Source organism: Helianthus annuus, chromosome 1 (genome assembly GCF_002127325.2).
Source record: "Helianthus annuus cultivar XRQ/B chromosome 1, HanXRQr2.0-SUNRISE, whole genome shotgun sequence".
In the NCBI taxonomy this organism is placed as follows: domain Eukaryota; kingdom Viridiplantae; phylum Streptophyta; class Magnoliopsida; order Asterales; family Asteraceae; genus Helianthus; species Helianthus annuus.
In genome coordinates, this window is record NC_035433.2 from 36,954,286 (window position 1) to 37,026,374 (window position 72,089).

Below are 72,089 nucleotides of genomic sequence, written 5' to 3' on the forward strand. Positions count from 1 at the left end.
GCTAAAAATATTGAAAGTATCGAAAGATATCACAATAAGCAGTCAAAAGATTCCAAATTGGAACACACCTTAAGTCGAGCCTTCATCTCTTTGTTGGTACGGCGGTACTAACTTGAGCTCTCACGGCCTCGCACTAACCCAGAGACAGATATCGATTAACTATATTCACCTGTAAGATGAAATCTAGGGAATCTTGATACGGGAGTATATTCTGAGTGGGAAACACTGTTAAGTTAAGTTCCTAATATTACCTAACGTATCTTGGAACAATTGAGAAATGTAATGAGGTTTAAGTGGATCAATCAATATATTGACAATCTATGTGAATTGGTTTAGAACTTAAAGTCTAATCAAGGTCAACGGTACTAGTGACAAGTCTCAAAAACTGATATGATCCTTTAACATAAACTCACCAAAAATATGTTTGTAAACATGTTTGTACATAGTTATTTTTGTACATATTCAGGAAATACAAAAAAATTTTATGTTCATCTTAGTTTCGACTGCCGATGTTGAAAAACTAATTTTCAGAATCTAGATCTGCTGAACAAAATCTAAAATTTGTAATTGTTCTGAAATATTATAAAAGTTCATTAATTTGAAACTTACATTTGAGTTAAGAAATCAGTTTGGTTATAAATGTTTATCCAAGGTCATTAATTTGAGCTTGGTAGATAAATCAGATAATCAAGGTCATTAACTTGGACTTGATTAATTGAGAGGGTTTAAAACTGTTAGAATGACTAAAATTTGAAATTTTTGATAAAGATTTAAATGTTTGTTTAAAGAAGTTTCAAAGTTTGAATCTAAAATGTTTATTTGAATTTTGAGAAACTTAGAAACAGGGAGATGAATACAAAGGGGAGCGGCATAAACACGTTGAATAAAGATCTAAGAAAGCTCAAAGTTAGGGGGAGCATGTTGATTTTCAAGTTTTATCAAGAGTAAAGCTCAAGGTAGAAGATATACAGATCATGGAAACTAAATTTATTCAAGAAATAAAGATCGGAGAAGATTAAAAACTCTGGAGCTGAAATGAAGATTGATGACTGCAGCAACATTCAAGAGGGAGACTGTTGATGCATATGTTTGTTGCTTACGTCATCATGTTATATCAAGTCTGTAATAGGATCGTCGATGTCAAAATGTAATTGTGTGTATGTATCTACCTTCGCACGAACCTTCGTACCAAGGTAAACTACCTTCGCACGAAGGTAGTCCCATGTCTATAAATAGATGTGTTGGGTATACATTTGTAACGTTTTTGCAACTCGGAATGCGGAGCTCTGTCCAACTGTTTCTAGGATCTGCAACGTTTGAGATCTAATTAAAACAGTGATTAAATTGAATACATCGTGTTAATAATGTCGCCTAACTATATTGCGGATTCCGCACGTATAAACTAGGTTATGAAGTTAGTGCATGTGCTATTGGGAGATCCGGAACGGACCTACAATATTTTTGTTGTTTCATTCGCTCGAACATCATGAGAGATGTGGATCTTGTTGTTTTTTTTTGGATGATATCATATTTGTGTATATTTGAATGTTTTTGGGTAGGGATGCAAACGAGCCGTGTTGAGCCCGAGCTTTATTAGGCTTTAGGTCGAGCTCGTTTAATTTTTTAAAGCTTGAGCTCGGCTTGTTTAACATTTATTAATTCATTTATTATATTAACTCTAATTTATATTTTATACCTAATTATAATTAACATTTCTAGGATTAGGAACATGTGTGACTTGTTCCACATGGGTAGGCTACAGTGACGCCAGTGTGGGGTCTAGAGTTGTTCGTCGTCACCAATGTAGGAGCGATGTAGCCTTTCGAACCATTAATCGCCATCAGGCTTTCAACAACGTCAAGCTATCAACAATGGGTATAGGTATATTCTGATCTAATTGTTACCGATAACGAGTCCTTCTGTTGTTCAACTTTGTCAATATGTGTTGTAATTGAGTTTTACTTGTTTTTATGTGTGAGATAGATTGAAATGGAAGGGATCTTCACCTCCTTATTTCTCTATTTTGCTAATTTTATCTTTTCTTTTTGTACTATTTAATTTTCTATTTTTTAACAACAAAGGCATTTTATTCCTCGTATTGATATCTTGTTTTTTTTTTTGTTCTATAACTTTGTTGCTAAACCTCTTTTGGTTTTTTTTAAAGTCATGTTTTGGGTTTAGGGGGTTGGTGTTCGATTTGAAGAGAGTTGTAAAATTTGTAAAATCTCGTTTTACAAGTGCGTAAATATGTGTTTAGAGCTGCTAGTTTGAACAAACATGTAAGATTTGAACAAACATGTAAAATTTGTAAATTCTCGTTTTACAAGTGTGTAAATATGTGTTTAGGTATGCTAGTTTGAACAGACATGTAAGATTTGAACACACATGTAAAAATTGTAAAATCTCGTTTTACGAGTGCTAAAATATGCATTGATGCTCGATTTGGGTTTTTGTGTTGAGATTTGCTAGTTTTTGTCGATGTTAAAATTCTTGCAAAACATTTTACGTACGATTAAAAAATGTTTTTACGTACGTCGATGTAAAAAATATTTACATTACTGTAAAAATGGTGTAAAAAAATTTGCGCACTTTGTCGAATGTAAAAATTTATCTATTTACATACGGCAAAAAAAATGTTTCTTTTTACACCACCCCTGATCGTCGGCCCGAGCTCCTCTATTTTTACAAACGCTTGTAAAAAATGTTTATTTTATCTTTTTAAAATGTTTTTACGTACGGGTGTCGAAGTGAATTTTTTTGCGTACGGTGGAAAATGTAAACGCTTTGTTTCACATACTGTTAAAAAATGTTTTCACATTTGCAAATTTTTAGTTTTTACAACGTTTAAAAATGTTTTTACATACGTTGTCGAATTTAAAAAAAATGTGCACGGTGTCGGATGTAAAAAAATGTTTTTTACGCCCCGATCTCCGACCCGAGCTCATATAAACGTCACACATAAATCTAATTTTACATTCGACACAATGCACCATGACATTCGACACCGTACGTAAAAGAATCATTTTGCGTGTGAGTTTACATTCGGCAACATGCGTAAAAAAATGTTTCACAATCGATCTCGCACGTAAATTTTTTTGACATTTGACACCGTACGTAAAAATTGCAAGCGCTTTTAACCATGATCTTTTTACATTTGATGTTTTTATGCCCCAGAACAAGAGTTATTTTCACTTTTTTTACATGAAAGCTTTTTTTCACATTTTTTACGCATTGATCTGAAATTGTAAAAGTCGAACTCTCTTAAAACATCACACGTATTCCATTCGACCAAATTGTTAACCCGCAACATACTACTTGATTTATAATGGTGTAAATTTTGTGTACATACACGTAAATACATATTTGTACACATTTTTCGTTTTGACTTTTTTTCTATGTGTATATTTTTTATTAGTACGTTGGTAATACAAACAAGAATGATGATCAAGAAATGGTGATAAAGTTCATTGGATTTGTTTTTTGTTTATTTGCATCAAAAAATATATTTACATGTATAAAAATATTTTTTTACAGGGTATGTAAATTTGGAGATTTGAAAGATGTTAGTTTGTGTTTAATTTGACCCTGATTTTGATAATTTAGTTAAAACATTATTAAAGAGACACTTTTAAAGATTTTTATAATTAAAATATCAGTAAAATAATATGTATAAAAAAGGATGCTAGAAATTAGGGAAAGTAGGGTTGGGGATGAAGATCAATGTATCTATTTTTTTTTTTTTTTTTTTTGGGGGGGGGGGGGGGGAGGGGAAGGAGTATGAGAGGAAAATGGGTTTGCTGAGATTTGATGGGGTCTGCTATATGCAGGTAATATAATGATGATTGTGAAAAAGATTCTTATAGAAAAAGACTAAATAACCCTTCTCACACTAAAAACAAAATTTTCATTTAATAAAAGAGAATGATTAGAGTTGACTTGTGTTTGATAATGGTTGATAACAAGAACAACCTTAAGTTGTGAGAACCAAGGATGAGCTCAGTACCGACCGGTACCGAAAATCCCCAAAAGTGGGTACTGGTACCGTTACCGAATATATCTGGTTCGGTACCGGCACCGAATATACCTTGTTCGGTACCGGTATTTGAGGGTAAAAATCGGTAAATACCGGTACCATACCGGACCGGTATCGAAAATGTCAAAAGTCGGTACCAAATCGGTACCGAAAATGTACTCGGTTCGGTAAATTCGGTAACGGTAACTACTACCATTTGCTCATCCTTAGTGAGAACCATGGTAACTAGGCCTTACAAAAGTTTTTTTCAAAATTTATTTTCTCAAAAACTTTAAAAAAATCACTTGTTCCAGTAAAAAAATGTCACACGCAAAAATTTACATTGGATGTAAAAAATATACATCGTTGTAAACAAAAGTTACATTAGGCATAAATAAACATCAGGTGTAACCACCGATAACAATTTTTTTATAGATATGTTTATAACATTTTCATCTACACTTGTGCAAAAAATGGTGGCCCAACTCGCGTGGTACGTAAAAGTTTCCATGGTTTTCACAACAAGGGGTGGTTCTTAATAAGGTGGGGTTTTAGAGTGAACACTAGTGTATTTGTGAACTGAGTGAACAAATCCATGCCATTGATTTACGTCATCAAATCATAAAATACACAAGTGTATTTTCATCATCAAATCATGGCCATTGATTTATACTTGTGTATTGATAATCAGGGGCTAGGATTAGTTCACTAGTGTCGACAATCAATGGGTTTGTTCACAAATAAACATATCCATATGTGTATATACACACACACACACACACATATATACATATATATATAGGGGAGGGTTCATTGGGGAACAGCGGGGAACCGACTTAAACGAACTTCGATTGGACTCATTTAAGCGGTGTTGGAACCGCTCGTCGAACTCTATCTAAGATCTCTTAACCCTAAACCCTAAAGCTAAACAATAAGGCTGAAACCTAAGCTAAACCGTAAAATCTAAACTATAAACCTTAAACCCTAAGGCTAACCCCTAAATACTAATAATTAACCCTAAAACTAAACCCAAAAGCAAAACCCTAACATAAGACCCTAAAAGCCAAACCCTAATATTTAGGGTTTAGGGGTTAAGAGATCCTAGTTAGGGTTCGACGAGCGAGTTCCAACTCCGCTGGAATGAGTCCAATCGGTCGGAGTTCGTTTGAATCGATTCCTCACTGTTTTAGTGTCCCCCAATGAATCTCACACTATATGTATATATATATAAAGTATATTGTACATTACGGCTTAACGTACTTCACGTACAACAACGTGCGTGATTTGTTCTATAACATGCGTGATTAATGTTTTCAATATGCATGATTATTGTGTTTCAACATGCGTGATTTTGGATTTTTGAGTTATAACGTGCGTGATTTTAAAATGAACGTGCGTAATTACCTGTCATACGTGATGTACGTTAAGCCGTAATGTACGTTAACCTTCCTCTATGTATATATATATATATATATATGTATATATAGGGAGAGGATCATGAGAAAACTACATCTAAATGAGAAAACTAGAAAACTAACTAAAAAAGCCTAAAAAAAAGCTAAAAAACATACTAATTTTTTTTTACAATTTTTTATAAAAAAAATCGCTATTTTTATATATAAAAAAAATTTCAAAAAAAAATTGTTATACTGCACACGTGCATTATATGTGTACTATACACATGTGCACTATACCCGTAATAGTGCACATGTGCAACACAACAAAAAGATGTTTTTTTTTTTTTTTTTGAAAATTTTTTTCCATACATAAAATACAGCGACTTTTTATAAAAAATGTAAAAAAAAGTTGTATGTTTTTTAGGCTTTTTTAGTTAGTTTTTTGGTTTTCTCATGATCTATCCCCTATATATATATATATATATATATATATATATATATATATATATATATATATATATATAAATACCAGAACCCTTTAGGGGTGTTTATGGTCCGGTTTTGATAGTTTTTAGATCGAACTGTGAGCCAAACTATTATTAATGGTTTTATATTCCAAAGCCAAAACCAAACCGTTAAAAATAAAAACCAAACCAAACTGAACTCTTACTAACAATTTGGGCATCCGTAATAAACTTGATTTATAATAAGAAGCAATAAATTAAATGTTCATGCTTTTGTATATGTAGGGCAAAGTTATTCTACAAAGGCTTCTAAAAATAAGAAGTGTAAAAAGACACAACGAATCATAAAACATAACACAATGTCGAGAAAAATATAACACATTGTCGAAAATTATAACACAATGTTGAAGAAAAAAGACACAATGATAATGTTGAAGAAAAAAGAAACAATGAATCACAAAAAAAAGACACAATGACGCAAATATAGAAAAGAAACAATGATAAATAAAATAAAAACACAATGATGTAAATAAAAAAGTGTAAAATCTACAAGCTAAACATCTAAAAACAAAAACCTAAAATCTCAGATCGTAGAGTTCAATGAGACGGTTACAATGCAGATTGAATGAGGTCAATCAGAGTCCGTTGGACCACCTTTAGCGGCGACAGCTGTCGCCGGTATTGATGAGTTTTGTCGCCGCTATTGACTTTTAGCGGCGACATGTCGCCGGTAAAGGGTCGCCGGTATTGATCGGCCGCCATTGGCCTGTTGTCGCCGTTAAAGGTGTCGTCGCTAAAGGGTCGCCGGTATTACTCATGGCCGGTAAAGGGTTATAAGGCAATAGCGGCGACACGTGTCGCCGCTAAAAGTCTTTTTTTTTTCAAATACAGCAGCTGTATATACAGCACCCAGTCAGTTTTACGGCCGAAAAAACAGAACCTGCCTATTTCAAACAACGCAAACATACGCCATGAACATATACTAAAGGTAATATAATTAAAAACTTATTTTTGGCTTTCCCCCTAACCTCTTCGGGGGAACCGCTGCAATTAAAACAAAAATAATTAGTAACAAAATTTATAATACATAAAATATAAGGACTACAAAATAATTTAGTAAAAGACTTACCGTCAGTCTCGTGCGTGCCACGAAAATGACCACCAGGAGGCGGTGGATCACCAGCGCCGTCACCCCATGTCCCCAAGGTACACATCCGCCATCAAATATGCGAATATAAGTAATACCGAAAACATAATCCCTATAAAGTTACAAATGTTACAGTATGTGTATCTAATAGAAATTAAGTGAAAGTACAACAAGTGTAACTTAAATTCCCATACATACTTACAAACACATATTTTGATCAAAACCACAAAATTTATACATACACATTTGCATATTTATACAAACATACATACCAACATACACATTTTTCACCAATTGCAAACATTTACATGCACAATTATTCATCATTTACATACACCTACATACATACATTCAATCATAGACTTACATACCCACATACATACTTAGATACACCTACATACACAAATACATACACCTACACCTACATATACTCATTTTCACCAATTACACCTACATTATACATTTTCACAAACATTTACATACAAATATACATCCTTACATACACCTACATACACATACATACACCTACATACACCTACATATACTCATTTTCACCGAATACACCTACATTATACATTTTCACAAACATTTACATACAAACATACATTCTTACATATACATTTACATAACTAAACACAAAATTATACAATTTCTAAATTTTGAAAAAATTCATATAAAACTAACTGTAATTTCAAACTTTCAAGTAGATGTAAACCGCGGAGACGAGGTGGTGACCGGAGAAGTGATGGTGGTGACAGGAGAGGTGATGGTGGTGATCCGAATTTTCTTCCATAAACATAAATATACACAAAAACGAGTTATTAGTTATTAGTTATTAGTTAAAAGATACTTATATGGCGGTTAAAAGGTAGTTATATGGCGGTTACAAAGTTCAAGGGATGTTTATGACATTTCAGAAGTTGGTAACTTCCACCCCAAGGGGTGCGAAACCCCCTAGGGACTCCTCTTTGATCGATGGCTTCAAGGGGCACCACCAAGGGACACACCCATTCGATTAGTGGCTGTGATTAAGAAGGAAAAGATGCACCTCTTCACGTTTAATTACAACCACGAGATCTAGAGACACATCCGTTCACGAAGGGACATGTCTCTACACTCGTACACATTAGATTAGTATAAATAGGGATAGATAGTTTCATTTGTATTCATTCCATTGTATTCAACATTCAGTATTCAATAAAGTTACGTTTATCATTTGTGATTTAGAGATCAAAGATCATTCCGGGCAACAATTGGTATCAGAGCATCAGGCTCTAGGCATCGCAGGGAATTCGCGATCAGGTTTTATTATTCTTTCTCAATTCGCAAGTTAGTTTTATTTTCGGTTCAGGGTCGAACCAGGGGTTAGGAATCTAGTGTTTTGATTCCGGGGTTTAGTGCGAATTAGATTGATTCTTTATTACGCGTTGGGTTATACGCGGGGGTTAAGGATTAGAGGTTTGTTGAAACCAAGAAAGATAAAAGTTTTTTGAAAGTGAAGATTGTTCGGTCGGAAGACATGTCAGGAGCAACCGGACCAAATTCACAAATTGTAATTCAAAAAGAAGGAAGTTCTCTTTGCCAATTCCAGTGTCCTATTTTAAAAGCAACAAACTATACGGTTTGGGCAATTCGCATCAAAACGATTTTGGAAGCGAATGGACTTTGGGAAACGATTGAACCGGCAGAAAATACGCAAACGGATGTTAAGAAAGATAAGGCGACAATTGCTTATCTATTCCAAGCAATGCCGGAGGATGTTGTATTTCAAGTTGCAAGTTGTAAAACTGCGAAGGAAATTTTGGAAAATCTCAAGACTAGACATGTTGGTGTTGATCGGGCACAGAAGGCTCGTTGGCATACAATTTTATCAGAATTCGAGTTAATGCAAATGAGGGAAGATGACACTATAGACTCCTTCACCGCAAAGATAAACAATGTAGTTACCCGGGCAAGCGAATTAGGGACAACACTGAGTCAACTGACTCTGGTACGCAAACTCCAAAATGTAGTGCCAGATAAGTTTACTCAGATTGTCGCTTCGATGGAACAGTACTCAGATCTACAAACAATGACGCTAGAAGAAGCGGTCGGAAGGTTAAAAACGTTCGAAGAAAGACTTAAGCAAAAGAAAGGAAGCCCAGGAGAAAGTCAAGACAAGTTGATGTTTACACATCACGACAACAACTCAGGCAGAGAAAGACATTTTGGAAACCGCGGGCGTGGCAGGTTCAACCAACCGCGTGGAAACTGGCGAGACAATAAAGACAAGCAAGGCACTAAGTATGAAGGATATTCGTACAGACCTAGAGGTGGAAAGTCTAAGAACTGGAGGAATTTTGAAAGAAACCAAACAGACATAAGTAAGATCTAGTGCTACAAGTGTCAGAAGTATGGATACTTCAAGAAAGGCTGTCCTGAGAAAGATGTTGTACAAGAACATTCAAATCTCGTCGAGGAAGACGAAGCACCCGTATTGCTAATGGCAATACAAGAAGAAAACGTTGTTAAAGAAAGGGTTCTACTAAACGAAGAACGCATAGAACCAGCAAGTTACGCCATTGAAGATGAAAGTCTATGGTATTTAGACAACGGGGCCAACAACCACATGACAATAGTGCGAAGTCACTTCATAGAATTAGATGAAAAGGTGACAGGGCAAGTTCGGTTCGGTGACGGGTCGCACGTAGAAATTAAAGGCATAGGTTCAATACTGCTAGAATGTCTGAACCAAGAACAAAAGATTGTTTCTCAAGTATACTACATTCTAAGTCTGTAAAGCAACATATTGAGCCTCGGACAACTCACAAAAATCGGTTGCAAAGTAGTAATGGATGGAGACTTACTAACAGTCCGCGACAGAAATAGAAAGTTACTAATGCGAGTCAGGAGAATGAGGAACAGGTTGTATAAAGTAAAGTTGAAGATTGGAAGGCCAATCTGCCTGCTCTCAAACACAGAAGATTTAGCATGGTTATGGCACGCAAGGTTAGGCCATTTACATTTCGATGCTATCAAAGAAATGACTCGAAAGAACTTGGTACATTCCTCAAATAAGTCATGGCAATCAAGTATGTGACGCATGCTTATTAGGAAAACATACTAGGACACCATTTCCAAATCAGGCAAAATTCAGATCTTTAAGACCTCTGGATTTAGTTTATGGAGATTTGTGTGGTCCTATATCCCCACCAACACATGCTGGGAAGAAGTATATATTTCTACTTGTAGACGACTGTACTCGCTACATGTGGGCATATCTACTAACTTCCAAGTATCAAGCATTCGAAACTTTCAAGCAGTTCAAAGAAAAGGTGGAGACAGAAACTCGAACCAAGTTAAAAACGCTAAGGACGGACAGAGGAGGAGAATTCACGTCGGCTGAATTCAACAAGTATTGCAAGGACAATGGCATAACGAGACAGCTTACAACGCCATATTCCCCACAGCAAAACGGAGTAGTGGAAAGAAGAAACAGGACGATGTTGTCAACTACTCGAAGTATGTTAAAGGCAATGAACATGCCACAAAATTTCTGGGGAGAAGCAATAAGACATACGTTATATTTATTAAATCGGATTCCAACGAAGGCTTTGGTAAACAAGACCCCGTATGAAGCATTGAAAGGAAGAAAGCCGAATCTAGAACACTTAAAGGTTTTTGGCTGTACAGCATACGCTAAGGTATTACCACTTCAACAAAAGAAGTTAGATGATAGAAGTGCACCCATGGTTTACCTTGGAATAGAAGAAGGATCAAAGGCATACAGATTATATGATCCGGCAAAGAACAAGATATGTGTCAGTAGAGATGTAAAGTTCATGGAAGGTCAACCATGGAACTGGAATAGTTATATGGAGACGGTAGATTCAGGGAATCCCGAATGGACAAACTTTGTCATTCAAGAAGATGACAACCTACTAGAGTTAGAAGAAAATGAACCAAGTAGTCCTGGTAATAGCGGGCCACATCATGATGATTCAGGAGTAGATCAGACAGAAGAACCAAACTCCTATGTAACCCCGCCAGCACATTCGTACAATCAGAACTCAGCAGGAAGTTTAAGCAGATTATCAAGTAGAGGTCCATCTACATCTGAAAGTACAACAGGGAGTATTAGTGACACTCCAGTAAAACTAAAACTGAGAAGTCTTGAAGAACTGTATGAAGAGACAGAGGAAATTCAAGTAGATCCACAAGAATTATTACTTGCTGAAGAAGAACAAGGAATTACAAGGAAGCGTCTAGTGACAAAAAGTGGATTGAAGCAATGAAGGCCGAGTTAGACTCGATAAACAAAAATAACACTTGGAGGTTGACAGAGTTGCCAAAAAATCAAAAGGCAATAGGTTTAAAATGGGTATTCAAGACTAAGAAAGATGCAAATGGAAACGTGGTCAGACACAAAGCAAGGCTGGTTGCAAAAGTATATGTTCAGCAACACGGAATAGACTTTGATGAAGTCTTTGCACCAGCAGCACATATAGAGACAGTTCGACTAATGTTGGCTTTAGCAGCATATCAAGGTTGGGAAGCACATCACTTAGACGTGAAGTCTGCATTCTTACATGGAGATCTCAAGGAAGAAGTCTATGTCTCACAACCAGAAGGATTTGTAAAGCCAGGAAATGAAGGAAAGGTTTATAGACTATCAAAAGCATTGTATGGATTAAGGCAAGCACCAAGAGCATGGAATACGAAGTTAGATCAAACCCTAAAGTCACTTAACTTCAAGAAGTGCACTTTAGAGAATGCAATCTATACAAGGACGAGTGAGACTTCTACACTGATAGTTGGAGTCTATGTTGATGATTTAATAGTCACTGGAACATCAAGGAAGGAGATAGATGTTTTCAAATCTCAGATGAAGAACAAGTTTGAAATGAGCGATCTAGGATTGCTAGCATATTATCTGGGAATAGAAGTTATTCAAGCAGGGGGTGAGATAACCATCAAGCAGACAGGCTATATCAACAAGATACTCAAAGATGTTGATATGTTATCCTACAGCAACACAAAGATTCCCATGAATCCAGGAACACAATTAACGAAGACTGAAGAAGGAGAGCTAATAGATGCAACACATTACAGAAGCCTAATAGGTTCTCTCATGTACTTATTGCATACAAGGCCAGATCTATGTTACCCAGTCAGTCTGCTTAGTAGATTCATGCAAGAACCAAAGGAGCAACACTTGAAAGCAGTGAAGCAAATACTACGTTATATCAAAGGAACTAAAGAGCATGGAATCATCTACAAGAAGCAAGGAGGATGTAAGATCACAGGTTATAGTGATAGCAGTTTTGGAGTTAATACAGACAAAGGAAAAGGAACAACTAGTCTGGTATTCTATTTTGGAGAATCACCTATAACCTGGTGTACATAAAAGCAACAGACAGTGGCACTATCATCATGTGAATGTGAATCTGAATTCATGGAAGCCACTGCAGCAGCATGCCTAGCACTATGGCTTAAAAGACTATTAAGTGAAATTACAGGCTGGAAGGAAGAGAAGATAACACTCAGAGTGGATAATGTTTCTGCAATAGCACTCATGAGAAATCCAATCTTTCATGGAAGAAGCAAGCACATTGATACACGCTATCATTTCATAAGAGAATGCGTGGAGAACGAAGATATCACTGTGGAACACATAAGTGGAGAACTACAACGGGCAAACATACTAACAAAGGCACTAGCAAGAGTTAAATTTGCTACAATGCAAGAACTGCTCGGAGTTCAAGATCTGCAACAACTCAAGGATGTTCAAGATTAGGGGGGTGAATGAAATCCTTAATCTTTTCACATCCAAGTACAAGGGTTTATTAGTTATCAGTTAAAAGATAGTTATATGGCGGTTAAAAGGTAGTTATATGGCGGTTACAAAGTTCAAGGGTTGTTTATGACATTTCAGAAGTTGGTAACTTCCACCCCAAGGGGTGCGAAACCCCTAGGGACTCCTCTTTGATCGATGGCTTCAAGGGGCACCACCAAGGGACACACCCATTCGATTAGTGGCTGTGATTAAGAAGGAAAAGACGCACCTCTTCACGTTTAATTACAACCACAAGATCTAGAGACACATCCGTTCACGAAGGGACATGTCTCTACACTCGTACCCATTAGATTAGTATAAATAGGGATAGATAGTTTCATTTGTATTCATTCCATTGTATTCAACATTCAGTATTCAATAAAGTTACGTTTATCATTTGCGATTTAGAGATCAAAGATCATTCTGGGCAACAACATTGTTGTGCTTGTGGTTGTTTTTTTTTTATATCCTTTATATTATTTTCAAACTGGCATATTTCATGTTAAACCTAGTAACATAACTGATTCAATAAAATATAAACAACCTAACTTATTTTAGTTTTGTGATTCTCTATAATAAGCGCTCCCATAGAGAGAGTCGGTAATCATGTCAAAGCATACTCACACATATTGTCATTATTTATGTAGATAAAAAACATCGTATCCATTTTGGATCACATACATTACTTCAATTTTTTATCACATTATAGTGTTAGTTATGAATATAGATAGCAATCAAAACTTTATACATATGCCTCATGACAAATAATGGTAGCAATTTCTTCATCAGTAGTAAAGTGCTCTGACAACCCAGTAAACATAAAAATCTTCCCACAAGGCAAATAATAAGCATCTCCTGGTCAAAAAAAAAAAATAAATAAATAAAAAAATAAAAAACTGGTAAAAATAATAATAATAATAATAATAAGCATCTACCTCATCTTTCTTCACCACCAAAACTTCCCATTTCAACCCCCTCCAAATGCACATTAGCTAACTTATTGCCACTTTCTGAACCCTCTTTCTTCAATACTCTTTGCAATGCTTCAATCACATATTTTAAAATCATTCTTACCCTAACACTTTCTGGATGAATTTTTTTGTAAAACTTTCTTTTTAAAATTACCCTTGAGCTTCTGAAACACATACACCCCAATCTTTCTCTCAAACATATATGGCACTACAATGAAATGCTTCTGTTTCGTATACGGTATCGTTTCGACTTTCCCTTGAGCTTCTGAAACACATACACCCTTGAGCTTCCGTTTCATTTTGTTTAGGGAGGACCGGAGGAGTGAGCTTGAAGAGAAGATGATAATTAGAGTGACTCAGTGAGTAGTGTTATTGCAATGGCGCCTTTTTTTAAGTTATATATATTTTAATATAACTTTGGAAAAAAAGAACATTATTATACTTGTTGGTGTTTCATAAATTTAAAAACGCATGATTATATTCATTTTGAAACTCTAGTTTCTAAACATATAAGTTAATGAACGCCATAAACGATTACAATAGAACATCAAAGTTACACAGAACTCGACCATTCTAGTGTATTAAAATTCGATCTATTCTGAATCGCACAAATAAATATGTTTTTTATAACCCCCGATACTAGCCACCTTATGAAATTCTTAAATGTCTAAACGAGAATGCAAAAATTTGAGGTATCCATCGCTAAGAACATACGTTTTGCCTTAAAACCAAGCCGCTGGACATGTTGTAAACAAATGAGCAACTGTTTACACCTCTGTGTCACACAACACACAACTATTTGAACTAACCTGAATGTTTCTCCTACCAAGAGACGCAAAAGTCGGAATCTGGTTCATCTTCACTCTCCACACAAATATGTTGCACTTAGATGGGACATACTTATACCAATTCAAAACATAAACATCGAGACTTAAACCCTCAACCTCTAGGGGAGGGGAGCATCATTCCAACAAATTCTCAAACACAAAACATAGAAACATTAAATAACACAAAATAAGACGTAATATACAAATATGTATGAAATCGTTTAACACCATTCATAAACATTTGTCACCTTCAAAAACCCCATAGCATATATGTTGTATGGCAAAAACAGCACATGAACACTATCTCGTTCCGTGTAACCTAAACTAGCACTTGTCACACGATGTTTACAACGATCATCATACCGAGCTAATACGATGGCTGAAGTGCTTGCCAAACTTGTTGTCTTGGTGTTTTGGAGCCAAACCCAGCCTCAACACATCATGCACCTCAATCACTTGTATTCTTCTCTGTCTCTTGGTCTTTTCTGCTTCCTTATAACGTTCTTGTATCTTTCTTTTAGTGGCCTCAAGCTTCTCTTCAACACTTCTTTTGTCCGAACTCATTAACGAAACAACCGATTTTGTCGGCATTTGCAACTTCATTGTTTCAACAGCAGCAGAAGGTTTCCGACGATCCACTGCGGTTGATTGTTTCTCCAAAACAACCATAGTTAATGGTTTCTTATGCTGTAATTTGGGTTCTTTAGGTTTTTTGTTTGCACCGTTAAACCCTGTCGGTCCCACTGGTTTCTCTATAGGGAGATATTTCTTGTTTGATTCATAACATTCTTCATCTTGAACAGCAGGCATATTATCATTACCAACCACCCATTCACCCACCATGCGTCTCCATGATCGGACAAGCATCCTTGCAGTCTGCCTAACATCTTTTGATGTGTGATTCATAAGGCCGGTAACACTCACTCCGATCATGGATACCTCAAGAACCTTCATCGACACCACCATTGGTTTAAGCTTTGATAACAAGTCACACAAGACCTGTTCAGATTTATATCCACTGCTATTAAGAATGGCTTTGATCCTTGAAACTTCACCAATCATTCTTGTTTCTTCTCCTGTTTCACGAATACTATCAAGAACGCCTTTAACTCTTAAAAACTCAGAGCCCATTTTTTCAAAAGTTTCTCGAATTTAAAATCACAAACTGAGAGAGAGAAGTTGTAAGTTTTGTCTCAAACTACGTAAGGAAACAGGAAAGATCGAAGATAAAGATATTGTATGTAGGTTAAGAGGGGTGCTTGGCTGACAGTTTGATTTGATGGTGGGGAGAGAACTGCATGTGAGTAGTGTGTGGAGATATATAGATATATAAATGATACAGAATGACGATTGAGTTACCCCTAATTTCGAATTGGATAGATATATTTATTAAATATCACAAACTTGTTAAGATATGGATTCGGTTAATATTTATTATAAAATCTCACTAAAGATATTAAGTAAACGAATTAATATATTCTGTAGTCTCTAGTCATTTTTTCATGGGTTCAGTAAATCTTCCTATACTAAGTGGAGGAGGGGTGGTTCACTAGTGATAGAGTCTATCACTCCCATTGTCCAATAAAATCATGCCATGTCATCAACCAAATTTCTATCACTAGTGATAGAAATGTAGGGGGGTGGTATAACTAGTGATGGGATTCCAATATACAAGTATTAATGCACAATGTACAAGTCATACCCTATCACTCCTCAAAGTTCAACGCGTTATACCCATAACTCGTTATACTTGACCACGAGTGATAGAATTAGACGGGACGGTGTTCCACGGTATTCAACGAGTGATACAATTGTATCACGGTTCCACCCCGTGTCACCTAATAAACAAAAATCTTTTTTTTGGACATGTGTGACTCTCTGATGCTTTCTCACCTTATTTTCCTATTTATCTCTCATATTAAATAATAATAATAATTTAAAAAAATACTAGATAAGAATAAATATTTAGACAAGGATAAACGTTTGTTTTTATTATGAGCATATTAAATAATAATAATAATAATAATAATAATAAATTTAAACAAAAAGTTAGATAAGAATATAAACGTTTATTTTTATTATGATCATAGTAAATAATAATAATAATAATAATAATAATAATAGTAATTTTAAACAAAAAAATTAATTAAGAATAAATGTGATTGAAATTATGATAAATCAAGATTCAAATGTTCCCATTTGATATATATACTTAACTAGGCTATCACCCGGGAACATCCCGGGTTAGGAAAATTTAGTTTTCAATAATAAAAGGTACATAAACAACATTTTCAAACTCATTAGTATCTTCTTTCCCTTCTCATAAAAATTTATTTGTTTTGTTTCATCAGTATCCTAACTTTGTCTCCATGTGTATTCACCTGGGACATCTTTAGTATCCTCTTTGAACATCTTTAGTATCCTCTTTCCCTTCCCCACAACAAATTGTTAGTTAGGTTTCATAAGTACCCCAACTTTGCCTCCATATTTATTCAAAGTTTTCATGTAAAACTAATTCCTTTTTTAATTGATAATGAGATCTCAATATAAGAATGTTTAACAAAAAATCCTTTATATAACCTACATTTCCTTTCTCGTATATAGATTTAGACGATTAAATAACCCATCCATCCTAAATAAAATTAACAATATTTTTTATCTTCAAAAGGTCAAACTCAGTTCTATGTTATGTAATTACCTTAAAGTTGTCATGCTCAAACAAAATCCGAAAAACGCATCTACAACCCTTTATATCATGCCATTGTGTTTGAACATCATAATATCATGCTTGATCTTTATTTTTTTTCTCATAATGTACCCCAAAAATTCAAAAACTTAGCATTTAATAATTAAAAGATGTTATGTAAAAGTGGATTCTAGAGTGGGACGAGTAGTTTGAAATAAACATTGTCTAAATCAACCTACCCATAAATAAATTAAAAGATGTTAATACATTATATTCATGTCACTTGATAAACTTGAGATCAAAATTTGTGGTTAATATACCCCATATTTATATTTCATATATCTTAAGCAGCTTACAGAAAATGTGAATCAAAATTATTCACATCACAATCTTTGGGAACCAACAACAAACACAGTAACCAAAGTTTTAGAGTAAAAAGTAAAAAACCACATCTTACTAATTACTGCTCATCCCATTCATCATTCTTGTAAGACACTAAAGTGTCAACCTTGCCAATCTGCATCATGAATAAAACAATATCTTGTTACATTTGCAGTTCATGATGACACCTAACCTGTTTTAATAACCTATACACCTTTTCATAGTTGATTACATTATACAATTTAACATATAAAACTTATACACCTTTTCTTTGTGAATGGTGTTTCGATGTTACCTTGGTATCGAAAGAATGCAATTTCACCATCTGCGGATTCGCAATCAGTTTCAGATCACTCTCGGTCCAAGTGAAAGGTATCGCAACATCCATATCAGTATATGCTAACACATCAAATATACCTACCGACAAACCATACAAAATACCTCAAAACAAAGGGAAAAAACACCTGCTTCGACCAAAATTAACAAAAAAAAAAAAAAAAAAAAAAAAAACTCAATATGACAAACGTGTTAATCCTTACAGGGTTCATCAAGGCATGGCAAGTAAGTGATGCTGGATGCAATCTGTCTCATGATTGCTTGAATCTCCCTCATGATTTCCTTATCACTATTCTCACTTGAAACTCTGCAAACCAACAAACATTGAATCAATACAAAAACAATGTATCCGATGTATTAATCAAAGGTTCCAACAATATCTTACCCTTTTTATCCAATTCTTTATCGGTCTCTATACTGAAATTCCACCTTTCAAGTACTTCATTAGTGGGGCCTTGCTCATAATCACAAGAACTATTCTTTGTAACTTCCCAGCTTCCAGCCATTCTATATAAACACCAAAAAAAAAAAAAAAAAAAAAAACTTTACCTAAATTCTATCAAGATTTGTGCATAAATTCATTAAAAATATTAATAGTTAACCAGAAAGCTGTGTGTTCAAATTTGCAATGAAGGTCTTAACACCCTCGTTTATATCCATAGCTAGTGAAGAAACCGAACCACTGAGAACCCTCCAACCGTTTTAAGCTGAAGAAACCAAAAACTGCATCATGTTCTTACACGACGGAAGTTCGGTTAGCTCAAGTGAACCGGAACTCGCTTTACTTACAACCCCACTAAGCGATGCGGAATTCTTTGCGCAAATTACAACCCCCGATGCACCAAAAAGCACGCTGGCCTGATTATAGCACCCAAGTTTTGTGGGTCTATAACTTGATCTAACGCCAACCAAAGCACCTCTTCGTCTCTTACTCGATTCAGAAAATCGAAAAGAGTTGCATCTTTGGTGAAAATTAGTCCAAAGTTGATGTTCATTACCTTGAATATCACTTGAAGTTCCTACAAAAAATATACATACATATTTTATATAAATACTGAAAGCATTGTGAAGCAAAGGTAAGATGATATCAAGATAATATAATTACCAACCTCATCAATGGTGTTTATGATTTGATCATTGTAATACTTGACTGCTTCTAAGCAGTATAAAATCCCTTTTTTGGAAGCTAAAGAACTTATTATGGATTCATTAGAAGGTGAGAAAAAGTTGTCGAATAATATAAAAATAGAAAAGGTAAAATGATTTATGACTGGATGTCGAATCCTTAATGGTCCACTGGTTGGACCGGATGTGAAAACCGGATGATATCCTAAATAATATAAAAATAGAAAAGGTAAAATGATTTTTTATTCAAAATCCAGTTCGACCCCTTAAAATCCCAGTCCCGGTTCGACCGGCCAGTTCGGGTCTGAAAACACTTCTTTTTCCTTCTTGTCTGATATAAAACGCGTGTAAATCAATAAAAAACTTTGCTTCTAACCTGCAGAGTTGAAATATGCCTGCACAAATCTCCGTCGATCCTCCAAATCTGCGTTTTTTTTTAATCAAACAAAGAACATACCTTGCAAAACTCGGTAGAATCAAGAAACGCTTAATCAAATCTAACTTATCTCCGCCGCTGTCCACATATCTATGGCATGAACAGATAGATTCGTTATGGTAAATATGCTACCTACAGGTTCAGAGTCTAGAAAAGAAGGATACCATCATGGCTGCAGGGAAGGTTGCAGGTAATGACCTACCATCCTTCAACCCTACCATGCCAAGGCGATATCCTCATCATCTTTAAAATCGAATATATTGCCTCATCATAGCCTATATCACAAATCCTAAATGATGAAAAATCCCCCCACCGGCAAACCGGTGACAATACCACAAGCTTCACCATTGTAGGGAACCAAAGAAATCAACTACGTATGCGGAGTAACCAGCAAGACCACCACCAGTAAATTACCAAAATGCCCAACAAAACAGTTGAAAGCGTTTGATTATCAACATGTCAAACACCTAAGAGCCGCCAATGACAACCGCCAAACACAAAGAATAACACACGAACTTGTAATAAAAAGCTGATAAAGAATCACCAGTGAATAATCAGTCCGGCGACCACATCAACGCTGCCACCACCACAAACAAATCAGAATCGAATAGTATGAGGCCGAAAATAGAAAATCGCAGCTACCATGTTGAAAGAAAGTCAAGCAACTTATCATCTCGGCTACAATACCATAAGTCTACAAATCGACCGACCAATGCTTCATCCGTCAACAAATCGACTAAAATAGGAACAAAATCAATGAAACTCATCATCATATATGAACTCTGAGGTTCAGAAATGTCAACAATATACACACACAACCTATAATCTCAAAATCATCTCAGGTTAAACACAAACAAAACCGCTTGCCATGTGAAAACAAATTAAAAGACATAAACATCTCGGCTAGAGCCTCATTTTCAAAGTAACCATACCACAAATAGTCACAAAAGCCAGGAAATCTATCATGACAACCTATAAAAACAGAAACTGGAACATATAGCATAAATCGATGAACAAATAGGCGCAGACGAACACACATACAAGTGATCACACAATTACCGTGAAAATAATGAAAATTGCATAAGTCGATGAAAAACATCAACCGTGTGTGGTGTAGACGGATACCATAAGCAAATACATGCTCCACCTCTTTATCTGAATGTATCAAAAAATAAGGTGACATGTCAGGTTCTCAAAAAGAAAATTACAGAATCAAAAAACATGATATTTTTGCCGGATTTTGCAAGATTTATTATTTCATGCAATCTAATTTATTTGCAATCACTGAATGATGATGGCATTAACACAACCATTAACACTTTTACCCTATATTACAAAATAGCAAATTATTTATGCCCTAAACGTGAAATACAACACAACCACCCTTTAAACCCCAATCATCCACCTACGAATCCAGTAAAGAAAATTTCAAAAAGAGCCCTAAATCATAATCAAGTAAGAAACGTCTGAAACAACCAAAAGAATCTGACTATATGCAAAATCAAACAAAGAAACAAAGAACATACCGTGCAAAACTAGGTAGAATCAAGAAACGGTTCATCAAATCAAACTTATCTCCGTCGCTGTCCACATATCTATGGCATGATCAGATAGATTCGTTATGGTAAATATGCTACCTACAGGCTCAGAGTCTAGAAAAGAAGGATACCATCATGGCTGCAGGGAAGGTTGCAGGTAATGAACTGCCATCCTTCAACCCTACCATGCCAAGGCGATATTCTCATCATCTTTAAAATCGAATATATTGCCTCATCATAGCCTATATCACAAATCCTAAATGATGAACAATCCCCCCACCGGCAAACCGGTGACAATACCACAAGCTTCACCGTTGTAGGGAACCAAAGAAATCAACTACGTATGCGGAGTAACCAGCAAGACCACCACCAGTAAATTACCAAAATGCCCAACAAAACAGTTGAAAGCGTTTGATTATTAACATGTCAAACACCTAAGAGCCGCCAATGACAACCACCAAACACAAAGAATAACACACGAACTTGTAATAAAAAGCCGATAAAGAATCACCAGTGAATAATCAGTCCGGCGACCACATCAACGCTGCCACCACCCCAAACAAATCAGAATCGCCATAGTATGAGGTAGAAAATTGAAAATCACAGCTACCATGTTGAAAGAAAGTCAAACAACTTATCATCTCGGCTACAATACCATAAGTCTACAAACAACATTATGGATCGTGATCCGATCCATATCCAAATAATTTTAAATGGATGGATCACTATCCGGATCGATCCATATTAAAAAAAAATTCTAAAAAATAAAAAAATTAATGATCCAACTTAAATGGATCATGATCCGATCCATGATCCAACATAATGGATCGTGATCCGATCCATATCCAAATAATTTTAAATGGATGGATCACTATCCGGATCGATCCATATAAAAAAAATTCTAAAAAATAAAAAAATTGTAAAAAAAATCAAAAAAAAAATAATCAAAATACTTGATTGATATTTTGGATCAAGTATTAAAAAAAATTAATATCCAAATAAAAAAATAAAAATAACTTTTACCTTATGAAATTTCACGTAAACTGAACAACCACACACTAAGATCAAATAACCGACATGAAATGATCACCATAAAGAGCTGGAGAGTGATACCTGAGAAGGCTTTACGGAGTTGTTCGACGCCATCAGAGGAGATGGGGATATCATGTGCCGGAACGCTGATCGTCGACATTTTATGTTTCTTCACTGATTTCTACTTCTTTTTCTTCTGCAAATGCTTTATTAATCAACATACCAAAGTATTATTCAACACTCCTAATAATTATTATTTAATACAGTGTAACTTCTTTTTTTATTTATTTATGAAGATTTTCCTTGTGTTTCAGCAACATTTATAAAAATAAAATGGTCTACAAGTTTTGTTGTTTTAAGTTTTAATAATCTCACGTATCAAATAAGAAAACAGATGATGTGTATAAAAATTTAAGTAATGGACGGTCCATTATGGACCCTAAATATTTACGATGATTATGATCTAAAAAATCATGAAGGTAGTATAACGTTTTATACCTAGATGCTGCCAAAACTTCTCATTAATCACCTCATGAAGAAGCCGTTCCACTAATGTATCCTGCTACACACCAAAATTAGCGATTTCAATTCGAATCATAAATATTTACACACATAAAATGATAAATGGCTTGTAATTCTTACATATTTGCTGCATAACCTGAAAATGGATTGCAATATGGAGGAATATAAGCATAAGGGAGAATCCAACCAAGGTTTTGAAACATATAGGAACAAACGGAATCAAATTACCTTAAGACGAAGAACAAAAATTGGAGATGAAAATCATAAAATAAACCTATTTCACGATTAGAAAAAAAAGTACTTCAGCATTCAGTCATTGACTTTTGAGGTCAAATGTATAGATTTCAAGATATTGGATACGAAGGATGCGGAAAAGTGTAAATCAATCTGTATGTAATGAATACTGTTTGTTAAATCTGAAAGGTGCCAGCATGTTTTATTTGAATCTACAACTCTATAAGCACAAATTTTGAAATAAAAATAAATTTATATGGTCATAAAAGTCAAAATCTACCCATTCAGAGGAGACACTCATCGCATGACAGGGATTCCTCCTGATTTAGAATACTGCAAAGATTCGATATTTGGAACTTTTGACCATTAAAAGCGAGACTACACAACGGTCTTGATCAAGCATTTGTACCCATTAACCAAACGATATTTGTTTCTCACCCATTATCAACAGAAAGAATCACAGACTTTTGACCATTTTGATCAGTCCTGTTCTCGACATCTACTGGAGAACCTGTCAAATTTTTACCTCTTTCTTATCTTTGGCAGAGGATTGAGGGGAGACCACAAGGCATGAGGGCTAAATGGTAAACAATTGTTTCTCTAGTTGCTGACTTTGACTTTGACTTCAACCTTGTAACATATCCATCAGCATGATAAAACCATTTTGACCACAACCTCATCACTTATGACTTACTTTTGTCTAAAATGCAGCATTATTGATCTCTTGACATCTACGTTCATCATCATGAAATAGTTATTCCGTTTTAAAACTGGTCTCTTTAGTTTTAGCATCACAGAACTTGATCCACTATCTGCGAAACCATGAGCAACACTATCACATCCATTCCACAATGAATTTGGCTTCATCATAGAAGAACAATGGTCAACAGTATCATATGGTTATGTTGATTGTCACCACCCCTTCCTTTAGGGGTAAACTCGTAATTTTGAAACCACCAAGATAAGAATTATATACCTCAAAAATGTTTAGCTACTTTTAAAAACATCATACCACAATACCTTGTTTAAAGAAGCAATTGTTGAACCAGATGAGGAGAAACTCGAATCTGGATTATTAAGTTTCTTCTTCACAATTCTGTTTCCAAAACTGGCCTTTGAGATTCTTCCTCATCTAATCGAGCTGTAGAGTAATTAATCATTCCTCAAATTTGACTACTTAAACAATGGTTTTGGCAACTCTGTCACAAATCCCCTGTGAAAAACATTCAGATGCAAATTAGTTATTAACCAATACTACCTCAATTCTAGTAAATTGATAAGAGATAATCTTGAATGTCTATGTCACACCCCCAAAATCCACACGCGGAGTACCACCGCTTGGGAGCGTGACATGACCAGGATCAAGCCACCAATCATATAGAACAATGTATAAAGTAAAAGTAATTGCAATTTAACCAAATCAATCCATATGAAAGGTGTTCCAACACATAAATATGTTATCACTGTTTAGCGGAAGCGTATAAGTAAAAACCCAACATAATTAAGTGTGAAATGTCATAAAATGTTTAATGAAACATCCACGATCCTTGCCCACAACGACCAGCTCCTCCCTGTGCAAGCTCCATGTACCTAACAACCTGCAAGGCATGTAACAGAGGATCAACAACTAGTTGAGCGAGTTCACAGGAAGTAAATGCGTAATAGTAAGTTCGTTTGTAACATGTGGCTCTACTGGGCCGGTAGTACGTTCTATTGGTGGGGGCTTCCCATGTTGTATATCCACTAGACTATTCGTAACCATAAGTGTTCTTCACAACCGAGAACAATAGTATGTACAAGCTTTACGTAGGTTTTACGTAAGTGTCCTTCTGTACCCGAGGACAGTGGTACGCGTGGGGTTTACGTAGGTTTTACGTAAGTGTCCTTCCTGACTCCGGAAGACAGTAGCATGTTATTGTTTACGTAGGTTTTACGTAAGTGTCCTTCCTGACTCCGGAAGACAGTAGCATATTCCTGTTTACGTAGGTTTTACGTAAGTGTCCTGCTTAACCCGAGGACCATGGTAGATAGTCTAGTAACCGTGTATGTACGCGTAATTGTTCAATTCCATCATTCAACCCATTCCCTATTCCCTGGGAATCCCATGCCTTAGTAAGAGTGTGAACTCACCTTGGTTTGCTCGGTATGCTATGTTATGCACTCACAAGTAATCAGTCAAGTCCTATTGTGTGCACGTGTAATAAATCAGTTCATGTTCATATTAATACGCAGGTAATTTATATCACAAGGCGTTTGACAATTAACATCATGTATCACATACGATAGTGTTCTTGGTTAATACGTACAAGGTTATTCAGTAACACAATTAACAGGTTCATCGTGTTTAACAAGATCATCATGCTTAACTAGATAACATGTTTTCGCAGAACTATTACACTTATCGTGGTTAACACTTAACACCGTTAACACATGTAACAGGAATATCGACTTAACTGCACTAGTTAACTTAAAAGGGTTAACAAGTAATTAGAGTTCACAACTTAGCAAAGATAATGTTTACATGATTAATTACGTTACATAATGAACAGGATTACGTGCATAAGATAACAGAGGATCATGTTTAAGATTCAATGGTCGGACTTTAGCACATCACAAAAGTCGGATTCTATTCTTATCATTCATCAAAGTTCGGACAACATAGGTGAGGGGGGGTAAAAGTCGGACAGGGGGTATGGGGGTTAAAACTCGGACATGTGTGGGTGAGGGTCAAAAAGTCGGACCAAGCATGTAGGGGTCACAAGGGTCGGACCACCCCTCCTACAAACAAAACTCGGACCAAAGGTCCCCTTTGCAAAAAGTCGGACCCCCCTTTCAATTGATTCAAAGGTCGGACAAGGATTTGGGGCCAAAGCTCGGACATCATAACAAAAAGAAGTACGGACTCATCACCATTTAGAAACTCGGACATCATCTATCATTTTAAGAAAAAGTCGGACCCTATTATGTAAGAAACTCGGACAAGAACAATCCTTAAAGGTCGGACCTTAGGTTGGCTCACATGAAACTCGGACAGCTTTACATGTAATAGAAGTTCGGACAACTTAATGTGAGTTATAAAATTCGGACCAAATGTAATGTGTAACAAAGGTCGGACCAAGTAACGTGACCTAAAGCTCGGACCATGGCACATCTACTAAAACTCGGATCTTCAATGCATAACACAAAACTCAGACTTTCACAATTACAATTGTAACATTTACACCCATACATTCAACAGTTACGTTCTTATTTTTCCACGATCCAGAAACCCTAATTCGTACATTACATTGCACAAATCAATTCAACAAATATCATCATCATACGAGCAATTGATTTCACGACTAATCATCATCATAACACAATAATCAAGAATCAACCAAAGCACAGAACCATCATATGAAAGCTAGGGTTTTTCAAGTATTACAAGAATCAAGAATTGATACAATCAAACAATCAATTAGGGTTTACAAGTATCACAATAATCAATAAACAATTACCTTGAATGATTCTAGAGAGAATGTGGAAACAAAAGTGATGAATGTCTTTGCCAATGATGATGGTGATGATTGCCAGAGAATGTGAAGTACGTGCTTTGGTTTCTTGTGTGAGGTTTAGTGAAGGATTAGGGTTAAGTATCATATAAGTTTCACTAATAACTCTACACACCCTTAATTATTATATTTTACACAAGCACACCATCTCACATCAATTTCACAGTTTCACCACCAAGTTCACATAATTGACAAGTCCTTCTAAATTAACACATAACCATGCATAATCACACAATACACTTCATTGTATTAAAACGTTACAGTTCCATAGCCAACTATTTGTGCAAGTAAACAACTAAACAATAAATGAACGTGCAATAAATGCGAAATAGAAATCTTGGAAATTCGAGTTGTCACATTATCCCAAACTTAAAAGAAATTTCGTCCCGAAATTTGGTACGCACTCACTGAGAAAGCTAGGTAAGCTGTAATGTTCATTGGTTTTCCTGGGGTGTCACATCATCCCCCCGTTGATTTGGAATTTCGTCCCGAAATTCCGCAGTAGTAGCTTCAGCCTCAGTAGTGGTTGCATTGGTTCCTCCTCCGGCGACCTACCTCCTTCTCCGGCGACCTCCCTCCTCCTCCGGTGACCAGCTCCTCCGACCTCCCTCTACTCCTCTGATGGATCGAAGCGGAATGTGAATGTTTCGTCATTGTTTGATGCGCTTCAGACCGGTATCAACTTATAAAGCAAACAGTCTTATATTTTCAGCTTACAGATCTTCAGACCACATCTTCAGTTGCAGACATAAAAACAGGTGAAATTAGCTTGCAGACAATTTATGTCTGCAAAAACAAACATCACCTAAATTTATAGGAGTCAGAGACATAAGCTTTACTTACCTGAGACGTTGCTCTATGCACAACCATATAAGCTAAGAGTACAACCAGAAGTTGCATATCTTTTAATATAGCAACCCAAACTCCTAAATCATGTTCTTCAAGAAAAAAAACGGTGTAAAAATAAAAATAATTTTGTAAATATTTCAAAACACTATATGTAAACAAAAGTGTTTTGGCATCGACCCAAATAAACATAATCTCCTTAACCAACCTTCAAATTAGCCATTCAAAAAAAATTAAGCATGTACCTTTAGTACTAAATTTTCCTTTTGGGCTTCACAATTAAAAAGTAATTCATTAACGGTATAAATAAATGTAATTCATTAACGGTATTCTATAAAATGTAGGAAAAAAGACAATGAAATACCATTAATTTCCGCCTAGATCTTCATCTCCCTAAGTGTTAGAATAATCTTGAAACCTTGAACCCTCTGATCAACATTTGGTCCCAAATCAATTTTCTTCTTAATCTACAAAAACAACCAAGCATAAAAATAGTGAAAGGAATAAAAGCACCAAATAAATCTGAACAACATATCATCCATTTGTTATTTCATATTTCAGAGTCTAATACGATCGGATCAACTACAGTTAGCAACAATTAAGTATGTATATCGAGTAACAATTCAAAAGCACACAATTTAAACCCTAATTCTGTAAAAGAATTGTTGGTATCTATTGAGTAATAAAGAAGTAATGACGAACATCAAAAATGAAACACTGGGATGGGAGATAGGGTACCATACGTTACATGTGGAATGTGAAAAGATTGAACATCCGTACCTGAACCAATTCGATTGGTGTAAACGGAGAATGATGGAACATACTGTATAGGCTTGAAGGGAACGGCATATTGAAGTTAGGGTTCTAAGACATCAAAACTGAGTTGAAACACAAATATGAATGAGAGAACATATGAACTTACCCGTAAAACAGAAGATCGGATATAAAAGTACCAACACTGATTCGATTAACAGTTTGAAGATCAATGTATTGAGGAGAAGGATTAATGATGGATGAAAGTGTTCTTGGTTTAGACGACTACGACGTGATTGAATGAGAGATAAGAATGATTAGGGTTTTTTTAGTTCCTTATATCCCCGGGTTAATCCATGCGGGTATGGATACCATACGCGGATCCCGTGTAAAAATAAGACATTTCCCTCATTTTCCCGCCAAAAACCAAAAATGGTTGCACCACAACGCGACACGTGTCCCACACCTTATTCAATTATTATATATATAGATAATTAATTGTATTTGTTTGTTTTCACCAGAATTAAATTATTATTCTAGGTCATATGCTTCTATCAAATTGTAAGTGTTTTTAAACGCATCACTATAATGGTAGGCATATGCTTCTAAATTGTAAACTTTAAACCCATCATTTTTAGATACAAAGAACATCACTATACTATAATTGTAAACTTTGAACCCATCATTTGTCGTACATTGCATCAACATGTATAAAGAACGCCATTTTTAAATATAACAATTCTATACTTCATTCAAAGAGAATTTATTTCTCAGTTTTACGATATAATTCATAAAAATGATGAAATATATAAAACGTGGGGATTGATCTCCACCTTTTTTGTACCGTAAACTCTCTTGAATACAAATTTAAGACGGGTGTTTTATGAATGAAATAAATAAATAAGCATGAAGGTGCATAAAAACTAACTAAAATAATTGTATCTCATAATTTGAATATATCATAAAAACGAGATTCAACCCCATGTAAATATGTAATACATGTGTTTTAACTTAATAATAAATAAAAAAGCGAAGTATAATGTTATAATAAGTAAATTGTACATCAAAGTTCATTTTAAGAGATAAATCTTGACGACTGTATGTGTTAACATATAACATTATATTTTATACAGCACGTGCAATATACGAGTTTTTTTAAAAATATACTTTTTTTATTATTTATTATATAAAATTAAATTTATGCAACAGAGTAAAATGTTATAATAATTAAATAGTAAATCAATGTTCATTTTTTAAATGATAAATCTTGATGACTATTTATATTAACATATGACATTATATTTTTTCAGCACGTGCAATATATGAGTTTTTTTTAAAGATATATCTTTTTATTATCTATTATATAAAATTATGCAACCCGTGTAATACACGAGGTTCTAACCTAGTATTTATTATAAAATCTCACTAAAGATATTAAGTAAAAAAAATTAATATATTCTGTAGTGGTCATTTTTTCGCTAATAGTATGAAGTGAGAAATTCACCTAACTTTTATTCTTTCTGACCTAATATAATATTATTCTTTTATAATAAAACTAAATCTTTAAAAGTAAAAAGTAAAAAAAAAAAATCGTTGAAATAAACTAGTAACGGAAAAACTCTTGACAGCTAATATGTGTTTATTCTCTTTACATGTTTTTATTATTCTTAATACTATTAACGAAAAAACTCTTAGACAGATAAATTCCGCATGTTGACAGGTCAGGACCAGCAAGGGTCAGGACCAGCACATACTCAAAAGATTATGAACTCAAACAAAACATCACTACTAGAAAAGGGGACAATTTCTTACGGAAATTTCCTACACAATTTTTTTCGTCATAGATTAAACACTTTTATGATGAAATTCCTATAAAAAAAATTCAAGATTTTGTTACAAATTTCCAATGCATCCACGACGAAAAAAATAAGAAAACCCTAATTAATTTACAGTTGCGTCACAAATCTGTCGAAAATAACCTACAAAAGGTTAATTATTATTCTTTACCGAATAAATATTTATATAAGCCAAAAAATAATGGAAAATAATATCGTTTCCTACACATTTATGATGAAAATAAGAAAACCCTAATTAATTGACAGTTGCGTCACAAATTTATCGGAAGTAATCTACAAAAGGTCACTACTAGAAAACTGCTACTATTCCTACCAAAAATTCCTACACATTTCCTACGAACGAAAATACCGACACTTTTCCCACGAAATTCCGACGAACAAGAAAGGGTCTTAATTTTGTGACAAAAAAAGTGACAGAAATGCCACAAATTGTTATGCGTAGAAAAAGTGTCAGAAATTTCCCACGGATTTCCGACGGAATTCGTTTTCATTTTAACTATTAGTCGGAAATTCGTAGTAATCGGTATGTGTAAGAAATGTGTTGGAAATTTTCGACGGAATTCCGACGGAATTTGTTTTTATTTTAACGATTAGTAGGAAATGCGTAGGAATCCAATTTATCATAAAAAAAATATTCATAATAAACAAAATTAATGATATTAAAATATAAATTTTATTATTTAATAAAAATATATGTTATTTCTAAATTGATTCCGTAGGATGTGTGTTGTAAATTTCGACAGATTACTCACGGGATAGATAATTTTTTTTTGTAATACACATATATGTTATTTTTAAAACACATTTATATATATCCGTAGGAAATGTGTAGGAAAATACTGACGCAATTCCTACGAAATTCGTTTTCATTTTAATCATTAGTAGGAAATGCGTAGCAATCCAATTTATCATAAAAAAATATTTATAATAAATAAAATTAACGATTTTAAAATATAAAGTTTTATTATTTAATAAAAATATATGTTTTTTCTAAAGTAATTCCGTAGGAAGTGTGTTGGAAATTCCGACAGATTACTCACGGAATAGATAATTTTTTTTTTGTAATACACATATATGTTATTTTTAAAACAAATTTATATATATATTTGTAGAAAATGTGTAGGAAAATACTGACGCAGTTCCTACAAAATACGTTTTCTTTTAAAAATTCGTCATATATCCGTAGGAAAATAATGAATGTAATAGTACTGCAGAAAAATCGTAGGAATCCATATAGGCCTTAATACGGTCTGTTAGAGCATTATGACTCATATTCTTGGCAACCATATAATAACACCCAATACAATGTGATGTAACCCTTCAATATCGAATGTTACATAATAAAGGTCTAACCCTTTGACTATAAAAGGGTTACCCAAAACCACCCATAACAGTTTATAAAAGACCCATATTGATGCATTAGGGTCAGGATTCCCCCCCCCCCCCCAATTATCCTTGTTTCTTGATATAAACTTTTAAAGCATAAATATTTAAGAACCTATGCAAATATAAACCAAAATAGAGCAAATTGGGTAATAGCATGTTTGAGATAAGTACAGATTAGAATGGTTTTTACATAGTTATTTTTAACAGGTAGCTACAGTCCTGGATCAAGTCGAGGAAACGCTCTCTCACGACAATAGTTCAGATCACGAGCCGAAGACCCAGCTCCAAAAGCCAGTACAATCTTGTCTTTTTCTCCATTGCCCGCTGGCAGTCATGCAGCCACCCTTATTGCTGTTGCTTCTTCAATCCTTACAGGTAATGCGCTTTTAAAGATAGAAAACAATTTGATATTGATATGTTATCTTGGATACTTTAAGTTGTTAAAACTCTATATGTTATATTAAAGAATTGCACCGAAGCTGTAAAGGATTCGCGAGTGCTGGATTTTGGAGGAGCAACGATTAGCATTCATTAGTGAATAATGGCGATTTTGTAATTTAAACGTGCTTCGAATTTATGTTATTTGTTTTTGTTAAATTTAAGTTCCGAATTATATTTATGATTATGCATTTTTCAGCAGGAAAAAGCAAGTATTTTTTTTTTAATTTTTTAAACGTATCCGTAGGAAACATGTAGGAAAAAGAATAAACAGGTTTCGTCACATTCCGTTGGAATGTGTAGGAAACAAAGATAAATTGGTAGGAAATGTGTGGGAAAAAATAATACATTCTTGTTGGAATTGTGTAGGAAAAAAAACTAATTTTGTAGAAATTGTGTAGGAATCAATAACACATTTCGTTGGAACTGTGTAGGAAAAAAATATTTCCGTAGGAACTATATAGGAAAAACGAATACATTTTGTTGGAATTGTGTAGGAAGAAAAAAAATTCCATAGGAATTGTGTAAGAAAATTAAAATATATAAAATAGATATAATAAAAATAAATATAATTGATTTAAACACAAAATATTAAAAAATAAATATTCCGTGGGAAATGCGTCGGAAAGTTAGGAAAATTAATTCCGTGAGAAATAAGTAGGAGAATTCTAACGAAACATTTATGTAGGAAAGGAGTAGGAAAATCCGTAGGAAATGCGTCAGAAAAAAATTACCCACGAGCAAAATTCCCACAGCTCATTCTCATTTTCGTGGGAAATCCGTGGGTAAACACAGTTACCCACGGATTTCCCACGTAAATTGACGTGGGAATAGTAGCAGTTTTCTAGTAGTGGGTTAATTATTATTCTTTACCGAATAAATATTTATATAAGCCAAAAAAATAAGGGAAATTATATCGTTTCCTACACATTTATGACAAAATATTTATTTTTTAATTAAATTAAACCATCCGTCGGAATTCCGTCACAACTTGTGACAAGTTTCCGACAAAAAATAAGAAAACCCTAATTAATTGACAGTTGCGTCACAAATAATCTACAAAAGGTTAAGAGTGAATTTCAAGAATTTTCCTTTATTTATATACCTATTTTCAGGCGTTGTCCTTTATGTTTAAAATTGACGAGTTTTGTCCTTTATGTTTTCATATCATACACGTTTTATCCTTTAGGCCTAACCCAATTAGTTTTTTCAGTTAAATTTGGTCATATGCTTTGCACATGAGAGCATTTTTGTCAATTCAAAGGTAAGTTCAATGACAGATTTACAGCTCAAAGCTCCTACAACCTTTGAATTGACAAAAATGCCCTCATGTGCAAAGCATATGACCAAATTTAACTAAAAAAAACTAACTGGGTTAGGCCTAAAGGACAAAACGTGTATGATTTGAAAACATAAAGGACAAAACTCGTCAATTTTGAACATAAAGCACAGCGCCTGAAAATTGGTATAAAGATAAGGGACAATCTTTGAAATTCACTCAAAGGTTAATTATTATTGTTTACCGAATAAATACTAATATATGCAAAATAATAAGGGAAAATAATAACATTTCCAACACAATTCTGACAAAATATTTATTTATTAATTAAAATAAACCATCCGTCGGGATTTCGTCACAACTTGTGACACATTTCCGACAAATATTCTTGTATCTATTATTATATATAATAAATGAAAGTAATTTGGACCCGTGTTAGTAGATTAGGGCATCACTTCTTGCCTTTTCTCATCCAACATTACCACTCCCCTAAAAAAACCTAAAATCTTCTCCTTCACTTCACTTCTCCTCCTGTACTCCTCTTCTCTTCTCCAATACTACTAGGCGTCTCTGCTTTCAGGTTCTCTCTCAAAACCCTAGATCAACGAGTGCAAGTCCGTGTTCTTCACTCTCATATTCATCAATCAAGAACATAGGTATGTTTATCCCTTCCGATTTTGATGTTTTTGTTACGTGAACTAATCAATAATTCAACCCTAGAATTCAAAACCTTCTCATTCATGCCTTCATTCTTCAATCATCTGCTCCATTCAACCTTCAGTGATATGGATTTTGGTTTGGCCCTTCTTCGATTGTGTGTTTCATTTTATACGTGTCCATTCCCTACCCTGCTTTCTTATCTTTTTCACCTACGCATCGCAGAGAATGAGAACCAGAGAGAGAAAAAGAGGATTTGGGAGAAAGTACTCGGTTTTCTTGTGCAGCTGATGAAAACTATGGTGGTTCTTGTGCAGCTGATTCTAGAATAGTACTCGGTTTTCAAGATTTTGTTTTTGGGTAAGTTTGAATACTGTATATCTTCTTTGATCTTATATTACATCTTCTTTGCTTTGTTTTAATTATCTCTATTTGGTTTCATGTTAAATTGTTGTGTTTGTTTATTAGGGTTTTCCTAATACTATTCTCTGTTTTGCACAGATCAAGGTTAGTATACTTGGGTTTGGTATTTAAATTGTCATACATCGAATGGTGAAATTCGTGTTTGCCAAATTAGGGTTTTAGCATGGAAAGATCTCTATTAATTTTTTTTAAATAATATATTGTAGTCATAAATTAATACACATTCTGCCTATGTTTTGATTAGGTATTGCTTAGCTGATGATCGGTTTCTAGACGCTGTTAAGTTTTTGGATTCGGGTGATGGTGCTGGCTGGGAATTATTGCATGTTCTATTTCATTTTATGGATTTGGGTGTGTTTATTTGTCACATCAGGATTAGGATTATTCTGTTGCTATTATTTTTACTTTTGTTTTGATTAAATGCAGATGATGTTGAATCCTGACTTCAGGAACAGGCTAATTGCTGAAGCTGTATTGAAACACAGGTTCTTCGCTGCAGCTCTTCTTTGAAGTTTTCTTTAGTAACGGGAATTATTGGCTACTAACTAATATGGCAAAACACTGTAATCATTTTTGTGTTAATTTAGCTGAATATTTTGTTTCATTTGAGAGTATAACTGACAAAAACACTATCCTTCTATGCTTATAACATTAGTGTTAGAATAAATCATGGTTGTGTGAATATGCTTGAATTTATAGATACATATATGCATATGCTTATGCGTATTAATTTACACACGTATAGACGAGGGAAAGTGGGGAATTTGATTGCTTTAAAAGAAATTCATTTGATTTTTTAATTATATCATTTTCAAATATTTTAATTATGAATGATTAAGATTGGCTCTTGTATTATTTGTCGTTATGTGTTGAACCTTCCCCTTGATTGCTTACATTCAAATTCTATTAGGAGGTTTCGAGATTAAAACAGGAGAGCAGGTTGTCAACATTCAATAATCCAATATACATTGAATCTGTTATAAATTTCTCTTTTCTAAGTTCCTCGTAATGTTTTCATTTTATGAAGATTATGACTACTATATTTGTAATCTAAATAATAAACAGTGGCTTGCATCTCTCAACGATGGGAAATACAGCTCAGCAGACTATGCCAAAGCTTCAAGTGAGAAACTTTCAAAAAACCGTGCCCCTGGAGAGCAAAAATCCTGGAATCCCTTTGAAGAAGAATCGAATATGAAAAGAAAAAGATTTTTTATTATTAAACTTCTTCAAGGTGTTTTATCTGGTTTGGCATACATGCATGACAATGAAAGATTCAGAGCCTTGGCCCATCTTAAGTCGTTCTCAAGTACGTAATTATTATTGTTTCTTTTTTCTTGAAGACGCGATTTGTTGTTTCTTTTTTCTTGATCACGTGTCGCCTCTAAAAGTCCTTTTTTTAATACAGCAGCTGTATATACAACACCCAGCCAGTTTTACGGCCGAAAAAACAGAATCTAAAAACTCATTTTTGGCTTTCCCGCTAACCCTCTTCGGGGGAACCACTGCAATTAAAACAAAATAATTAGTAACAACATTTATAATATATAAAATATAAGGACTACAATATAATTTAGTAAAAGACTTACCGTCAGTCTCGTGCGTGCCACGAAAATGACCACCAGGAGGCGATGGATCACCAGCGCCGTCACCCCCATGTCCCCATGGGGCCACATCCGCCATCAGATATGCGAATATAAGCAATACCGAAAACATAATCCCTATAAAGTTACAAATGTTACAACATGTGTATCTAATAGAAATTAAGGGAAAGTACAACAAGTGTAACTCAAATTCCCATACATACTTACAAACACATATTTTGATTAAAACCACAAAATTTATACATACATATTTGCATATTTTATACAAACATACATACTAACATACACATTTTTCACCAATTGCAAACATTTACATGCACAATTATTCATCATTTACATACACCTACATACATACATTCAATCATAGACTTACATACCCGCATACATGCTTACATACACCTACATACACAAATACATACACCTACATACACAAATACATACACCTACACCTACATATACTCATTTTCACCAATTACACCTACATTATACATTTTCACTAACATTTACATACAAATATACATCCTTACATATACATTTACATAACTAAACAAAAAATTATACAATTTCTAAATTTTGAAAAAATTCATATAAAACTAACCGTAATTTCAAGCTTTCAAGTAGATGTCGACCACGGAGACGAGGTGGTGACCGGAGAAGTGATGGTGGTGACCGGAGAGGTGATGGTGGTGATCCAAATTTTCTTCCATAAACATAAATATACCCAAAAACGAGCAAAAATTAAAGTCTATAACATGTAAATAACAAAATAGAGAAGAGATTTAACAAAAAAATAAGTTAAACTAACCGATTTGGTGAAAATATGTGGTTCTCCGGCGGTAAGATGAAGAGGTTTGGGGGAAAAGTGAAGGAGGAGGGAAGAAATGGCGCTGTATAGGCTTTTTACGGAACGAGTATTACCGGCGACGGTCTGTCGTCGCTACTGATTGTTTATCGCCGCTATTTGGTTAACCAGGGTTAACCAGGATAAGATATGTGTGGCTGGGGATTAAAGTGGGACACCTACCTTTAGTGGAGAAAACATGTTGCCGCTATTGATCCTAAAATGTCGCCGGTATTGCCTTTTTAATCCCCAACCGTTAAATCAGGATAATGATTAATGGCTGGGGTTTGGTTTTGACGCGGATACACCAATAGCGGCGACAACTGGCCTGTCGCCGCTAGTGGTGTCGCCGCTAATAGTATTCTTTTCTTGTAGTTGTATGATTTGTGGAATTATTATGCAAGATGCAAAAATCAGTCTATTAAATTATTTTAGCTATAACTCAATAACGTATGATCTTTCAATACCATATAATAACTAATTTGCCCAAATAAACATTCACTATGATTTCAGAGAATAATGATGAACCTCGGCATACAATTTAAAAAACCAAATTGGGTATCATAGTTGGTTAATTAATAAAATTAGATTTCAATAAGAAGATATGTAATCTGAATTTGATTACAAACAGAGAATGAAGATAATCAAGAATGTATTCAAAAAAATAATTAAACCCAATTTTAGTAAGCCTAATATAAGAACTACATATATCTGATAAGAAATATAATAATAACATTACGGTGGTCCGGTTTATACGGTCGGTTTTAAGCATAAACCACAAACCAAATTGCTCACTACGGTCTGAATATTTTGAAACCAGCTGACAGAAGTTCAGAAAAAAACCGTCTGTGAAACCAAACTGATGACCGGTTTAGACGTTTTCACGGTTTTTCACCGAACCCAGAACATCCCTAGCTGGGACGGGTTATCTTTAAAGAAAAAGAAATATACTACTATGATAAATAACCCTTTGTAGGTAAATGAAAATATAAATCTGAATCAGATTCCTAACAAACAACTCAAAGTAACACAGAAACCACAATGGGGCTCTTCACATAATGATTGCTATTAGACCATGTTAGTTTCCCATAAACATAATCTGTAATTCGAAATCCGTCTTGAGCTTTCATTGTCAACTCAAACTTATGTTCTTCACCCTTCTTTCCAAATGCAAGAGTTTTTGGTTCCACATCCACTATTATCCCCATAGGACTCCAAACATCAACTGTATAGGAGCCGGGTGGGCCCACATTCGTCAATCTTCTTGTAACGGTGACGGTACCATTAAGTTGATGGACAGTTATCGAAGGGTAGTTGAAGTCTAGGATGTTGTTCTTTTCAGGACATTCATAAGGTTGATCAGAAAATTTCTGAATTATGCTTTTGTCGTATCCTCTAGTGCATAGAAAGTCGAGATAATCATTTACGGTTAGATTATAAACTAGTCCAGGATTCATTGCGCGGTTTGGATTAATCTCTCCAGCACCACGGGTAAACGGTTCGGCCCAACCACCAATTTCATCAGACATTGGGTACCCATACTGGTTTTCTTTTGTACTTGCTGTACAAATACACCAAAAGAAATTTATAAGTTATTAAAACTACCATATTAGAGACTGTTAATTAATAACCAACTCATAAGATCATTGTTAAGTTCACCAGTGGTCATGATGGCAGATTTGATGGCAGAAGGGCTCCAGTCAGGGTGGACACTTTTGAGAAGACCAACAACTCCAGCAACATGTGGACAAGCCACTGAAGTTCCTGATAGTATATTGTACGGTAATACAGGTTCTGGATCTTCGGAGTATGCTGCAATGATATTCACTCCAGGGGCTACAATATCAGGCTGCACATTTTTATAAAATTAAGATAATCAATATTTAGTTAATAACATGCAAGCGAAAATAGTCAGATACCAATTGGTAGATCAAAACACCTTAAGAATCTCTGGTGTGATTGAATTCGGACCTCTAGAAGAGAAGTTAGCCACAACTGGAGCAGACACTGTGTGTATAGCTGGTACAGGATGGAATATGTACCCCTTTGCTAAACTAGAACAACATAAAATTTAAATGATTAGAGATGAAAAAATGGGTGAGTCGGGCCAGGCTGGGTTGATGGCGGTTACTTGGTAGAGTTGAGGTAATCATAGAGACGATGCCCATCAGGAAAAGTTATGTGTATTGCTGGAAGCACATGAAAATCGGCTGTTATATCAAAACCATGGGCTTTATCATTGCAAAGAACCATGCCAGCAGCACCAGCAAGTACAGCTTCTGTGCCCTTTGCAACATTATCATTGACTCCCCTTAGGCATACCAAGATCTTCCCTTGAACCTTCTCCGGGTCAAGTGTACCTTGAAGGCAATGCATTCTGCACGCGCGCACACACACATATTATATATATACACTGTTGGTCCAACCATTGAATCACAGTTTGCTTAGTAATTGAAAACAGAAAAGTAGACAAAAGTTTTACTGCAGAAAATGACACTTTCATGCATGCTCAACCCTAAGCCCACAATTTCACATGACTCAACTAAACGCAACTGACCCATGTCCCATTAACAATGAAAAACATGTGATTAAATGACATTCCATCAAGATTAACACCCGCATATTAAAAGTCCTTACGCATCCATCTCTGTGGCAGTTTCGGCTTTAGCATTTGCAGCGTTAATTAGGGTATAAAATCCAGGATGTGGCAAGGGTTTCGGCATGCTTAATCCCTGTTATTATAAGACAGAAAAAGTAGTTCCTATAGTTCAAAAGGAAAACAAGCTAATTGGTAAAGTAAAAAAGTGTGGATATTTGAACCTTCAAGTTAAGTCCATTTGCAAGGAAAAGAAAAGATTGAAACTCGCGGTCAATAGTGCTAGCCCCTACAGTTATAACCCAAGGAGCCACATTGGTGACCGTTCCAGATGAGGGTCCTTTATTCCCTCCAGAAAACACAACAGTGACTCCTTTCTTGACAGCATGGAATGAGGCAATGGCTAGAGCATCATTCATGTACTCAGTAGGATGTGAACCAAGAGATGCTGATATTACATCAACACCATCATTGACGGCGGTTTCAAACCCTTTAACTACATCTGCTGAATCGCATTCAACTCCTAGAAAGGAAGGAGGCCAGCAGACCTTGTAAGCTGCCACTCGGGCTTGTGGTGAACCGCCTTTGGCAGTTCCCATCCACACTGTATTGTAACTCACATATGGAACAAAGTTACCACCGGCAATTGATAATGTATGGCTACCGTGCCCATTATGGTCACGCGCACTGTTCATAGAAGGATCCATCTTTCCATATTTGGCTTGATAACCATTGTTATAGTACTTGGCACCAATAAGTTTACTGCAAACATCATAATATATAAATAATGTATAATTAAATGTTATTTAAACAGAAAAGAACAAAGATGTAATATGCTTACTTGTTGCAAAAGGTGTCATTGCCACAATCGCCTTTCCACTTAGTTGGAATGGGCCCATAACCCTTGCCACGGAAGCTTTTTGATTCGGGATAGACACACCTGATAGATTGTTATCTTTAGAAAATCAACATCTAACACTCAAAATTGATTAGTAGAACACAAAACAAGTTACCAGAGTCAAGATTGGCAATGATGATGTTTTCACCATAGTTTGCTTTCGTCCACAAAGAAGACGAACCAACGGAGCCATTCTTTTCAAGCCGTAAGAAATCCCAGGAATGGGTGGTGTGTAAATTTATGCCTTTATTCTGGATCACTGACACCACGTCCGGATGTTCTACATGATATAAATGTAATTAATTCCACGTTAAAGATTTTCATTCAATACATTTGCCAAATGTTATAAGTCTTGAAGTCTAATTCAATATAGCCGTTAGAATTGAAGTAGCCAATTGAGTAAGTTAGATTGGGTAGAGTTGAATGTCTTTTAGGAAGTAGTTAACTGAATAGAGGTTAATTAGTTTATTTTCTTGTTTTGTGATTCAAGTGTAATCGTTGCCTACATAAGGCTTTAGTTTGTTCAATAACAATAATTTACTTTCTGCATATCATTGCTCCTTTATCCAGATACTAAAACCAACACTGTGAGGTGATGAATTATGTTCCAAGGCACTTAATGACTTCTGCTATGAACATTGTATTAACCATGAGCTCACAACACCTTACACTCCTAAATAAAAGTGAGAGGTCAAACGTAAAAATCGAACTATGGTTGAAATGGCTTGAAGCATGCTTTAAGAGAAAAAAGTTTAACCACCAGTTCGGGGTATTAGAGTATATAAACTTAATTCTCTCTCTCTCTCTCTCTCTTATATATATATATATATATATATATATATATAGAATTGCGCTAAAATAAGAACCACCTCGAGTTGTAAGCACCGCGAGAACTTTTTGATCCGGGGCGAGGTAGACCAAATTTTTTTTTATAAACGTAGATGCGTGTATTACAAACACATTTGTAAAAAAAAAAATTCAAAAAAAAAAATGTCGTGTGCGTAGTTTTGAGCACCACAAGTTTGTGTTTACGGGTACCGTAAATTTTCCGGTAAGATTTACGGTACCCGTAAACACAAACTTGTGGTGCTCAAAACTACACACACGACATTCTTTTTTTTTTGAATTTTTTTTACAAATGTGTTTATAATACACGCATCTACGTTTATGAAAAAAAAAATTGGTCCACCTCTCCCCCGTACGGTGTAGTTCTCACGGTTCTTACAACTCGAGGTGGTTCTCATTTTAAGGGTCCCCTATATATATATATATATATATATATATATATATTATGTGTGTATTAGAATATAGAACCTATATTTATGTATGTGTAACGATGATATTTAAACGGTTGTGTTGGTTTGGGTGGCACCGGTTCAAATGGTGGTTATTCCCTCCAAAACCAACCACCTATAACCGTTATGTATGTTATGTATATATATGTCTTGCCGGCAAAATGTAACGGGCACCAAGACAATTTCCCACTTAAAATTGTGCATTATCTCGAAACTGCACAATCTTGATCTTGTTCATATTCAAACATGAATCCTAAGAATCATGGTTATTCCGCTGCAAACTGTTTCGATAATCAACAAAGTGGTATCAGAGCCACTGTTGAAAGTGATGAAGATCTCAAACCAACATCATCCATGTTACCGTGCAAACACTGTTCTGACCAAAAAAAGGAACGGCGATGGATGCAGAGAAGATGCTACTACTGCAACGAACCGGGACATCAAATTGTGTCATGCAAGACGAAAGAGAACGATGAGGCGACACAATTGATACGTCTGGCTATCAATACCGGAACACAACAACAACAAGATGCAAATGATGATCACAGAATGGAGTTTATTGTAACCGGTACAGATGGAGGATTATGGTCCGAAATCTGGTATGTAAGTACAAACTTCAAATGTCATTACTCAGGGAATTTAGATATGTTTAAAAGAATTAAGAGTATGTTCGGTGTGGAAACAAAAACGGGTGGAAACAACTTTCTCTTTATAAGAGGAATAGGGGTTGTGGAAGTGATGACTGGGAATGAAAAACTCTGAATTCATAGCGTATTCTATACCCCTGAATTAGACCGAAATATTCTTAGTTTGGATCAATTAATAGTTCAAGGGTATACAGTTAAGTTCACCGGAGATAAGTGTAAAATATATCCTACGTTTAGTGTGTCTGTTATGAATCGAAAAAATGAAATTTCTGGTCTTACAAGAGAAGATGAAATTGGAATTAGGGGAAAAGAGTCAATAATTAAGTCTGAATCAAAACATGAGGCATTCAAAACAGATTATTTGAATCAATATTTTGAAAACATGAATTTGTCGTCAAATGAACCTGATTGGAATGTCTTGATTCTTCAAGCCATGTCATTCAAAGAGTTTCAAGACTGTAAAGCACTTCTCGACATGCTAGAAGATAATGGGTATGTTAGTAAATATAAGTTCAGTCTAGAAAGTAAGTTCGATGACATGGTTGACTGGTTTCTTAAAGAGAAGTTAGAGATTACTACAAGACCACTCCCTGCATATGCTTCAGATAATCGTAAGGTTAGTCTATTGGAATTATATATGGTAGTTAAAAAAGAAGGAGGACACCGGAGAGTTACAGAGAATAATATGTGCGCTGTGGTTGCCAAAGATATGGGCTTTGATTATCATGACGGAGAGTTTATGAGGCTGATGTATGCCATATATCTAGATGTGCTTGTTTATTATTACAAGTTCAAATCGACACAACAAAAGGTAGCTGAGAAAGAGACTGTGGAGGATGTAGCAGATGTAAGACAAAGCAAAAGTCTAGACAACCAGGAAGGAACAAGCAAGCATATCGGTGCAGAACAAGATGGAGCATATGGAGAGCATTATGCTTTTTACGCAGGAAATGACTGGTACAGGCTAAACAAGCTGCAAAAGAGGAAGAAGTTCGATTTTAAACAGGCTGAAAAAGCAGTAAATGAAGCAAACAAAAGCGTTATGATGCACTCTCGGAAGAACAATTAAGTTTAGGGGAGTGTATTAGAGTATATAAACTTAATTCTATATATATATATATATATATATATTATGTGTGTATTAGAATATCGAACCTATATTTATGTATGTGTAACGATGATATTTAAACGGTTGTGTTGGTTTGGGTGGCACCGGTTCAAATGGTGGTTATTGTCTCCAAAACCAACCACCTATAACCGTTATGTATGTTATGTATATATATGTCTTGCCGGCAAAATGTAACCGGCACCAAGACAATTTCCCACTTAAAATTGTCCATTATCTCGAAACAGCACAATCTTGATCTTGTTCATATTCAAACATGAATCCTAAGAATCATGGTTATTCCGCTGCAAACTGTTTCAATAATCAACACGAGGGTTAAGTGGTAGCAACTGCAATGTACCATTAAACATGTCCCATATAAAAGGCATGTCACAATGGCAAACCAATTGTGTTGTAAGTCATTTTTGAATATTTGGTGGTATAGCTTATTGTCCAAAATACTCTCAATACAAGAAGAAGTTGGACTAAACATCTAAGGCATACATGACATACAATCCTAATAACAAGAACATCATTACCGGTTGTGAAGTGATATTTGATAAAAAAAAAAAAAAAAAAAAAAAAAAAAAAAAAAAAAAAGAGGTAAGTGGAGAGGAGTAAACATATAGACATCCAGTATCATTATATTCTAAGTCTAGTTGAAGAAAAGCAAACTGAAGTGAATTTTTGCTACACTCAAGATCAGTTTGCAGATATGTCTAGCAAAGTTTCATCATATGAACATTTTGTAGCTAGAGATCAAGACCCGGAGATACGGCTAACTAAATTAAGATATTGAAGTCTAATTCAATACAGCCATTAGAAGTGAAAGTAGGCAATAATCCCTTGATTTGTTATTCCATATATCAATAAATAGAAATTACAAGGTTGACCTATTCTATATTTGACAACAATATTTACAATTAATGACTAAATAATATTAACATATTCTAATACACTTCAGAAGGGATTGTGAAGGACTCGAACTTGACCTTTAGCCACTTTTTTCCCAAATAAAATGGATGTCCATTTCTATATGCGTAGTTGGTTGATACTGAGCTAGTTCCCAGTAAGATAGATTACACTTACATTATCACAATAAACAATTGTGGCATTTGTTGGAGTATATAATTTAAGAAGCAAAGTTCGATGCCAACAAACTTCAGAAGCGACATTAGCAACACCTCTATACCCCACCTATGCACTAGATAGTGATAGTGTTGGTTGTCTCTTGGACGACCACGAGAGTAGATTATCCCCCCATGTAGACATTGTATCCGCAGGTAGAATGTCTTGTATCAGGGCAACCTCCCTAGTCTGCAGTAGTACAGGAGACTAAGGATGTGGTTGTAGACGAGGTGATATGCAAGACAAAAGAAATTATACCCTTGATGTATCAAAGTATCCTTTTTAGAGCATTCATGTGAATGGTCGTGGGTACTTGCATGTGGATACACACTTGTTCAACTACATAGATGATATCCTTCATATAGTAGCGATCTGGATGTGGTGCTTAGTTTTTATTGTGTGTTAACGGGTGTAGCGGTTGAATTACATTCAGCTAAACTTGCACGTTGGAGAATTTTAAATGGCATACTTCTCTTGAGATTAAAAAAAAGACACTTGTTATAGCTCTTTACAGAAACACCAACGAAGTAACTTGTGGAACCCCAAGTCTTTCATAGAAAATTCATTAGAGATAAGAGATGGGAAATGATCACGAAATGATTGAAGGAGGTGACTAGAAGAATGTCATCCACATACAACAATATGAAGGCATATGGGTACCTTCCTTGAAGATGAAAAAAGAATGAATACATTCACTACATTGAAAACCCATTGAAGAGACGTAATCCGAAAAGCGTTGATACAAGCTCGTGGTGCTTGCTTAAGTCCATAGAGGGACTATTTCAACAAACACACATGATTCGGAAAGTTAGGGTACCTAAAACCTATTGGTCGATACATAAATATTGTTTCAATAAGATTGCCATGTAGAAAAGTGTTCTTGACATTGAGTTGATGAACTAGCCATGATTCAGAGACCGCAAGGCTTAACATCATATGAATAGTGATCAGCTTAACAATCGAACTAAAAGGTCTCCCCGTAACCCACACCTATTTGTTGAGAACGAGTGTCACACAAAAATCGAACTTTATGTCTTTCAAGGGAACCATCCACATGCTTTTTATGTCTAAATATTCACATGCTCTGAATGGTGTTCGTGTCTGGTGTTTTTGGTCAAATCTTATTATCAATAACAGCTTGAAACGCATTGAGCATGGAATTTTTCCAGTCCAGGTTTAGGAGAGCTTCTATGGGTGTTTTCAGTAAGGGAGAGATAGGGACAGATGTATGAAGATTGAGTAGTGCTTTGGGTTCAAAAATATCAGAATCTGAAACCATACCCGAAATCTGAAATTTCGGATATCAGAAAATCGAAAAATCCGGATATTCGGCTTCAGGGATATTCACTTTTAAAAAGTTCAGATTATCCGATATCCAAATAATTAAAAAATAGTAAATATATATTATACAAGAACTATGTTTTGTTTAAATATGACCACTATGCTTAGTTTAAATATGTAGTAAAGTGTAGTAAAAAATCGAATTCAGATGTGACTTTATGAATCTTTTTATGTTTTCAATGTTGGAAGTGTGGAAAAAAGAATATAGGTTTAGCTTTAATGTATGCACGAAACGGATTTTTTATTTTTTTTATTTATAAATTCGGATATCTGTTTAAATATCCAAATCTGTATTCGAAATTTTGGATATCCAAAGTCTCGGTACGGGTTCGGAAATTAATATGTACTATTTTGGATATCCGAAACCGGATAATCTGATCTTGAACAGCCCTAGGGTTGACCAGAGGGAATAGGTGGTGAGCTTGGAGACGCATGAGAGGGAATTGATTGATTGGGTGGTGTGTGTTCAGTAGAAGGGTCGGACGGTGAGAGCCGAACGTATGAGTTCGTATCATTTGTTAAGAAGTCATACACGAAGAAGGGATGGCAAAAAGGAATATGGCTTCCTCAAAGATGACATTGCAGGATAGTATGGTTTGCCCTTTTTTTAGGTTGTAGCATTTGTCATCCCTATGGTTTGATGGGTAACAAAAGAAGACACATGGTGTGGTATCGGAGAGTTTATGAATGGCCGATGATAGGACTAGGAGATAACAAAGGCAAGTGAAACCCCATGGGTGGTTGGTTATATGCTGGGATTCGATAATTTAGGTGAAAGTAGGGGTAGAGTTATGAAGTATTTTCGTTGGTAAAATATTGAGAATATAATTTGCATTTTCTAATGCATGAGGCCAAAAGGTGTGAGGAACAGATAAGTGAGACAAAACAGTTCGAATTACGTTATTGATTGAGCGAATTTTGTGTTCCACTATTCCATTTTCGATGTGTAGGGACAAGAGAAACGAAACAACATGCCATTGGATTTACAGAATTGATGAAAGGAGTTGTTATTGTATTCCCGACCATTATCACCTTGAAAGCATTTTATAGATGTATTTAATTGAGTTTTAATGAGTAGAGTAAATTCAAGAAAGGTGGTGAAAACTTGGGATTTATTTGCCAGTGCAAATGTCCACAAGAAACTGGTTTTATCATCTAAAAATAGTATGTAATAACGACAACCTTTTGATGATAGGAATGGAGAGTCCATAAATTGCTCGAAGGGTACATTACTGCAACTTGTAGACTCATGAAACAAAAATTTTATTTGCTTTCTAACCACACAAGATTGGCAGACACTAGAATTCTTAACGAAACTGGAAGTTGATGGTAAATAAACTTTTAAAGAACATAAAACATCAATGCGGGTGATACACGTTAAGAAGAGTAGACGAAGGAGAATCTTGAACTTGGGGTCTTCAGGTGATGTTGAGAGGGTAAAGGTCGCCAGTATTGTCACATCTAAGAATTGGTGTTTGGGTGTGGAGATCCTTCACATCAAAACCAAAAGGATCAAATTCAGTGGGGACTTTATTGTCAGTTGTAAACAGATGTATAGATATTAAACTTTTAACTAGATTTGGAGCAAAACGTGTGTTGTTGATTTTGATGTGTGGAAATGGTGGTGGTAAGGTAAGGTAGCCAATGGCTTGGTCTAGAATTTTATGCCATTTCCGACAATAATGTTTCGTAACAAACCCTTATTGAAATAAGATTTAAGATTATGAGAGTTGTGTGTCATGTTATCTGTAGCTCTGGTATCCATGTACCATTGTTGCTTTGGGGGTGGAGCAACATAGTGTTAAACGCCTGATCCAGTTTGTAGCAATGTATGCAGGGCCGGCCCTGGGGGTGGGCGGGGAGGACCACCGGCCAGGCCCGATATTTCGGAGGGCATGTTATTTTTAGAAAAACAAACCGATATGTATACGTAAAAATTTCTTTTAATAGGGTATACCTATACAAATATCAATATAGGCTCACTTACAAAACTATTCTTATGCTTTAGATTAGTTACTAGCCCATTGGCATTAAGTTTAGACCTTTATTCAACCCAATACCTAATTTCGTTAAGGTCTAAGGGCACGTTTTTTAGAGCTCGAACAAGGTACACGAATTCTCAGGGTCGGCCCCGAATGTATGCCATCTCAGAGGTGTGGATGAGGGCCCAAAACCAAGTTTTTTTCTGGGTTGGCGGTCGTAAACTGTTTGATGGGGTCGGTGCTGTTAGGTAGGGGCATGGCAGTATGGCCCAATTATACACTAGAGCCCAAGATGAATGTCTAGGAGCCCATTGTTGTTGCCAATGTTGCAGAAATCGGCCTAGGCGGCCGATTAATCGGCGCCTAGGCGCTAGTCGGTGGGTTACTGCCTAAATTTAAGCTAGTCGGTCAAAAAATCGGTTATGGTCAAAATCGGTCAAAGTCGGTAAAGGTCGGAGAAAATCGGTCAAAATCGGTAAAAATCGGTCAAAATCGGGCCCATGTTTTTTTGACCCAAAAAACATGCTTTTTGACCCAAAAAACCCAATTTTTGAAACCTGCCCCATGGTTTAAAGCCCAAATTTTAGTTATAAACCTATTTTAAAATTTAAGTTTAGGTATTTTAACATTTAACTTCCTCCATCTTTCACTAGTTTACATATGGTTCCTAACCTTTTAAATTTATTAATAAAAATTTGTAGGTCCCTTTTCTCGGAGGATCGAGAACAAACCTAAACCTTGTTATACTAACCCACTAGCAAGTGCGGAATCCAAGCTAGTAGGCAAACCGAGATGAAGCAAGTAAAGAAACAAACACACAAGATTTCACCGATTAACACCACTGTATTAATGCGTATGAAGGTTCCGGTTACAAGCACAATGTTTACAATCAGTTTGCAAACTCTCAAAGTGTGTGTGTGTGAGTTTCGGACAGAATGCTCTCTGCTCTTGTCTGTGTGCGTCTATGAGTGTCTAACCAAACCACAACACACTGCATGGATATATATACCCATACACAGCAGGTCCTGTCCGAAGGATCCGATAGATGGTCCGAAGGATCATCTATCGATGACAGCAAGCTCGAAAGATCAGCATTGACCTCGAAGGATCATCCTTCGAGGTCTAATGGTCGAACCATGGTCGAACCATATCTTTCGAGCACCTCGAAGGATCAACATTATCCTTCGAGGTTATCCTTCGAGACAGACATTTATCTTTCTAACTGTTTGACCAATTCAATCCGGAGGATGGTTGACTTAGTCAATTTACAGACTTAGGACATCGTTTACTTACAGACCGAATACAGACCGAATACAGACAAAGTACAGACACAAGTGCACCAACAAACTCCCCCTTGGCTGTAGCTTTGTCTTTATCTTCTATGGTTGAAGCCTCGTCTTGAACTTCGACGGTCTTTGGTCTTCGAGTTATCAAAACTCTGATGTCCTTTCAAGTCTTCAATGTCGGAGGATCTTCAAAGTCTTCACGTCTTGAAAGCAGAGAGTGTATCAACAAACTACCCATATCATGTAGGAAGTGTGTTGACAAACTCCCCCTTAACATAAGCTCCCCCTTGAGTTATGCTCGTGAATGGACTTTATCTTTATGAAGTGAGATCCTTGTGGTGTTGAGGATGGTCAGCGGCTACTCGATCATCTTCATCAGTTGAGCGCCTTCTCGTCGTGTCTTCATTCCAAAGCTTGTCATCGACCATGTTCTCCTAGCCTTTAGAATCTGCACATGCAAGAAATCTAAACGCATAATGAGAACAACTGCTTGGAATATAGTATAAACAAATGACACACGAATGACCATGTCACAATCAAGCACCGTCCGACAGTTTGAAAGTTTAATAAATTTGTCAATTTAAGTCTTTAACTTTCAAAACTTGCAAATTTCGACCGTTTATGAAGATTTTAGTCAATTCGGTTTTCGTTCAGGTTTCAGGCAACGAAGACTTGAGCTCCAACATCGTACGATCGAAAATAAAATAGAAAGAAAATCTTTTTGGCTTTTATAAAGTTTATATTAAAACACAGATTTTAGGTGTGTTTTTGAATTTAAAAAAACAACAATTTAAAATCCTTTGAGTGTTATCAAACGACATCACCGCTAATGTCGTGCTGATATGCACCAAACGACGAAACTGTTTAAAAGAAAAACAATAAAAGTTAAGCAGTAAATAAATATATACAGACATTCTTTTTGCGAGTCTCGAGGGTAAGAGAATCATATCAGTGTACGGTCATGCCAAAACACTCTTGTTGTTCAGTTAGTTAACATTAAGATAAGCATCCTATAACAATTATCGGTATTGTTGTCCACTTAAGCTCAACTTATCAGATGTAATCATGGCGAGGGGATACGTTAAGGTATGATTTATACTTACCGACCGGTGTTCATGATATGGGTAGTTTGTTGATACACTCTCTGGCCTTATGATTTATATCATATGGGTAGTTTGTTGATACACTCTCTCCGTTTGTTGCACTGATAAGTATAAATCATACCTTAACGTTAAGGGGATACGTTAAGGGTAAGAGGATCTTCAAATTTTTGTTGGTGCACTTGTGTCTGTACTTTGTCTGTATTCGGTCTGTATTCGGTCTGTAAGTAAACGATGTCCTAAGTCTGTAAATTGACTAAGTCAACCATCCTCCGGATTGAATTGGTCAAACAGTTAGAAAGATAAATGTCTGTCTCGAAGGATAACCTCGAAGGATAATGTTGATCCTTCGAGGTGCTCGAAAGATATGGTTCGACCATGGTTCGACCATTAGACCTCGAAGGATGATCCTTCGAGGTCAATGCTGATCTTTCGAGCTTGCTGTCATCGATAGATGATCCTTCGGACCATCTATCGGATCCTTCGGACAGGACCTGCTGTGTATGGGTATATATATCCATGCAGTGTGTTGTGGTTTGGTTAGACACTCATAGACGCACACAGACAAGAGCAGAGAGCATTCTGTCCGAAACTCACACACACACACTTTGAGAGTTTGCAAACTGATTGTAAACATTGTGCTTGTAACCGGAACCTTCATACGCATTAATACAGTGGTGTTAATCGGTGAAATCTTGTGTGTTTGTTTCTTTACTTGCTTCATCTCGGTTTGCCTACTAGCTTGGATTCCGCACTTGCTAGTGGGTTAGTATAACAAGGTTTAGGTTTGTTCTCGATCCTCCGAGAAAAGGGACCTACAAGTGGTATCAGAGCCTCGCTCTTTACCTTGTTTAAAACCGGTTTGTTCGAGTTCTTTGGTGTGTTTGAACACTTGGTTTAGCACTCGTTTTTGGTAGTTTCCTTGCATTTTGAAACTGGAAAACGGCTACTAAACCTATCGGGAGTGTTCGGGGTCGGTTTGGGTAACATAAAAATCGTTTTTGTGAAACTTTGAACTTTCCGGCCATACTTCCGGTTTGTCTCCGGTGACTGAACTTGAAGATAAGGTTGCCTATTTTGGTAAACTTTTGAAAGTCAAAAAGGTTGGTGAAAAGGCGTGTCTGAACATACCTTTCTGCCGAAAGTTGGTACACCAACCTGTCACTTTTCTCACCAACCCATCAGTACTTTTGTCAGTGTGTCAGCAGTCGAAAGATAACATTCGAGCTCGAAGGATCATCCTTCGATCAAGGAGATTCGAAAGATAACCATCCTTCGAACACCCTTCGAAGTCAGTGTGTTATCCTTCGAGTCAAGGAATCTTTTCGATAGATACATCCTTCGAGTTACTGTTCATTACGAAAGATAAGGATCCTTCGTGTTGGGTGAATCTTTCAAGGTTATCTTTCGAGATTATTGTTCGAGCCATCAACAGTGATCCTTCGAACACTGTTGATTCTTCGAACAGTTGTCATCTTTCGAGGCCTGTGTTCGAAACATAAGGAGAATCTTTCGAAATCATCCTTCGAAAGATAAGGACCCTTCGTATAGTCAATCCTTCGAAGTCAATCCTTCGAAGTCTTTGTTCGAAACTCAACAAGGATCTTTCGAACCTTGTTGATCATTCGAACAAGTATTGATCTTTCGAACAGGTTGTATCTTTCAGTTCATATCTGTTTTACACTTTAACAGTTTGTGGTGTGTAGGCTTGGTATATATATAATTGATCAAAATGAGTTGCACAAGTCCTTGGGATTGGAGTACGGATCCACAACCAGATCTGAAACAGATGTCGATGGCTGAATATATGACGAGTGCCATACCTAAACAACAACAGTCAATAAGTTCATGTCAATGGGCTTTGGTATCCAATCAAAGTCAAAGTCTTCAGAATCTTCTGATTAGTGAAAGTGAAACAGGCAGTAACAATCGTCCACCAAAGCTGAACCACATGAACGATTTTCCGTCATGGAAAGGCCGCTTTCACACATATGTTCAAGGACAAAGCACCGACCTTTGGATGTGTTTTGTCAATGCATTCAATGAAAGTCTTGAAAGTAGAGCATCCACTTCAGAAGGTTACGCTAACATGCTTGAAAATGACAAGAAGGCTTATGAATTGGAGAAAAAGGCCTATGCCATACTTACTCAAGCACTCAACAAAGACATCTACCATCAGTTTTCATATTGCAAGACCACGAAAGCATTGTGGGATGCCTTAGTTGCTAGAGGAGAAGGCAATGCAGCTGCTCGAAAGTCTAGGCATGATTTGTTGAAGAAAGAATTTGAATCTTTTCAGTTTTTGGAAAACGAGACTCTGAATGATATGATCACACGTTTCTATCATTTGATTAGTGAAATGTGTGCTTATGGGGTGGCAGCTACTCAACAAGACATGGTGAATAGGTTTGCTGACGCCCTACCCCCAAAATGGAGTTCGTTTATTGAGTTGTTGAAGCATACTAAAGCTCTAGATGAGATTAACATCTATGAGTTCATTCAGAAGCTGGAACATAAAAATGATGAAGAAATTAGGAAAGCAAGGCGTGCTCCAGCTCCTCAGAATACAGAAATGTATTTGCCTGGTTTTGGTCCTTCAGCTAGTTCTAGTTCTGTTCAGCAACCGAAGCTTCAAACTGCTTTTGTGTCCAATACGAGTTCCTTTCCATTTCCTCAATCAACAGCTGCTCCACCACAACCTCAATTCGATCCGAGGTCTTACATTCCTGTTCCAACACAGCCACAACCACAACCTCAACAACAACAACAGCAAGCTCACTATACAAGCAATCCTCAACCTCAACCCCAAAGTCATCATACAATCCGAGTCGACAACTCAAATCTTTCACACCTTAGCATTGAAGTCGCTAAGGAACATATGGAAATTATCAACACCATGGTCAGTGCTTACTGTGGTTTGGTAGCTGGTCAGCTTGGAAACATCAACATGACCAATGAAGATTATGATCAGATCGACAAGGAAGAAATGGAGTTGATGGATATTAAATGGGCTTTTGCTAGTGCGGTTAGAAGGGCAAAAGATTTCATGGCACGAACTGGAAGAACTTCGTTGGAAGGAAAGAAAAACACGAAGTATGGGTTTGATATTAATGCCGTCACGTGCTTTAACTGTGGCGAGAAAGGGCACTTTAAACGTGAGTGCACTCGACCAACAAAACACGGCAATCACAACCCGTTCAGAAACCAGACTAATGCGAATGCCCAACAAGAAAACCGTGAACGGAGGATGGTGGCAGTGAACAACAATCAGGGACAGCCTGGAATTACAAATCACAATCGGGCTTTGGCTGTTCAAGCTGATGAAGGATGTGACTGGTCAGTGCAGTTTGGTGAAGGAGATCAGGGAAGTGGAACTGCATTGTATGCTAAGGTCATCGAGCAGGTTCAAAAGGAAGAATCTTCTGGAAGTGATGACAGTTCTGGTTATTCTGGAAGTTCGGATGAAGAAGGCTCTGTTTCTGGGGATAATCACTCAGAGCCTGATGTGAATGAAGAAGGAGATGATGATATACAGGAGCTACTGAATGAAGCTGATGAGCTTAAATGTCAGAAATCAATTCTGATTAGGAAGGCTGCTGCTACATCAACGGAAATGGAAAAGCTATTCTCTGAAGATGGAGCTTTTTCTTTTCAAACTGCCTTTATGGCAAATGGTTCAGCCTCTACTAGTCAGGTAACTTCTGAACCTCCTGCTCCTAGTGTTTGTAAATCATGTGCAGATATGAAGCTTGAATCAGAAAAACTTCATAGTCATAATCAGAATTTGGTTATTGAACTGTCAAAATGCCAAGAGGCAAACATGGCTTTAACCCGGAATGAAAAAGAATTTAAATCTGTAATAGAAACATTAAAGAAAAATGTGTCCGAGGTTAACAAAGTAGTTTACCACAAACAAGTAAGTATAAATGAATACATTAACCTTGTGGAAGAAACTAAGAAGCAATTAGCCATTGCCCAATGCAAGCATGATGCGATCAAACAGAAATTGGATAGTTATTCTAACTCCCGATTTGTGCTTGATCACATCATAGACGTTCAACAACTGAAAGGTAACGTGAAAGGTGTAGGGTATAAGGCGTGTCCACCCCCTTTGATGGACAACTATACCAAGATGCCCGATGAAGAGGAAATGCCTCGGTATGAACCCAGTGTGCCTTTGAACTTTGAGGAATTTTCTACTGGCCTAGGGTTCAAACCGGACAGTTCTTCAAACACAGCCCCTAAGGAACAAGAAACTTCACCATCCATGAAACAAAGTCCTCCAATTATCGAGGACTATGAGACATCGGATGATGAATCAGAAGTGGCTGTAAGTGATCAGGATAAATCACTTAGCAAGATGAAAGGAGTAGATATTCCACGAGAGAATCACATCCTTTGTGATCCTGATACTCCTGAGGCTTCATCTGTTGAGAAGCAAGTGATTGATCCTGTCAAGGTTGATAAGACAAGTGTGTCTACTGTTAAAAGCAGTAATGTGTTGTACACTTTGGTTGGAGATAATAAAATCTACTCAGATCATGTTTTTCCAATTAAAAATGTAAATAAATCTTTGATTGACAAAGTCTTTGAAGACAATACAAACAAATTTTTGGGAAAAACACTGCCGGGAATTGTGGTAACACAATGTGATCCAATTCCTAAGGCTGAGATTAGGAAACAGTTTGGCAATCAAAAATCTCCAACCACTCAACAACCGACTGCTTCTAAGGGTAAACAACAACAACGAGCTCCAAAGCCAAAGGCTAAGGTTGAATCAAAAGGAGCTCGTTACACGAAGAAAGGAAAAGATGTAAAATTTGTAGCATCAAGAGGTACAGATAAAATTGAGACTTTTGAAAACAAATCAAACACTGACTTTGTACAACAAGTCAAAATTTTGAAACGTAACAGTGATAACAATTACACCCAACACACAAACGGGTGTGATGAAAGAGCAAGTACCTCAGGTTCTACAAGTTCAACATCTGGTGGTCAATCAAGTTCTCCTAAGTCTGTTGAAAGGAGAACTTGTTTCAAATGTGGAGAAATTGGGCACATTATCAGAAATTGCCCAAATGCTCCAAAGAAGAAATTTGTTGAGAAAACTCCACCTGAAACAGGTCACCCTCAACGTCGATCAGTTTCACCTAAACAAGATAAACGAACTGTAAAAGAACAAGAAACTAAACAACGACGTAAGAACATAAAAACTGTTGAAAAAGCTTTAAAATCTGAAGTTAAAACAGTGCAAAAGGAACCAAGTGTGTCACAAACTGTAAAACCAGAATCTTCAAAAATTGGTAGGCACAGACAAACTTGGTTACCTAAGTCGGGTGACAGTTCAGGGGGAGCAGTTGTTCTTGAAAACCATCAAGAGATAGAGCTTACGTATCGTGATGCCAAGGGACGACCCAAGACCACTAAGGCTTGGGTCCCCATTCTCAACTGATGTGTTTAATTGACATGTGCAGGATGTTCTAGGAGGAACTATTAATAGTCATTGGATTGTTGATAGTGGAGCATCCAGGCACATGACTGGCGACTTACGGCTCCTGTATGACGTGAGAAATATTAGAGGAGGGTATGTTGCTTTTGCGGGTGACAAAGGTGGATACATCACTGGAGAAGGAAGCATCTCCAATGGTATCGTGTGCTTTGATAAGATCAATTATGTGAAGCAAATTGATCACAATCTTCTCAGTGTGTCGCAAATCTGCGATAAAAAGTTCTCAGTGATTTTTGATGACGCTGGCTGCTATGTGCTGAAACCTGGATTCAAAATTCCACAAGAATGGATTCTCTTATCGGCTCCGAGAGTTAATGATCTTTATATTCTCGATATGAGCCAGGCGATTACTACATCTGCACAAGTCACTTGCTTTGTCTCAAAAGCCACAGAAAAGGAGTCTATATCTTGGCACAGAAGAATGGGACACATTCACTTGAGAAAAATGAACCATTTGGTGAAAAATAATCTTGTGAATGGTGTGCCTGTAAGAAGTTTTCATCTACAAGATATCTGTGTCTCGTGCCAAAAGGGGAAGCAAACAAAGAAGTCTCACCCTTTGAAGAAAATCAACACTGTCAGCATGCCTCTCGAACGTCTTCATATGGACCTATTTGGACCTATGAAGCACAAGACAACGTTTGGTGATGCTTATTGTTTAGTAGTTACTGATGACTACTCTAGATTTTCTTGGGTATCTTTTATGGCACACAAGAGTGAAACTCCTGGTATCCTCAAGGATCTTCTTACAATGTTAGAAAATCTCTATACGTTGAAAGTGAAAAGGATCCGAAGCGACAATGGAACTGAATTCAAGAATCAAGTTATGGATGAGTTTTGTACTTCTAAAGGCATTCTTCATGAGTACAGTTCTCGTTATACTCCACAACAAAATGGTGTCGCTGAGAGGAAGAATCGAACTATTATTGAAACTGCAAGAACAATGTTAGTAGAGTCGGAACTCCCTATTCAATTCTGGGGGGAGGCTGTATCGGCTGCTTGCTACACGTTGAACAGAGTTCTTACAGTTAAGAGACATGGCAAGACTTGCTTCGAACTCCTTCAGAAAAGGAAACCGGATCTTTCTTACCTTGAACCGTTTGGTGCTCCTTGTACTATGATTGAGCCAGATGGAAAGTTTGGTGCAAGAGCTATCGAGGGTTTCTTCCTTGGATATGCAACTCCGAATTTTCGTGTTTGGAATCTAGCTACCAAGAAGATTGAGCTATGGAGCGAAGTTAGGGTTCAAAGGTACACGAGTCCTGTTAGGGCTCCGGGTGATCCGTGGATGTTCGATTATGATGGGCTATTTGACTCCTTCAATCTGCCAACCTTTGACGAAGAATCAGCAGCGGCTCGGATGTTGTTGGAAAGTGACAACGCTGCTGTCTCGCCATTGGTTAGACCTATTGTTGTTGACCCTCAAGCTTCTACGTCTGTCAACAATATGGTTCAAAATGAGGTTTATGAAGATGCTGCTGATTATAATGACTCTTCTGAAGATGATGAATATCATGATGCAGCCGAAGGATCTTCAGCTCCAGCTGCTCCTGTTCAAGGTGCCTCTGGTGATACACCTCATACGCAGAATATAGATACTGCTGAAGGGAATGCATCCACCTCTAACCACATTCCTGGTGTGGAGCTGGTTGTTGATCTTAATCTTACCAATTTGGGTATCAATGCTCGTGTGCCAGATAATCCTGAAATGCGGATTCACGATACCCATCCCCAGCAGAATATCATAGGAGATGTCCATCGCGGTGTGCAGACGCGTAATCAGCTGAGAAACAACCGGAATGCTGGTTTGTATTCAGCTATAAGAGAATCTGGCCAACAAAATGACTGGTCCTTCGCGTGTTACGTGTCACAAGAAGAACCAAAGTCGTGGAAAGAAGCATTGAAAGACAGTGCTTGGGTTGAAGCCATGCAGGAAGAATTACAGCAATTTCACAAGCTGGGTGTTTGGAAGCTTGTTGAAAAACCTGAGAACTACAAGAAGACTGGCACTCGTTGGGTCTTCAAATGCAAGAAAGACGACCGTGGAGTGGTTATTCGGAACAAAGCTCGTTTAGTCGTTCAAGGTTTTCGTCAGATAGAGGGGATCGACTACAACGAAGTCTATGCACCGGTTGCACGTCTGGAAGCTATTCGGATCTTTCTGGCTTATGCCTCATTCAAAGGATTCAAGGTTTACCAGATGGACGTCAAAAGTGCATTTCTACATGGTGTGGTTGAAGAAGAGGTATATGTCGAACAGCCTCCAGGTTTTGAAGATCCTGTCCATCCCGATCGGGTTTGGTTGCTAAACAAAGCTCTCTATGGTCTTCATCAAGCGCCACGAGCTTGGTATGCAACCTTATCTACATATCTGCTGGAGAACGGTTTTCGAAGAGGTCTTATCGATTGTACTCTCTTCATCAAAGAACAAGATGGAGATCTTCTTCTGGTACAGGTATATGTTGATGATATTATTTTTGGTTCTACTAATGATGTTTTGTGTAGGAATTTCGAGCGCATCATGCAGGATAAGTTCGAGATGAGTGCTATGGGGGAAATGAATTTCTTTTTGGGCCTACAAGTGCAACAAACGGAGTCTGGGATATTCATCCATCAGACTAAATATGTTGGTGACATCTTGAGCCGGTTCCAGATGTCCGATGCAACGCCCATTGGTACCCCATTGCCAACTAATCACGGAATAACTCCTGACTTGAAGGGTGAACCTGTTAGCCCTTCATACTATCGCGCGATGATCGGATCCCTTATGTACCTCACAGCATCAAGGCCAGATATAATGTACCCAACATGCCTACTTGCCAGATATCAAGTTAATCCGAAGGCCTCACATCTTGCAGCTGTCAAAAGGATTTTTCGTTATTTGAAGGCTTACCCCGACACCGGTCTGTGGTATCCTAGGGATAATAACTTTGACTTGGTAGCATTCAGTGATTCTGATTTTGGCGGATGTAAAATCGACGGCAAATCCACAACGGCTGGATGTCAGTTTTTAGGAAATCGCCTAGTCACATGGCAGTGCAAGAAGCAGACGTGTGTCGCTACATCAACATGCGAAGCTGAATACATTGTTGCCTCAAGTTGTTGCTCACAAGTTCTTTGGATCCAACAACAATTGCGGGACTACGGTTTTGAATTCCTAACTACTCCTATATATGTTGATAATTCTGCTGCTTTAGATATCACTAAAAATCCTGTGCAGCATTCAAAGACCAAACACATCGAAATCAAATATCACTTCATACGTGATTGCTTTGAGAAAAGGCTAATCGATGTTGTTAAGGTCCACACCGATGACCAACGTGCCGACTTATTTACCAAAGCTTTTGACAAATCTAGATTTGACTTCTTATTATTGGTAAATGGCATTAAGGTCAAGCAAGAGTAAACCAACATCGGAAAATCATTTTTGTAAATATCTTTGTGTGTTTTTAAATTTATCTTAGTTTATTGATTTTAGGGGGAGTAAATCCAAAACTCAGAAAATACAAAAACATCGAAAAATTTCAAAAACACAAAAACAATAGAAAAACAAAAATGAGTTTCCTGGCGAGCAAAAGAGAAAATGATAGTACATCAGTGGTCTATCCAAACCTCTTTTAACCTTAAATGCAAAACGATAAGCAGCTCTATATAAGATGTATCGGTAGGCTCACAATCATTTTAAAGTGTGCAGGGTGATATAAATCTTAATCGACTGAAGACCAGGTGGGAACCATTCATTGGCATATGGTCTTAGTACCGAAATTTCGTTTGATAGATTGCCGAGGTTCTGAGATATTCGGTCTTTATGCTGCTTATCATCTGGGTATCATGGTTGTATCTTTTACCGAAAAATAACGGGGACGCAAGTCTAGATCTTCCATGATACTATACATACGTGTACATATTACATACTGCATTCGACCTCAATAAGTGATAAACAATCACATGTCCAAATCAAATAAGTGATAAAATATCACATTTATCCGGGTGTCAAGTTCGTCTCTCTGCTGTACGGAAGTACTGACCTGTTCACGGACTTGCACCTGTGCCCTCATGCATACGAAAACCAAGTTCCTCATCAATAAGTGATTATATCACATAGGGCTTGTTTTCAAATCAAAATAAGTGAGTATCTCACAATTTATACGGTCAAACAGATGATAATCGGTATACTCACCGGTAAGATGAACTCTCGTGCATACCTTGATACGGGAATGTGTCGTGATGTGGATGAACACCGGTCGGTAAGTATAAATCATACCTTAACGTATCCCCTCGCCATGATTACATCTGATAAGTTGAGCTTAAGTGGACAACAATACCGATAATTGTTATAGGATGCTTATCTTAATGTTAACTAACTGAACAACAAGAGTGTTTTGGCATGACCGTACACTGATATGATTCTCTTACCCTCGAGACTCGCAAAAGAATGTCTGTATATATTTATTTACTGCTTAACTTTTATTGTTTTTCTTTTAAACAGTTTCGTCGTTTGGTGCATATCAGCACGACATTAGCGGTGATGTCGTTTGATAACACTCAAAGGATTTTAAATTGTTGTTTTTTTTAAATTCAAAAACACACCTAAAATCTGTGTTTTAATATAAACTTTATAAAAGCCAAAAAGATTTTCTTTCTATTTTATTTTCGATCGTACGATGTTGGAGCTCAAGTCTTCGTTGCCTGAAACCTGAACGAAAACCGAATTGACTAAAATCTTCATAAACGGTCGAAATTTGCAAGTTTTGAAAGTTAAAGACTTAAATTGACAAATTTATTAAACTTTCAAACTGTCGGACGGTGCTTGATTGTGACATGGTCATTCGTGTGTCATTTGTTTATACTATATTCCAAGCAGTTGTTCTCATTATGCGTTTAGATTTCTTGCATGTGCAGATTCTAAAGGCTAGGAGAACATGGTCGATGACAAGCTTTGGAATGAAGACACGACGAGAAGGCGCTCAACTGATGAAGATGATCGAGTAGCCGCTGACCATCCTCAACACCACAAGGATCTCACTTCATAAAGATAAAGTCCATTCACGAGCATAACTCAAGGGGGAGCTTATGTTAAGGGGGAGTTTGTCAACACACTTCCTACATGATATGGGTAGTTTGTTGATACACTCTCTGCTTTCAAGACGTGAAGACTTTGAAGATCCTCCGACATTGAAGACTTGAAAGGACATCAGAGTTTTGATAACTCGAAGACCAAAGACCGTCGAAGTTCAAGACGAGGCTTCAACCATAGAAGATAAAGACAAAGCTACAGCCAAGGGGGAGTTTGTTGGTGCACTTGTGTCTGTACTTTGTCTGTATTCGGTCTGTAAGTAAACGATGTCCTAAGTCTGTAAATTGACTAAGTCAACCATCCTCCGGATTGAATTGGTCAAACAGTTAGAAAGATAAATGTCTGTCTCGAAGGATAACCTCGAAGGATAATGTTGATCCTTCGAGGTGCTCGAAAGATATGGTTCGACCATGGTTCGACCATTAGACCTCGAAGGATGATCCTTCGAGGTCAATGCTGATCTTTCGAGCTTGCTGTCATCGATAGATGATCCTTCGGACCATCTATCGGATCCTTCGGACAGGACCTGCTGTGTATGGGTATATATATCCATGCAGTGTGTTGTGGTTTGGTTAGACACTCATAGACGCACACAGACAAGAGCAGAGAGCATTCTGTCCGAAACTCACACACACACACTTTGAGAGTTTGCAAACTGATTGTAAACATTGTGCTTGTAACCGGAACCTTCATACGCATTAATACAGTGGTGTTAATCGGTGAAATCTTGTGTGTTTGTTTCTTTACTTGCTTCATCTCGGTTTGCCTACTAGCTTGGATTCCGCACTTGCTAGTGGGTTAGTATAACAAGGTTTAGGTTTGTTCTCGATCCTCCGAGAAAAGGGACCTACAAAATTATAAAGTTATCTCTTAAACTTGTGAATTTATTAACAAAAAGTATAAAGTTATATATATATATATATATATATATATATATATATATATATATTTGTAAAATTATACTTAAAAAGTCCAATCCGATTAATCCCTATTAATCCCGATTAATCCCTAGGCGGTACTTCACCGCCCGACTAGCGCCTAGCGCCTTCTACAACATTGGTTGTTGCCCGTAACCTAACGTGAATTGAGGAGGCCAGAACGGAGAAGATGGCTACTTTTGATAGCCGGTAGAACCTTGTTGACAACAGCCACCACCACGGCTTCTACTGCGACCTCAGCCTCCATGAGTCTTTGATGAGTTGGACTTATTGAAGCTGGAACCGGAACTTGGTTGGTTCGGTTGATGAGAAGTTTGAAGAGCCGAATCGTTGGTGACCCGATTAGCTTTTATAGTTTCTTCAGTGAACAGAGATCTAACTTCATAAAAATTGCGAAGAGGTTTTTGTTGTTGCAAGATTGTGGAAATACCACCGTAGGCTTCATTAATTAAGACCCGTTAGTAGTTGAATCTTTCTTCAGTAACTTGTGAACCCACGTTTGCTAATTGATCAGAGAGAGTTTTTACCTATGCGGACATGCTGGGAAAAGAAACAAGCTTAACATTTGAAAAATTCCTTTGCAAAATACTCTTGAGGGCTGTCCACGCATATACTGCAGTGAATTCGGGACATATGATGGTGCTTAAAAGATCGGAAGAGATTGTGCCATAGATCCATTGAACGTCTAAGGCAACCGAGCAATCCCAGATTTCATCATCGACAGTAGTATCTTTCTTGCCCGCATCATTATCTTTCTCTTTGGCAGGGGAAGAGGATCCTTCTTGAAGAGGGGAGAGGTGATCGATCACTTGAAATGCACGGCAGTGCATCTTGAACAACTCTACCCAAGATATATATTGGCCGGTTGAGTAAGTTAGATTGGGTCAGGAATAGAATGGGTTTTCAGGAAATAGTTAGCTGAATAATGTTAATTAGTTTATTTTCTGTTTAGTGATTCCATAGTAATCCAACGCTGTGTTCAATAAAGATCATTTTCACTTCCATCATATTAACACTCGACTATCTGGATACTAAGACTAAAAATAAGAGCATAATAAACCTGCAACTTTAGCAGCATCTTCTTCGTCGAGAATCGCCGCAAAGCCGTTGAACTGTTTATTGTATGAATAAATCATAGCCTCATCAACCCTCTCTTTGCTGTTAATGAAGAAATGATAAGTCCAGTACTTTGATCAAACTAAACCTATTATGTTTTGTTTTTTATACAGATTATTTACCTCCCTAATACCGAATGAAGAATCTCGAATTGAGAATCTGTAATCTGAGATGCTTCAAGTTCATGATCTAGTCGTCCCAAGTAGACTATATAAGACTGAAAAAAAATCAGAAAATGCATATCAAAATCCGAAATATTTCAAAGTCATGATCTGTCGTATATACTCCCGATTACCTATTTTTATCTTTTATATATGTAGGAAACAAATATTATATTTAGTTTTATTATAAAAATAAATATTTTTTATTAAAATTTATTTATTTACTTATTTTAATTTCCATAATTTACAAGTTACTTCTAATTTACAAATTTAATTCGTATTTAAAAAATAGTCTAAGTTTTAAGTAACAATTAAAAAAATATTTTACAAATTGCAGGAAATTTATAAAGTTTTAATTTAAAAATAAAAACTAATTACTGATGGATTACCGACGGTTTAATCAAACTGTGGCCGGAAAAGGATACATTGGGTAAGGAGTGATTCACTTTCGCCAGAGAGGTTAAAATTTGGCCAGAGTAGAAGTACCGGCAATTCGTTGGTAATATATGTCGGTGTTCCATCAGAAAACGTATCACCAACGGCCAATGTACCGACAAAACATCACCAACAGATGCTCGTCAATGATCACTATCACTGACGGGTGTCCGACAGAATTGTCCTCAGTGATGCCCCTCTTTTTAGCAATTGTTAGACATAATTAAATTAAAAATAATAAATAATAAAGAAAGTGAATTTATCGGAAAAAAGTGAATTTCTGTTTTGTAATTTTTGTTTGGGTTTTTACACAATATGCTGATCCGTTCTATGATCATAGAATCCCGCTGTTAAAAAAAAAGGAAAAAAAGTGATGAAAACCATGCATGAAGGCTGTTTCAAGTGGCAACGAATAAGAAAACGTGTATACCTTTTTGCTTTTGCTCTTCATTGCCAAAGATGAGGACCGTAACACACATACACTGATGAAGAAGGTCAGAAGAACACTAGACAAATTCATTTTCTGCATTTGTTAATTGATGCAAGCTAATTGGTAAGCCGAAATTTTATTTTAATCAGGCAACAAAACAATTACAGAATTTAATTAGTCCATATTAATTTATTAAACATATAGTTGCTTTTAGTGATATCAAGTCAATTATAATTAAAGATATTAATGCAAAAGATATGAACATTTATTACTGGTTTAATTACATCCTTTAATCATTGGATTAATCTTTTTAGCGGAATTGTATTAGTTAAATTCTTGTATCAACAACCACAATTTTAAGATGTAGAAAAAATATATATAACTGATGATCTGAACTTTTTAAAGTTAATATGGAATTTTTAATAGCAATAACTTTACAAACTTGCAAGCATTTTTTAAGTAGAATAAACAAAGAAGGTGCAAATTTGGACGTTTGAGAAAAATTCATTATTTTGTGAATAACATCCTGATACTATTTTCTAAATTTGATATTGTCGTACAGACACAATACATAGAATTCTTATGTACATCTTAAAGGTGAAAATTAAAGGTGAAAAAATGTATTAATTTCTACTAATTAATGATTTTAAGAAAAATTCATAAATGTGTACAAATTTATATATAATTATTAATTACTATTTAATGTAATTGACTTATTTAATGTAATTTAACTTCATTTAGTGTTTGATTGAAAACAAAAGTTACATAATACGATTCCAAAGTTTTTTTTTAAATTAAAGGTAATTTAAAATAAATGTGTATTATTAATATAATTAGTATTTTCTTTAAAAGATATTATTATACATATTAATGTAAACTGCTCATGTGATTCACAATTAGACTTTTAATGGGCTTTTACATTCATATAGTAATTCCTAATCTTTATGTATTTGTTTTTCATTTTTTTAGTAATATTTTATTTAATTTTTTAGTATTAGTTATATATATTAGTTCAAACTCTTGATGAATTATTTAATTTTTTAGTAATAAATAGTAATTGATAATATGTAAGTAATTGTTTTTTTAAGTTCTATTATTTATTATTCAATTTTTTTAGGATGTTGTTTGAACGGTATGAATTGATTCAAATTGTCATGATATCGGTACCGATTGTCACACCCTGACTTTTGCGGAAGCGTGATTATGCGTGACTTGCTTAATATCATTGCATTCAACCATAACAAACAACTATATGATAAAACCATGATAACAACGATAATTTGAAATACATAACAACTATAGTTTGAAGTTCCATAACGGACTTGACACGATACAACGATAAAACAAGGCTTTGAAATGTATGTCTCATCTAGGATGAGACATCCACCCCAAACCCTTCAAAAGGTGGGATGACATCATTTATTTGGAAGACACAACTTGTAAACCTTCAACGCCCGCCAGATCCATTTCAGTTCCCTGAAATACATGTAGTTTGAAAAACATCAACAAAAGTTGAGCGAGCTCATGCGTTTTGTATGTATGCACGAATAAACCTTGTAAACATTGTAAGTATGTATGTATTTGTAAACCGGTATGAAAGCAACAAAGAAACAGATCAATTAATGGTTTGCAAGGCCATTAATATGTGTGACGTGATGCAGGAAGGCTCGATCCTAGCCGATTTTGTACCGGATTTTGTATCGGGCTTCCGGCTGGATGACATAGTCACCTCATGGGCCAAATCCCGGTCCTCATGGGTGGGGCTCGCAACACCCAAATAGATCTATGACTCATGTCCCTCGGTCCTACTACGATGATTAATGGTCTTAAGCGTTGTACCCACCACTCACGTGATCTAACAGTTCATTCCTTAGCTAACCACACCATATGTAAACGTTTGTAAATAATTTGTAACATGTACTTCACCCCCGAAGTTATAAAACTGAAAACAGTTAAAAGAAAAGAGGGACCTGAACTCACTGTCTTGCGTCTTGAATCCGATGTAACTCAAAGTGGCTACTTGTTCAGGACTACCTACAAACGTACTATGGTTTATTATGCGGATAGGTACTGCCTTGACTTTTAGTCTTAATTAGTATCTTTGAGTTACGTTTCCTTGTGTCATAATATTTTCTACAAAATATATAATTATTTGTTAAAATAATAAATATTTTAATTTAAATTATATTTATTAAATTTTGGAATATAGTTAAAATAATATATTTTAACTTGACACATTTATGTATTCGTACATGTATATCTTCTCCAGGGATGGGTGTATTCATACTTGTATTATTTAAACTTGTATATTTTTGCCAAGTATCGGTGGCGTATTCCAGTGTATTTATACGTACGAGAATACGTATTTTTATTGTGTTTATTAAGTATCCTTATACTTAACTTTCGTATTTATTTTTCTAGAATAATATTTCTAATTAAAATCCACCAATATATATTCTTCAAATATATATTTTTAAGAAATTATTTATAGAACTTTAACTATACTTCTTTCGTGACAAAAAAATTTATATTTTCATATAAACCTCAAAAATAATATATTCTAAGTTTATTTAAGAAAATATATATTTTCTCCAAAAATAATATATTTTCTAGTAATTCAAGAGAACATATATATTTTTCTTTACGCAAAAATAATATGATTTCTTCTTGTCAAAAATATGATATAATTTTGTAATAATTGTAAAAATCATATTTTTGTTCTCTTGGTGTCCAAAATACCGTTTACCAAAATATACTAATGAATTTAATTCCGGAATACTTATGTAAGTTATATTCCTTGTTCGGTTTCTCCAATTTTGGGTATAAATTATGTATTTATTTCTTGGAATTTTGGTAATATTTTGTATTGTAATTTTTGGTATTTTGGTGAGTTATATTATTTCAAGTCCTGAAATAATATAATTAATACACATAATATACAAGTAATCACACACATGGTGACATCTAAATATATATTTTCCTAAATACATATTTAGTCACTTTTATTATCAAAAACCAACCTCCAATACTTGTAATTTTTGTAACAAAAATTATGGAAATTTTTATATGAAAAATTATGGTTAAAATATACTTGTTAACACTTGTTTAAAAATATTTTTCTGAGTGTTAAATTTCTAGAAAAATTTTGCCATAGTTTCCCCATAAAAATGAAGGTTTTCATGCTTTCAAGACATATCATTTTCTTTTATAAATCATCACAGTCAACAACAAATCAAACAATACTTACCAAGTGCCAAAATCAAGCTATTTACACAACTTCATGAACTTGAAAATTTATAAAAATTTGTAGTAACTTGGTAGTATGTTTAGTAAGCTTAGTTACCCTCTAAAGTGTGGTTGTTTATTTAAAAACATCGTTCTTGAAGAATTTAGATCTTTACAACTTGTAAAATATTTTCCTAAAAATATTTCTTCTTGAATTTTTCTTGTTAAATACATGTTTCTTCACTTGATTAACCACTAAAAATGTGGTTAGTTTCTTTAAGAACCAAGTTTATGTAAATCTTGTATTTTAACTTAGTTTCTTGACAAATTAATTTTGAAATCATCCACTTACATGATTTATATTACACTTTGATCATCATTTTTTTCAAGAAAACATTTTATACTTCAAGTTCATGCTTTCACATAAGGATGATCATTTTGATCTTTCATAAGATCATCTTCTTATCTTGCTAGATTATGTTTTTAATCACCATATAGCAAGTTCATATGATGTTTAACATCATTAACACAAACAACCAACAATCAAGAAGCATAATAACACTTAAACAACATGATTCATCATGATTATTAGTCTTATGTTAAAGATTATGTTCTTGATCTTTAGTGTTCTTCATGATTAGTTACATGTATCATCTTTTAACCAACTAAATAAGATGTAAAATGGGATTAAGATGATCTTACTACTAGCTCAAGGCTAGGGATGAACACAAGATGAAGATGATGATGAATTTGGTGGTTAATAGCTTGTGAGAGAGGTCCTTCCACTTCCAAAGGCTCCTAGCTCCTTTGTTAAGCTCCTTACACCTTGTGATCACTTGGAAATTGGATGAAATGAAGTGAAAAATGGTGGTGGTGTGGGTGTTGGTTTCGGCCGAGAGCAATAGGGAGAGAAGGAGAAGAGTGAGTGTGTTGTGTTGTGATGAGAATGAAGTTTATGGTCTTGTGGTTAGTGTTTATAATCTTCCAACATCATTTTCTCTAATGGATAATATGCTCACAAAGTAATAGACAAGATTAAATATGATAATCAAATAAAATCAAGTGTGGGCCACCTCTTGGTGACCGTAAATAGGAGGGGGTATGGTTGGCATGTAATTGGTAGTTAAGTTAGTTAGTTAGATTTTAAGTGATTTAGTTAGGTTATAAGTTGTTATGTTGTTATATAGTGTATTATGATGTTCGAGGACCATAACTAGCTTAGAAATGATGAAACAATGCTTCTAGTGAAAATTTGGTGTTTCGGGTAGTGGCCGGTTGTTCGGTTGGTTATCGGTTCGTTAAGGTGCTAAACTACGCAGTTTAGTGTGCTTTATGTTACCTTTTGTGACAGTTTGATTCCCAACACTTAGGAAAGCATTCTGGACCATTTAACCATATTTCTACATGATAATAAGTTGTTTAAATGCTGAATTTTGCTGAATTCTACAGAATTCTGCAATTTATGTGAGTTTTTGGCACTTTCCGGCACTTAAACTCATGGTTGCAAAAGTCGCTAGGCGCTCCCTAGTCGGATTCGGGAGTACTCGGGAGGTACTCGGGAGTATTCGGGAGTACTCGGGGAGTAATTGGCCTGGAAGAAGAGTACTCGTGCCTCGGCAACCTACCTAGTAGCGAGTACTCGGGGAGTACTCGGAGCCTAGTCGGGACTTTTACAACCATGCTTAAACTATCACTAGGAAGGCAGTTTTATGATCCTTACTGTTAGGTCCAGAGTTTTACGCTTTATCTTTATTACGTTTTATTATGTTTATTTTATTTAGATTACCATTTGGGCTTGGGCTAGGCCAAGTGGGCCAATGGGGTAGAGGCTCCTATAAATAGTCATTTCTAGATTATTAGTGGTAGAGCTCTCATTTGTGTCATCATGTAATCCCCAAAGGAGAACCTTGTACCAGACAATCCTAGGGATTGTGTGCAAGGTTCTCAGAGATCGTACCAGACAGTCCTTGAGACTGTGTGTGATCTAAGCAGTGGCACTAGATTTGTAATGAAATATTTCTTTTTTATTCATACGGTTTGATATTACATTCTGCGTTCGATTGAACCGTCGAGTAATGTCACGGGTTTTTCGGGACTAACAAGTGGTATTAGAGCCATTGAAGTCTTTCAAAGGCTCGGTTTTGATATCACTTGAAGAACGAGAAGATATTTACACAGTGTTGGGGGAGTTTTGCTCATAAAGGAAGAGATCTCGGTTCTCGGTATTCATCCACATATCTGTAAGTTTTCAGCTCGTTTTTCTCGGTTTCCAGCGACAATCCACTAGATCCGGCGATTTTGTGTTTTGTTCAATCCAACGAGTTTTGTTCATCTTTATGGTATTCAAGAAACACATCTAGTTGTGTGTGTTTTGTAGAAAGAGAGCTGAGTAGATAGAGAAGGACAAGAAGACCAGAGACCAGAATAATAGTATTCAACGGTGAAGATGGTTGAATAGTGACCGGAGGTAATGACGACGGAGGTGGCAGAGTGGTGACGGTTAACCGGTGATCAGTTTTGCGGTGCTCGGGTTTCCGTTATGATTGTGCGACGGAAATAAAGAAGATATTATGTTTCGGATCTGTTGAAGATGATGATGATATGGAATCCGAGATTGATTCGAGATGAAACACTCGCTGATGATGACGTATGAGAATATTATCTTGGACAATAATTGATGATGTCAGATGTCTGATATGATCTCAGATGAATTAATTGATGAAAGATGATGTTAATGATGATGATAGGTTTTGGATGATGATATCGGATAATGTTGATATTTCCGATGAGATATCAAATGAATCGGACGATGATGATTGATGACATCAGCAGGTCAAGAATGTTGGGTAATGATTGATGGCGGCTGTGCACATGGTGTCTCATCAGAATTTTCAAAAAAAACCCTATTGATTATGCACCGTCAGATGATTGAAGGGATCAATGATTAGGATTGTTTGTGAATTTTGTGCAACAATTCTGTGGGGCCAACATTTCCAGCCGTAAAGTTGGAAGCTTCTAAAGATGACGATTTATTTTAAGCCCAATAAAGAAGAGCCCAGGTTAGTATATAGTGGATCTGGTAATAAAAGTCCAATTGTAGGGAGTAGGCCGGACAGAAAAATTGTCTACGGTAACTACATGTGGACAAGGGCCCTACAATGGTCTTAATTCCCTACAACGTTTTTTTGGGCCATGCATGGAAATATCATCATCTCTCAACATTAATCATTAATTATCATCATTTCATCCGACATCAACCGAATGGACTCGTTTACTGATAGGCCCCCAAAGGAGAAGACCCAAGGTCGGAGATCGTCTAAACCGTAATAAAGAGAGCATAAAACTAGGGGGAGATTGTTAGGTCCAGAGTTTTACGCTTTATCTTTATTACGTTTTATTATGTTTATTTTATATAGATTAGCATTTGGGCTTGGGCTAGGCCATGTGGGCAATGGGGTAGAGGCTCCTATAAATAGTCATTTCTAGATTATTAGTGGTAGAGCTCTCATTTGTGTCATCATGTAATCCCCAAAGGAGAACCTTGTACCAGACAATCCTAGGAATTATGTGCAAGGTTCTCGGAGATCGTACCAGACAGTCTTTGAGACTGTGTGCGATCTAAGCAGTGGCACTAGATTTGTAATGAAATATTTCTTTTTATTCATACGGTTTGATCTTACATTCTGCGTTCGATTGAACCTTCGAGTTATGTCACGGGTTTTTCGGGACTAACAAGTGGTATCAGGGCCATTGAAGTCTTTCAAAGGCTCGGTTTTGATATAACTCGAAGAACGAGAAGATATTTACATAGTGTTGGGGGAGTTTTGTTCGTAAAGGAAGAGATCTTGGTTCTCGGTATTCATCCACATATCTGTAAGTTTTCAGCTCGTTTTTCTCGGTTTCCAGCGACAATCCACTAGATCCGGTGATTTTGCGTTTTGTTCAATCCAATGAGTTTTGTTTATCTTTATTGTATTCAAGAAGCACACCTAGTTGTGTGTGTTTTGTAGAAAGAGAGCTGAGTAGATAGAGAAGGACAAGAAGACCGGAGACCAGAATAACAGTATTCAACGGGGAAGATGGTTGAACAGTGACCGGAGGTAATGACGACAGAGGTGGCAGAGTGGTGACGGTTAACCGGTGATCAGTTTTGCGGTGCTCGGGTTTCCGTTATGATGGTGCGACGGAAATAAAGAAGATATTATGTTTCGGATCTGTTGAAGATGATGATGATATGGAATCCGAGATTGATTCGAGATGAAAAACTCGCTGATGATGACGTATGAGAATATTATCTCGGACAATAATTGATGATGTCGGATGTCTGATATGATCTCAGATGAATTAATTGATGAAAGATGATGTTAATGATGATGATAGGTTTTGGATGATGATATCGGATAATGTTGATATTTCCGATGAGATATCAAATGAATCGGACGATGATGATTGATGACATCAGCAGGTCAAGAATTTGGGTAATGATTGATGGCGGCTGTGCACATGGTGTCTCATCAGAATTTTCAGAAAAAAACCCTATTGATTATGCACCGTCAGATGATTGAAGGGATCAATGATTAGGATTGTTTGTGAATTTTGTGCAACAATTCTGTGGGGCCAACATTTCCAGCCGTAAAGTTGGAAGCTTCTAAAGATGACGATTTATTTTAAGCCCAATAAAGAAGAGCCCAGTTTAGTATATAGTGGATCTGGTAATAAAAGTCCAATTGTGGGGAGTAGGCCGGACAGAAAAATTGTCTACGACAACTACATGTGGACAAATTGAACTTGGGCCCTACAATGGTCTTAATTCCCTACAACGTTTTTTTGGGCCACACAAGGAAATATCATCATCTGTCAACATTCATCATTAATTATCATCATTTCATCCGACATCAACCGAATGGGCTCGTTTACTGATGGGCCCCCAAAGGAGAAGACCCAAGGCCGGAGATTGTCTAAACCGTAATAAAGAGAGCATAAAACTAGGGGAGATTGTTAGGTCCAGAGTTGTACACTTTATCTTTATTACGTTTTATTATGTTTATTTTATTTAGATTAGCATTTGGGCTTGGGCTAGGCCATGTGGGCCAATGGGGTAAAGGCTCCTATAAATAGTCATTTCTAGATTATTAGTGGTAGAGCTCTCATTTGTGTCATTATGTAATCCCCAAAGGAGAACCTTGTACCAGACAATCCTAGGGATTGTGTGCAAGGTTCTCGGAGATCGTACCAGACAGTCCTTGAGACTGTGTGCGATCTA

General features: G+C 36.0%; 3 protein-coding genes, 1 long non-coding RNA gene and 1 pseudogene across 7 annotated transcripts; 2 read left to right on the forward strand and 3 right to left on the reverse strand.

Annotated features, from left to right (window-relative positions):
* The first annotated feature begins 8,539 nt into the window (after positions 1-8,539).
* Positions 8,540-9,394, forward strand: LOC110875200. Its single transcript, XM_022123427.1, has one exon. It carries the CDS (start codon positions 8,540-8,542, stop codon positions 9,392-9,394), a length of 855 nt encoding a protein of 284 aa, XP_021979119.1.
* Positions 9,395-14,837: 5,443 nt separating this feature from the next.
* On the reverse strand, positions 14,838-15,904 carry LOC110935808 (probable mediator of RNA polymerase II transcription subunit 26c). Its single transcript, XM_022178166.2, has one exon. The coding sequence runs from the start codon at positions 15,762-15,764 to the stop codon at positions 14,991-14,993; it is 774 nt and encodes a 257-aa protein (XP_022033858.1). The 5' UTR covers positions 15,765-15,904; the 3' UTR covers positions 14,838-14,990.
* A 1,875-nt stretch (positions 15,905-17,779) lies between these two features.
* LOC118489575 lies at positions 17,780-18,768 on the reverse strand (annotated as a pseudogene).
* Positions 18,769-33,491: 14,723 nt separating this feature from the next.
* Positions 33,492-36,550, forward strand: LOC118492475. 4 transcript variants are annotated; one of them, XR_004893914.1, is made up of 8 exons: positions 33,492-33,688; positions 33,753-33,827; positions 33,915-34,049; positions 34,158-34,196; positions 34,357-34,463; positions 34,539-34,597; positions 35,178-35,421; positions 35,521-36,550. It is a non-coding gene; the product is annotated as an uncharacterized LOC118492475 (long non-coding RNA). The 4 variants fall into 4 exon arrangements; XR_004893923.1 differs by having other exon boundaries at positions 35,524-36,550; XR_004893927.1 differs by lacking the exon at positions 34,158-34,196.
* Positions 36,551-37,530: 980 nt separating this feature from the next.
* Positions 37,531-40,244, reverse strand: LOC110875360 (subtilisin-like protease SBT5.4). The gene is made up of 8 exons (XM_022123581.2): positions 40,237-40,244; positions 39,995-40,093; positions 39,378-39,915; positions 39,195-39,289; positions 38,689-38,934; positions 38,497-38,611; positions 38,217-38,406; positions 37,531-38,118 (listed from the first exon to the last, which is right to left on the reverse strand). The coding sequence occupies exons 1-8, from the start codon at positions 40,242-40,244 to the stop codon at positions 37,577-37,579; spliced, it is 1,833 nt and encodes a 610-aa protein (XP_021979273.2). The 3' UTR covers positions 37,531-37,576.
* Between the last annotated feature and the right edge of the window lie 31,845 nt (positions 40,245-72,089).

Excerpts from the sequence above, each read along its gene's own strand:
- LOC110875360 (XM_022123581.2), bottom strand. Across the intron at positions 38,935-39,194 it reads ACTGCCACAGAGATGGATGC|AATGCATTGCCTTCAAGGTA; the intron begins GTAAGGACTTTT and ends GCGCGCGTGCAG. Across the intron at positions 38,119-38,216 it reads ATCTGCCATCATGACCACTG|CAAGTACAAAAGAAAACCAG; the intron begins GTGAACTTAACA and ends GTATTTGTACAG.
- LOC110935808 (XM_022178166.2), bottom strand. The coding sequence starts at position 15,764 with ATGGGCTCTGAGTTTTTAAGAGTTAAAGGCGTTCTTGATAGTATTCGT.
- LOC110875200 (XM_022123427.1), top strand. The coding sequence starts at position 8,540 with ATGTCAGGAGCAACCGGACCAAATTCACAAATTGTAATTCAAAAAGAA.